This window comes from Vitis riparia, chromosome 12, assembly GCF_004353265.1.
Source record: "Vitis riparia cultivar Riparia Gloire de Montpellier isolate 1030 chromosome 12, EGFV_Vit.rip_1.0, whole genome shotgun sequence".
NCBI lineage: Eukaryota > Viridiplantae > Streptophyta > Magnoliopsida > Vitales > Vitaceae > Vitis > Vitis riparia.
Window position 1 is genome coordinate 21,342,993 of NC_048442.1, and position 60,948 is coordinate 21,403,940.

At 32.5% G+C, this 60,948-nt stretch overlaps 3 protein-coding genes across 7 annotated transcripts; all 3 read left to right on the forward strand.

The window, feature by feature from the left end:
* Window positions 1-2,292: 2,292 nt before the first annotated feature.
* On the forward strand, window positions 2,293-10,834 carry LOC117925875 (protein trichome birefringence-like 43). The gene is made up of 5 exons (XM_034844985.1): window positions 2,293-2,638; window positions 4,022-4,193; window positions 9,313-9,488; window positions 10,020-10,178; window positions 10,268-10,834. Exons 1-5 carry the CDS (start codon window positions 2,361-2,363, stop codon window positions 10,566-10,568), a joined length of 1,086 nt encoding a protein of 361 aa, XP_034700876.1. The 5' UTR covers window positions 2,293-2,360; the 3' UTR covers window positions 10,569-10,834.
* Window positions 10,835-21,763: 10,929 nt separating this feature from the next.
* Window positions 21,764-31,944, forward strand: LOC117926906 (probable LRR receptor-like serine/threonine-protein kinase At1g07650). 4 transcript variants are annotated; one of them, XM_034846218.1, is made up of 24 exons: window positions 21,764-22,003; window positions 22,113-22,287; window positions 22,946-23,017; window positions 23,203-23,271; window positions 23,466-23,537; window positions 23,766-23,837; window positions 23,942-24,013; window positions 24,215-24,286; window positions 24,372-24,443; window positions 24,540-24,611; window positions 24,711-24,782; window positions 25,270-25,341; window positions 25,422-25,487; window positions 25,753-25,818; window positions 25,904-25,942; window positions 26,101-26,156; window positions 26,940-27,325; window positions 27,416-27,611; window positions 28,452-28,598; window positions 29,254-29,372; window positions 29,867-30,077; window positions 30,175-30,415; window positions 30,946-31,096; window positions 31,303-31,944. In XM_034846218.1, the coding sequence occupies exons 1-24, from the start codon at window positions 21,916-21,918 to the stop codon at window positions 31,678-31,680; spliced, it is 3,036 nt and encodes a 1,011-aa protein (XP_034702109.1). In that variant the 5' UTR covers window positions 21,764-21,915; the 3' UTR covers window positions 31,681-31,944. The 4 variants fall into 4 exon arrangements, with proteins under 4 accessions (XP_034702109.1, XP_034702111.1, XP_034702112.1 ...); XM_034846219.1 differs by having other exon boundaries at window positions 21,929-22,003; window positions 22,083-22,287; XM_034846220.1 differs by lacking the exon at window positions 23,203-23,271.
* A 2,340-nt stretch (window positions 31,945-34,284) lies between these two features.
* Window positions 34,285-56,002, forward strand: LOC117927084 (actin-related protein 2/3 complex subunit 1A-like). Of its 2 annotated transcripts, none has more exons than XM_034846488.1 (17): window positions 34,285-34,402; window positions 34,553-34,672; window positions 34,768-34,851; window positions 34,939-35,024; window positions 36,765-36,841; window positions 37,004-37,098; window positions 38,785-38,854; window positions 43,916-43,985; window positions 47,164-47,237; window positions 47,339-47,381; window positions 51,718-51,799; window positions 51,969-52,057; window positions 52,174-52,259; window positions 54,745-54,808; window positions 55,313-55,419; window positions 55,554-55,612; window positions 55,715-56,002. In XM_034846488.1, exons 3-17 carry the CDS (start codon window positions 34,782-34,784, stop codon window positions 55,777-55,779), a joined length of 1,137 nt encoding a protein of 378 aa, XP_034702379.1. In that variant the 5' UTR covers window positions 34,285-34,402; window positions 34,553-34,672; window positions 34,768-34,781; the 3' UTR covers window positions 55,780-56,002. The 2 variants fall into 2 exon arrangements, with proteins under 2 accessions (XP_034702379.1, XP_034702380.1); XM_034846489.1 differs by having other exon boundaries at window positions 34,780-34,851.
* The last annotated feature ends 4,946 nt before the right edge of the window (window positions 56,003-60,948 follow it).

A 60,948-nucleotide genomic window follows, 5' to 3' on the forward strand; every position in this document is an offset into this window, starting at 1 on the left:
GTTTGTATTCAAAAAGGTCCTATTAAAGATAAGAAAGGCTAGATTCTAGAGATTGATAAAGCTTTATATCCACCTCATATGTGGTTAACACAATGGTTAGCTCTTACTACAAATCTCTATTAATATTTGTAGCATAGACAATGAAAGAGTCGTACAAACTTGAAACTTGAACTCCAAAATTCTTTGATTGTAATTTTGCTCATTGATTAAAATATCGGGGGAAAGTGTGTGTCGGTGCATTTTGATCAACATATTTCCATGCTACCTGAGGGAGTTGAACCCCCCAACCAAAAGGTTGGTTGAGCACCCACCTTACCATTGGATTGGGGCATTGGGGCAAGTTTGGCTTTTGTTAATTATTTTGCACCATATATATATATATATATATATATATATATACACGCAAAATATTAAAACAATACTTTAAACAACAAATTAATTATAATTATTTTATAATTAAATAATTTTTTTCATTTAATTGAGTAACAAAAAGTTTTTAATATCATTAATATATTAATTAAATATTAAAAAATTATACATTTATCATCAATTATTTTATATCATTTAATACAATAAAATTAAATATATCATAATTTTAATATTAAATATATTTTAAAATTAAACTTATTATAATCAAATATCACAATATTATTATCGAATAATATTTAATGTAAATTAATAATCAGTGTATACTTATTTATATATATATATATATATATATTCAACAAAACAATTTTAAAATATTTATTATATTTATAATTTCATTTTAAAAATTTTTATTTTAGATTTTCAAAAGTTTTGATTAATTTTAATCCAATCGATATTTTGTATCAAAATATCCGTTGAAATATCTCCGATATATCCGTAAAATCGAATTATTGATATATTCATAATTGCCAATATTTTTATCCTTGATTCTACTTAATTGTTTGTATGTTGTATTGTAACCAATATTGTTCATATGTTGAATTTAATCAACACAAGGCTTGAGTTTTGAATAATTTATCAAAATAGGCAGTTTGTATTGAATAAAAATAAGAAGTTAGGTGAGCAGAGACAGATCCATTTGTGCAGTCGGCGTGCCCTTTGGTGTTAAGAAATTGAAGTTTATTACGCATTGTAATCCAACTTAAGAGACTTTCCAAGCTGTACTTATGATAAGCACAAAGGCCCCTGCCCATTATGAAATTTGAATCTCAAACTGGTGGTTGAGGTTCCCACATGACACACCCACTCTTCTCATCCAACTCTTATCTCTTAAACGCAGCGTTTCATGGACCCACCAATAAAATACATCTGCCAGGATCAAATGCCACATCAAATGAACTTTTGACTTCTCATTTGGGTTGGGGTTGCCAAGACGCCAATACATCTCATCTTATTCCCCTAATTAAACAACCTTTCTAATTTTTATATATATATCACAAAATATTAAATTAATTCTCATATTTTTACCTTTTTTTTTCTTTTATTTATTTAAGTTGGTGAAGCTGAAATATTAAAAGAACTGCATGCATGCATAAATAGATTTAATCAATGTGTAGCAAAATTGTATTACATGGCTAAGGGCAGGATAAAAACTTCCTCATGGCCAAATATATGGGTGAAGATAATTTGATTCACCCCATCTCTTCTAATATTATTGAAATGAGAGAGAGAGAGAGAGTTTCTTACTTATTTCATATTAAATTTCATTAAATTTATTATTAATTTCAGTATAAATATATATAGAAAGAGAGAGAGAGAAGGAGAGGTAACGACGAGAAAATAGATTAGCTTAGTAGTAAAGAGTGATAGAAAGGATTAATGGTAATTTAATACAAATTTAAGTCAATTATTCAGTTACGTCTGAAACGTCAGCAAGTACTTATATCAAAATCTAAGTTTTTAATCTTTTTGCATTCCTATACAAAGTGGTAACTGATAATAAAGACAAATGAATGATCCAAAAATAAAAAATAAAATAAATCTTGTATGATTTCGATAGATTGGTCATAGGTTTCTAAAATTTGTTGTGGTGATTGGACTCAAAGATCGTGGCTCATTAGTGAAAATTATTTTATCATTCACGAAATTGAAATTTGTAAAATAAGATGTCATCATAATATATATATATTTTTTTTTGGTAGAATGAAAATAGTTTAATATTGGTATGGCGCAGCATTTGTTTAACATCCTTGTCTTGAGAGGAACTCAAGACCCACCAGCCCAATTCAGCTAGTTTTCACAAAGGGCATCCAATAGTCATCAACTCATCATGTTCCATTCCCTTTCATTTAGCCATTATATATACAACGATACTCTCCTTAATCTCTCCCTCTCATATTCTCTTATTCAAATCTCCACTTCTTTTCTCTATCATGGGTGCAAATGCCATTGGTATTGCACTACTGACGCTTCTGTGTCTGGGCCAAGCTCATGGAGATCACCACTCTCCCAATGGGGTTGGTGGGGCTATGAAGGAGAAGAAGAAGTGTGATTATTCCCAAGGGAGATGGGTTTACAGTTCTTCGTATCCTCTCTACAAATCATCAGACTGTCCCTTTCTTGAACCAGAGTTTGATTGCCAGAAGAATGGTAGGCCAGACAAACTCTATCTCAAGCTCAGATGGCAGCCCACTTCATGCAATTTACCAAGGTATGCTTCCCTCTTCTTCAATTCTGATCTTCAAAGAAAAAAGATATGCTTATTCATTCATGGAAATATTATGAGTAACCTAACTGTTTCAGAAATCTTGGACTTGTTTAGGTTTTGTCTTATGTTCTTCTTTGATAATGTGGTCCGGACCCAAGGGTCTGTTTGTTGTTCAAAAGACTGGTAATAACTCCATATATTTTAGAATTAATTTCATAATAATAATCTTTCAATGGAGAAAATTAAAACGGCAACCTTTCCTTGGCTTTGAACAATATTAATTTTGAAATTAATTTTTTTTTCATCGTAGGTTTTTTCTTGGATGAAACCGTGGGTGTTACCAATTTCTTGCAAGTTTCCTCAATATGTAGCATGTGGACTAATGGATTTTCTTATCATTTCATAGCTTAAAGAATTTAAGTGGAATCTGGTAGGTGTGAGAATCAAATAATACTTGCTTAAGATTTTAAGTTTCCACCAGGCCTAAATTATTTGTCTTGAGAAAGATTCTTATAAAATATGTACATGACTTGCCTGTTTGAAATCGACTTTTCCCATTCCAAGCCAATCAACTTGCATAATGGGATAAACTATAGTGAATGGACCACTGCCTTCCTTCCCACCCACCATCTGAGCTTATCATCTCTTCCAATAAGTAGCTTTTTATAGATATATCCTTTAATAAATATTTTTCTAATGATTGATCAGAGAAAAAGAAAAACTGTTTTAAATAAAAATAAAATATATATATATATATATATATATATATTTAAATTGTAAACCCTTAAACTATATTTAATTCCAGGAAAGTTTAAACTATATTTAATTCTTGGAAAGTTTGAAAGAAATTTTGAGGGAAATAAAATAAAGAAAAAAAATAGAAGACAAAAAAAATAAAGAAAAATAAAAAATTAATTTAAAATTAATAAATTACTTTTAGATATTATTTTATATTTTTCACTTATTTAACTCTTCTACATAAAAATTAAATAATTTAAAAATATATAATTTTTTTAATAGTTTTAATTATATTTGTTTTTCCTTTGTATTTTTTTTATAAAAATAAATAAATATAAGAAAATCATTTTTTTAATATTTATTTTCTTTTCCTAATATTTTTTGGGAATCAATTGCAAAGCCTTAATTAATTGTAGAAAGATTTTTGTAATTTTAAACTCAATAATAACTTTCTATTTTATGGAAAACTTTATGGATCTAGAATTACTTTCTAAGTGAAGTAAAAGATGGAAGAAAGAAAAATAAGATGAAACAATAGCTTAAATACATTTATTTATGAAACCCTAGAGCTTGAAGATCTTTGAAGATCAAAGTTAGACTAATAAATTGACTTTTAATAAACACAATCTTTAATTCTTTTTTATGCAGCTTCAATGGAATTGATTTTTTGAGAAGGAATAGAGGGAAGAGGATCATGTTTGTGGGGGACTCACTGAGCTTGAATCAGTGGCAGTCACTCACATGCATGCTTCACACAGCTGTGCCGAAGGCTGCCTACTCATTGAGAACGTGGCAAGGCCTCTCCACATTCAAATTCCCAGTGAGACTGTCTCTCTCATTAATTCACCATATTTTCTTAATTAATCATATTTGTGATTATGTGCCTTTAATAATTTACTTAGGGGCTCATATATTTATTTTATTGCCAACCATGTGACAAGAATTAACTATCAATGCGTGTGATGCTTGCTTTAGCTGGATGCATGTGATGGACACATGTGAAAATAAGTCAAATCTGTCTTGCAAGTCGGTGGGGAATGGTTTTTCTTCCTCTAGTTATTGGAAAATATGGAAATTTTGTTAAGTTGAGAATCTTACAACCTAGTCCTTAACTTTTTTCTTTTTTTCTTTTTTCTTTTTTGAATATAAAATTATGATCCATGTTATGACTAAGTTTGCATGCCATGTGAGAATAATTAAATTATTCAATTGGGATGTTGGTTCTTAGAGGGAAATTAAAAAATTATGTTTGAAGGTATAACCATTATAAAATGATACGTTTGGAACCAAGAGAAATTATTAATTGAATAAAATTATTTATTAGTTAATAAATAAATAATTTATTAATGTATTGATGTATGAATATTTATTAATTTAAAGAATATTATGTTTTTATTATATAATACTTGTATATGTATGGGTTAAAAATTCAAAAACAATAGACGTAATCAAAAGCTAATATATAAAAGGTTTAAGAAAATTTAATAAAAAAAGAATAGAGAAACTGGATAAGATGTGGTGTTGAAGAACATAGAGTAAAAATGTAAAGATGTTTTTTAATTTTTAGAATTTAAAGAACAGAATTGTGCAAAGAGCTCTTTGTACAAATTGCACAAGTGACATAGCATAGCTTTATTCTAACTTCCCCCACAAGTTCAAGGTCTAGGAAGAACTGAGAGTTTGGAATTAAGACTTAGGAACTGTTAAGTAGGTAGAGGCTTGGTCATAGCACCTGCTAATGGATGAGTAAAGGACACAAGTTGGACGATCAATGACCATTGAAGCACTCGATCATGCACAAAATGAAAATCAATTTCCACATGTTTGGTATGAGAATGCAAAACAAGGTTCATAGCCAAGTAGGTGGTACTTAAATTGTCTCATAATATAACCAATGTATGGAATAATAGAAACCTTGAGCTCATGAAGTAGGAATTGAATCCAAACTAATTTAGAAGTAGCATTTGTGACAACTTGGTATTCAAATTCAGTGTTGGACCAAGAGACTACCTTTTGTTTGCTAGCGGACCAAGTGATTAAGTTATTTCCAAAGAATACATAATAGCCAGTAGTATTTTTGTGATCATTGGAGCAACTAACCCAATCTACATCAAAATAAGGAAAAAAACCCAAAAAAAAAATGTTGCAAAAAGAGTAAGACCATACAGTGAAGAGCCTTTAAGATATCGAATGAATCATTTAATAGCCTGTCAATGAGTGTTAGTAGGAGCATGCATGAATTGGCATAGTTTATTGACAGCAAAGGAAATCTCAAGATGAGTAATGGTGCAATATCGCAAAGCTCTAATAATACTTCTGTACGGAGCAATGTTTGAGAGAGAAGTGTCATCTTTAATAAAGAGCACTAATGTAGCACAGGTTTTGAATCAGCTATTTGAGCTTTAGTTAACAAGTAAAAAATGTATTTATGCTAACATAGATGAATATGAGATCCAAACCTGGTTACTTCAAGCCTTAAGAAGTAACTTAAATCATCTAAATCTTTTAATGCAAAGCATGAATCCAAATGAGAAATAAGTTGTTAGATTTGAGAGGACTTATTGCAAGTAACTATGATGTCATCTACGTATACTAGAAATACAATCATGTCTTTACCATTGATGTAAACAAACATGGAAGAATCGACCTTAGATTAGTGAAAGCCCCATTGTAGTAAGGCATCACTTAGTTTATGAAACCAGGTATGAGGTGTCTACATGAGTCCATACAAACTCGTGAAGTTTGCAAACATGCTTAGGAAGTTGAGACTCACAAAACCAAGGGGTTAGGACATGTATACAACCTCATTTAGGTCACCATTCAAGAAGGTTGTTATGAACATCTAGTTGCTTTAAGACCCATCCTCTACTAAGTGCTAAGGTTAGAATAATTCCAATAGTGATAGGTTTGACAACAAGGTCGAATGTCTCGAAATAATCAAGACCATCAGTTTGATGAAAACCCTTTGCAACAAAACGAGCTTTGTACTTATCAATGAAACCATCAAGACCATACTTTAACCAATAAACCCACTTGCAACCAATAATCATATTTGCACCAAGAGGTGGGGAGACCAAAGTTCATGTATTATTCTTTAAAAGAGCATGAAACTCATAGTGCATACCATCTTGCCACTAAGAAATATTGGTAGCTTCCTTATAAGAAAATGGTGTAGTATTGGTAGAAGAATGAGCCAAAAATAGCTTGGGTTTAGAATGACCAGTTTTGAAACATGTAAGCATAGGGTGATAATTACTAGGAGAGGATTGTAATGGAGTTATAATAGTTGGTAACTCAGAAGGGTTATCAATGGAAGAAGGGATTGTTGAAACAATTGGAGTGTTTGGAGATAAATGAGGTGCAACGGACATACCATAAGAAGAAATTAAGATCAGATGGAAATATTAAGGTTAGGGTTAAGTGTAAACGAGTGAATTGTGAATGAGATAATGATGACAATGATGATAAGGTAAAAAGAAAATCAAATTCATTGAATGTGACATGTCGAGAGATGTATATCCGACCAATGTTGAGATCAAGACTAATAAAATCTTTGTATGTAGAACTTAAGTTGAGAAAATAACAATGATGAGAACACATCTGTAGTTTATGAGAGTTGAAAGGTCTAATAAAAGGAAAGCAAGAGGAACCAAAGACACAAATAGTGGAGTAATTTGGTAATCAATGATATAAACATTCAAAAGGAGATTTTTGAGCTAAAAGAGATGTGGGAAAATGATTGATGAGATACACAACAAATTGAAAGGCATAAGGCTAGTATTTGAGAGGTATAAAAGCATGAGCAAGAAGGTTTAGGTCAACCTCAACTGCATATTTGTTTTTACGTTCAACCCTTCCATTTTGTTTAAGGGTTGAAACACAAGAGAGACGATGAAGAATATCAAATTGAGACAAAAGAGTAGAGAGAATATGATATTCCCTTCCCCAATCAGATTAAAAAGTGGGGATTTTAATGCTAAACTAAGTTTCAACCATTATTTTGAACTGAATGAAGCATTTGGTAGTCTCATCTTTGGAATTTAAAATATATATCCAATAAAAGCGAGTGCAATCATCCATGAAAAGTAGAAAATATTTAACTATATTAATCGAATTAATTGGTAAAGGTCCCCAAAGATTCAAGTGCACTAATTCAAATGGTTTTTTTGCATGAGAAGTAGATTAAACAAAAAGAAGTTTATGGCTCTTAGGAAATTGACATGAGACACAAAAATTACAAGAGCATATTGTAGGTAAAGAACAAAGCACTAAGTGCTTTATTTATAATAGGCAAAGCAGGGTGACCTAACCTATTGTGCCATAGTAGTGCATTATTAGTGGGAAGAAAAGTTATATTAGAAGAAAAACAAGATACCTTAGAGTTGGTAGTATTGCTCTAAAGACTCTTTTGTGGAAACTTGTAAAGATCACGATCAATTGGTTCTTGGAAAAGAACCTTCTTTGACAACAGGCCTTTCACCACAAAAAAAAATGATGGATGAAACTCAAGTAAAGCATTATTATCAGCACAAATTTTTTAACACTAATTGAATTGGTGGAAATCAAGGGAACATGAAGAACATTGCTAAGGTGAAAATAACAAGAATTAGATTATAAAGAAGTGGAACCAATATTAGAATGGGAAGTTCTTTACCATTTCCAACTACAACCTTGTGTAGACCCACAAATGGATTAGAGTTCTATAGATTCATAGCTTTAGAGGTTAGATGATGTGTAGCTCCAGAATCCATGTACCACATAACATCACTAAGTATAGACGGAGTTGTGAAGTTAGTGAAGTAGTAGGATTGGACTCAATAGCTTGGTAATTGTGATCAAATTGATGATAACAATTCAGTGCAATATGACCAAATTTGCCACATACCTAACACTGTGGCTTGTTCATATAATTACCACCAAAATTTTGAAAATATGGCCTTGACATTCCTCTGCCACCAGAATGTCCTATTTGATAGCAGAAATTTTGATTAGGGCCTTTGCCACCATGACCCATCTAAAATTACCAAAGTTGTTTATCAAACCTTGATTTGTGCATGGTGGGCAACTGAAATTGCCATGAGGGTTGTTTTGATATTACTTTTGATTTTTTTTGGCTAAAATTGTTTTGGACATTTGTCATATTTTCCTAAATTAAAAAGATCTCCTCTGTTGAAGTTTGCTGCTCTAAACAACTTTCATGGGCCAATAAGAGACTATTGATATCATCAAGATTAAGTGCATCTGTGCCAAAGGTGATAAAGACAACAAATGAATTGTATTCATGTCCCTAACCTCCAAGAATATACATAATCTAATTTTGTTCAGTAACAAATTCTCCAATTGCAAAGAGATTATTAGCGATTTTCTTGATTTTGAGCAGATATTCAGACATTAATTGTCCACATTTCTTTGCAATTTGAAATTGTAATCTTAGTTGCATAATCCTAGCCTTTGATGCAACTAAGAATTAAAAACTATTTTATTTTATAGATTAGTTATTAAAAATTAAATTTATTATACTTTATTATATAATAAAAAATTTATATTTCATAATCTTAAAATATGGGCATAAGCCCTAAGGAAATAAGAGTTTGTTTGATAGTGATCGTATGAAGCGTTTTAATCCTTCTAACACTTGAAAGATAAAAAATTTTAAGTGTTAAAATTATTATAAACGTTTCATATAATCACTATCAAACGCACTTTAATTGTCATATACGACTAATTAACCTATGAAATCCATAATACGAAACCCTAAAATTCTTCTCCCTCCATGTGCAACTTTCTATTGGAAAATTTCTTATCTATTTCAAATTGATTTTTTAATATCAAAATATGCGTGTAATTCCTGTCAATTATTTGCATCAAACTTGATTAATTTCCATAACTTCAATTCTGACCACTAGTGTGTTCTCACTTTCTATCCCATATATTTGCAGGCATACAATGTTTCGCTAATGCTGTGGCGTGATGCACTTCTGGTGGATCTAGTAAAAAAGAATGGCACACGAGTTCTAAAACTCGACTCTATCAACAGCGTAAAACCATGGAAAGGGATGGACATTCTGATATTCAACTCATGGCATTGGTGGCTTCACAGCGGAAGACAACAACCGTGAGATATCTCTTCACTTACTTTAAATTGTAAAATTTGATAAAGAAGTAAAAAAATAGAAATAGTTAGTATTATTGTGCTATTTAATTATTCATTTATTTTCTATAAATATATTTTAAAGCATCGGTTTTCTTTTAAATCTCTGTTTGGAAGGTGTTTCAAAAACAGTTATGAAAAATAGTTTTTAAAAATTATTATATGATGTTTCATAAAATAAAAAAATGTTTTATGTTTTCTAATTATCAAACATATTTTCTATTTTTTTATTTTAAAAAACATAAAACTATTTTTAAAAATAGTCATCAAACAAGACCTATAGATTCTAAAATGTGATTAAGTCAAATTAGAAAATATAGATCTATAATTGAAAGTTGGGTCCAAAACACTCTTAGAAGTTGCTTTCCCTCTTTAACATTTAGCAAGCTTTCTCAAGCAGGGTTTTACTATCTTTAGCATGACTTATGCTGTTTAATACAACCGGGCATTACTACCTTCAAGACAATTTACAAATATCTTTATTTTGTTCTGCAGATGGGATGTTATTCAATACAGGAGAAATACATACAAAGACATGAATCGCTTGATTGCTTATAAGCTAGCAATGACAACATGGGGTAGATGGATAGACTCCAATATAGATTCTTCCAAAACCCAGGTTTTCTTCCAAGGCATTTCCCCAGATCACAGTAGGTAAGTTTGGTTTACATACTAAGATGTACATATATCAAAATGAAACCCCATATGAACAATCATTAATTCTTCTACATAAGTTGAATCAGTGGAAGTGATTGGAATGAGCCAAAGGCGACCTGCAGAGGACAAACAAGAGCAGTGCAAGGCACAAAGTACCCAGGAGGATCAAATCCAGCACAAGTTGTTGTAGAGCAAGTTCTGTCCCAAATGTCGAAACCAGTTTATTTGCTGGACGTGACAAGTCTTTCACAGCTAAGAAAAGATGGGCATCCTTCAATCTACGGGTATGGAGGCAAGCGTGGGAATGACTGCAGCCATTGGTGTCTTCCTGGAGTTCCTGATACTTGGAATCAACTCCTATATGCATCCCTCATCCACAAAATTTGATGTGTTAGTTGAGGAATAGAGTTGGATGAGTATCCTTTTAGGTGGCTTGTTGAGGGTGTTTTATAATGTGCCACCGAGGTTATAATGAAACAATACTAATAGAGATAAAGTATATAGGATTTTATACCTTTGGTAGCCTCGTATATATATAGATACCTATATACATAATCTTAAGGCCAAGTCAAGGCCAATAAACAATGTCTTCTGCAGAATCATGTGGGATAAGCAATCAAATAGGTTTTGTGATCAAGAGAATTATTCTTCAATTTCTCTTGTTTAAGGTTGGACTAGTGAAAATCCATCTTCTAAAAGGAGAATATTTTGTTTTTAATTAACCCTTTGATTAAAAAAATAATAATTACTCAGGAACATGTTCATCCTTAATTCAATTAATTAGTGGCTTAAAACCCATAAATATGAAAAATAGTACTAAATTAGTCATATTAGAAGTCACACTCCTTTCTTGATACTTGAAACCAATATACACCAACTCTTTTTCCAATAAAGATAAGACTAGATAAAACCAAGATTGGCTTGAAAATAAGCTATATTTGTGAGTTCGTGTCTTGATGTATGGAAGGAACCACCTAAAGGGGGTTGAATAGATAGTCAAAACTTTTATTCCCAATTTTAATTGTTGTTCAGATTTATGATAAGTAGATTTAAATAATGAATATCAAGAAAACAATTGCAAACAAAAACACTGGGTATAACATGGAAAAACCACATATAAAGTTTCATAGAAACTCTGTGGTTGTAAAAAACTACAGGCAAATGACTATTAATAAATCCACTAAATATGAAAGAAATTGTAAACATATTTACCTAATCCAAATGACATATATGTATGAATGTATGTATTAATCAACATTTACACAATTTTTCACGTTCTTGATGCAGCATTTCGTACTCCTTAGAAGATACCTCATCACCATACACTAAGGCTTGCACCCTTCCATCCTCCTTTTTACCAAAACCCCCTCTTGAAAGCTCTCAAAGATAGAGGACTAGGGCAAATAGAATGACTTTATGATTCACATTCTATTTTCAACTTCGAAAAGTCTTCTATTTATATCAAAACCTTAAGAGATCATTTTAGAGACCTTTTTAATAAAATTTTACCAAAATATTTTTAAAAACTCAAATGGTTGAAAAATATGAAGGAAAATGATCAAGCATTCGAACGTCTTGAGATGAACTTTTGAATGCTAGAGGAGCATTTGAATGTCCCTCAGGGGAATTTGAACATTCCTTATGTGAGATTTGAATGTTTGGATCCCATTTCATGCACTCAAATTTGTTTTTCAATATTTTCCCCAAAATTTCCCTTGTATATATGTGTTAGTTGTTCATTATACTCTATCCAATGTATATATTGTGGACCTACATTTTTCACGTACGTCCTCACTCAATAGAGAGACTCACTTTTTAGTTAAAAACTTATTTTTGTAAAAGTTGAAATCGTCACTTATTTTTATTTATTTTTAAAGGAAAAATAAAATAAGAAATAAAACATTAAGAGTAACTCTCTATTTGGAAATGCATATCTTTGAAAACATGAGTCTAAGTTTGGAGTCAGGTTACCTATTGAGAAGGTACCATAAAGTAACATCCATCTAAGTCCAACTAAAGGTTTCTATTAATTAAATTTAGGTAACTATGACAATTGTTTTATAAACGAGTAAATATCAAAAAGCAAGAAATACATAATAAGTTAAAGCATTATTAAAAATTATTCAAACAATACATGCATACTTAGAAAATCAAACAACAAAAAGAGAAAATGAGCATACCTTGATAATGAGCAAAGTGTTTTCATAAAATGATAAATATTAGCTTAATACTTAACAATGATGAATATAAACAATCATGATACATCATACATAGCATGAATCAACCCAAATCACAAATCAAAGATCAAGAATGAAGTCAATGTATAGGCAAAAATAGATACATCATAAATGCATATGCAAAAAATATGCCCAAATAAAATATTTAAAGTGATATAATGAAATAAAAAGATACATACCTGAAATGTGCAACATGCCCTCAACATAAACCAAGATTAAAAGGACTCACAATTGTACATAAAAAGGTGAATTATCAAGAATGGGCAAAACCATTAGGGCAAAAATGAAGTGTTCAAAACATAAATTACAATAAAATATTTAGACATAGTATTTTATCAAAATAAAAATTTGTCAACATTTCCAAACTGTCTAAAACGCAACCTAAGTTGTCAAAATAAATTAATCAATCCTCAATTAATCCAAATTAAATCAAATTTATCAACACTCTACGGAACATTTAACATTGGTCAGAACAAGGACACTTACAAAATAAATCCTTAAAAAAAATCTAGAGATGAAATTTTATCATGAAAAAAATTGGACAACATTTTTCTTATGTCTAGATTACCATACAAAAATCCAAATTATTTAATCACATGTATATCAATACCGGATTTCATTACATTAGGGATACTATGCAGAACCATCAACATACAATCATAACAGAGGTGCTTGCAAAACAAATCTTAAAAAAAAAAAAAAAAAAAAAAAAGAACTTAGAAGTGAAATTTTATCAGGAAAAAAATTAGACAACATCTTTAATATGTCTAAATTATAACTCAACAATCCAAATTATTAAATTGTATCTCACTCCATATTAGATTTCATCACAAGCACATTGGTTAGAAAATATTATTCCTCCTATAAAACCACCTATTTTATTATTCTCTAAGTATTAGTTTCATTTTAATGTAAATACTTTGAATTACCCTTAATAATATATAATAAAAATTAAAAAAAAAACATTCAAATACATTTATTTAGTATATAACTTGATATTGCATATATCTAGAAAAGTTGAATTTGGAATTAAGATTACATTGATTATACAAAAATCTGGAAATTTAATGACCGTGTGAGAACCTAATACTAATAGTTTTTCCCATGTGGTTCAAACATAAAAATCAATCCATCAATTTTATCATAAGAAAACTTTATTAAATTTTATCATCATTAATATTATCCAATAATTTTTTAGTCATTCAATTCAAATTTATTTCTCTATATTTAATTACTTCTCTTTTTAGTAAACTTAAAATCAATAAACATGTAACAAAAATAATGTTTTAGTTAACTATTAAAATTTTAAAATAACATTTTAAAAATAACAATTTTAAAATATAAAACTCGATAAATTTTTAATATGAAATTTTAAAATTTTGAACTTGATAATTTTAAAACTTGATAATCTCAACAACACTTTATAAGTTTCCTAATTTTAAAAATCAGAATTTAAAAAAAAAAAAAAAAAGGAAAAACATACAAGGTGCTTGAGTGTTTTCCATGCAAGCATTCGAATGCCTTAGAATGCTTAAGTGAATAGTTGGACGGTCGAGCTCTAATTCCAGGTTTTTTTTTTTTCCACTTTTGCTTAATTAATATTAGCAAAATACAAAAAAATAATAATAATAAACTAGTAAGGGAAAAATAAAACAAAGATCAACCCTAACAAAACATGAGTTTCATTCTTATTATTTTTCACCTTTTGAAATTGTTTCCTTTTTGGCTCTGACGACTAAGTGGTGGTCAATTGCAGACAAAAGATGCCAGCTAGCAAAATAAATGCCGATGGTGGGGACAACCAAAGAGTCAATTCAAAATTTCAAATATATGCAGCTGAAACCGCGTTATATTTTCTCTGGTCAAATACAAATATCCAAGTGTGTGGGCGTGAGTGGCCATGACTTTGCTTTATCACATTTCCCTGTCATCTCACTGTCTTAATAATCATTTTCAATATGTTCCAAAACTTCCTGCTGACCCAATAAAAGACTCCCCCAAAATTTCCCATTTCTAATACCGTGTTTATTTTTTTGGTTGTTTATTAAAATTAATTCATTTTTAAAATTTAGATGATATATTTTTCTATTTTTTCATGATTTATTGTAAATTTTTTTAAAAAAAATCAAAATATTTAATTTTTTTATAAAAAAATAATATATTAATTTTTCTTTACCTTTTAATACTTAATATAAATAAAATACTATAAAAACAAACAACATAATATTTAATACTATTAAGCATTAAGATTTTATTTAAAATTAAGTAAAAAAACAAGTATCACCTAAGTCTATTTATTAATTGAGAAACCTTTCTAAAGGTTAAAAGTTTAAATTATTTTAAATACTATTTTATTTCTATTTTTATTTTTATTTCTGCTTTATTTTTAAGTCCAAGAAACACTACCATGTAACAAAAATTTAAAGCTTTTTTTTAAGGAATGTGTAAAATAGATGGAACTTTTAAAATACATTTATTTATTTAAAAAATAAAAATAAAAATAAAAAATATTATTTTTTATCAATTTGCCTTGGAATCCATTTTTAAAAAAAACAAGTTCACTTTTTATACAATAGTATTCGAGTTTTTTTTTTTTTTTTACATTAAACTCGTCTTTCCAAATATAAAAATTTATTTTTTATATGAAAAGTTTTTATGCTAAAATATCTTTTTAAAAAATGAATTCACTGAGAAATCTCATAATTTTTAAATCATTTTTGATAGAATAATTTTTAATTTTTTTATAAAAAAAAAATATTGTGGAAGATGAGTAAGGGTTCATTTAGTAATTCAACAAAGTCAACACTACTCCAATAATCAAGAGCTATATATATAAAGAAAATTAAATTCGTCCAATATGATGACTATCAATGTCTACATTGGTGTGTCTCACTCTCATTTAGGCCTTGGATTTGCTAATGATATTCCCACCATTGAAGAAGCATATCAGAATTTAGAAGATTTTGAAGGAATAGTACTGCATGTGAGTATAAATGTGTAAGCCACGCAATGAAGTTCAAGACTAATTCTCAAGTGGGAAAAATGTGAGGCATCAATGGATGACCCACATCGGCCAGCTGTGAGAGTCGACAAGACAGAAGTCTATCATCATATGCGTTTCTCTGAGAATAGCCTTTCTTGATGAGAAAGAGCGAAAAGGTGAGAGGAAGAGTCCCCCACGCCCATAAAGCATTCATGTGAAAGTATTTCAGAAGCACTTTTATATGTTCTATGTGAACGAGGGTGATGAATTGAAGCATAGAAGAAAAAGTTTGAATTTTATTCTTCTTAGTTCATGATAGCTAAAGACTAGATGCAGTGATGATACATGCATGTAACATTCATTTAAATACAAGCATAATGTGAACCAGATGAGAGGGTTGTGATATTTGCTTACAAAATTGGAAATTAAGAGGAAAAAAATAAATAAAAATAAAGGGTTTTCTTTAGCGGTCGAATTTATAATTTTTACGTAAAATAAAAAATAGTTAGATTTATTGGAAGATGTGAGGAAAAGAAAATATAGAAGAAAAGAAAATTAAAATAGATAAATTATTTTTATGAGTTATTTTAAAATTATTTTATTTATTTTTATTCTTTTATGCAAAGATTAAAATTTGAAAATGCATAAATTTCTCTAATCATTTTAATTATATTTTATTTTCTTTTATATTTTTTCATAATGAAAAAAATTATGAGAAAATAATTTTCTTTAAAAAAATCTTTTTTTAATACTCTCATAAAACCAAATATAGCAACAACAAAATTATAAAAAGGTAAATTAAAAATAAATAAATATATTGAAAATTAATAAGTTATTTTAACACACATTTTAAAATTTATTTCAATTATTTTTCCTCTTGTAAAGATTAAATAATTTGAAAACATGTGAGTTTTTAATTGATTTTATTTATATTTTATTTTATTTATCATTTTTATGGGAAGCTAAGTATGATAAAATCATTTTCTTTAATATTTTTTTTCCTTTCCTAGTATTTTTCTATAAATCAAGTATTAAAACTTTCAAATTTTCTTTATAGATATTTATTAAAGTTAATGCCACATCAATAAGAAAAATTAATGTCTTCTATGTCATAAATGTCATTTTATAATCAATTAGATGTACAAGATACCAATTTGATTAAATGAATTTAACCATAGATTTCATATACTTTAATTTATTTAAACATATATATATAAGTGTTTACAATATCTCACATCGGATAAGAGAGAAAGTTCATGGTATTATAATGTAAAAACTCTTGTTAACCGTATAGACGCGTTTTAAAGCTGTAAGAGCCCTTTTGGGTCTAGAGCGGACAATATCTATATGGTTAGAAGAGGGTCGTTACAAATGGTATTAGAAACGATCCTTAAACCCAATGTGGAGGTTTGTCTGGCCACGTAATCCCATGGGACATAATAAGAATGTTGTATTTGCATAGAAGAGTGTTTGTAATGTCTCACATCGGATAGGGAAGAAAGTTTATGACTGTATAGGCTTCTCTTAACCCTATAAACGTATTTTAAAGCCGTAAAGGCTCCTTTAAACCCAGAGTGAATAATATCTACACGATTGGGAGCAAGTTGTTATATATATATATATATATATATATATATATATATATTTTCTAGTAGAGTGTTTCTTTGAAAAATAAGCTCTTTAATTAAATTTATTAGAAATAATTGAATTCTTAAACCTTTTAAAGGCTACAGAGAGTGTTTGATAAACTTAATACCTATTCAAATTTATTATAAATCATCAAATTAACACATTTATTCTCACTAATTTTAATTAATAATTATCATCATTGATTTTGTTAATTTTAAGCAATACACTATATATAGAACATTCATATTTAAAGTATTTTTAGATATGTATATATAAAACGAGTTATGAATGTGAAATTATAATTCTTGAATGTATTCTCACTAAAATGGGTAAATGTGACAACGAGGATTTGAGATTTTAAATAAGTTAATTATTTTGATTTAAAACTTAAAGTTATTTTTTACTTTAAATTGTAATATGAAATTATTTTATCAAACATGCCTAATTTATTTAATGAATTAAATTAAGTTATTAAGTCAAATTAAGTCATTAAATTAATTTACCAAGCATCCTTTTAGCTATCGATAAACCCAACAAAAAGTTTAGCAAAGAAAAAAAAATAGATATACATTAAAAATATATTAGAAAAATATAAGGAATGGAGGAGAATAACAAGCCTTTTCCCATCCCATGCCTAATTTCCATCCCTAATTAGAAGTAAAATTTTAATTAGTAATGCAAAGCATGGTTAAAATAAAACCACAAAACAAAGAGGGTCATTTTATCATACATTGGAAGTCCCTACTTCTAATTTTTTAATCATTACATTTTAAAAACAATCATAATAATTGAAAATTAATAATTTAAATTAATTCTCAATCATGCATGATTTGTGATTTAAGAAAGGCATCATCCAAAACTTTCAGAAAACAAAATGATGGGAAACTTGATAGAAATGGACATGAAGATAGGATGGTCCTACATCTAGTCGTACTAGTTGACTCGTTAATACTAAGTTTGAATTTTATTATTCAAGGGTATAACTAATTTTAAATAGAAATTAAAACTAAATAGTACTTATTAGTATTAAATATTAGATCATTTATTTTTATAATATTTTATTTTTATTAAGTATTAAAAAAATTGATATATTATTTTTTATTTTAGGAAAATTCAAATATTTTAGTTTTTCTATTCAACAAAAAAAAATAGAATAAGTCATAAAAAATAAAAATAAAAATAAATAATTTAAAATTTAAAAGCAAATTTATTTTCAATAAAAAAATTTTAAAACAAACATTTTTCAAGGTTTTGGTTGAATAGAAAGAACTAAAATATTTTACTTTTTCTGAAGGAAAAAAAGTAACATATTATTTTTTTTTTAATTTGTATATTTAATAAAAATAAAAATGATAAAAAATGACAACCTACTACTTAACACTATCAAGTACCACTTAGTTTTAAGTTCTATTTAAAACTAAGTAAAATAAACAAACATCAACTAAATTTTATTTTATTATTTTATAACTCAATCTCATTTTTTTATATCTTGGTTTTATTTATTCATATCCAACCACATTTATTTATATTTAAATTTTATTTAATTATAAAATTATTTAACAATCCAGATTTTACCATATACTTTCAATGAGTTAGATTGTATTTTCATTAAATATCTAGTTATAACCTTACAATTTCATATAAAATAGTGAAAGGTAGCTAAGAAGAAATCTAATTAAAAATTTAAAAAGATCCGGATAAAAATATGAGATAATTGTCAAAGTAAAAAGCAAATAACTTCAATATATTTTTAAGTAAAATTTAATGTTTAATCCTTAATTATTTAAGTTAAATTATTTTTAAATTATTAACTTAAAATTGAATACTTAATTTTCAATTTAAGTATTAAGATAGTTTATTATAAAAATAATTTAAAATTTATTTTAAATTATCAAATTAACAAATTTACCCTTATTACTTTTAACTAATATTTATATTTTCACATATCTTACATAATAAATTTATTTGTTAAACATTTACATTTAAAGTACTATAAATGCATCATATAACTATAAAAATATTTTCTACAATAATGTGATGTGAATGTAAAATCATAATTATAAAATATACTTTCCTTAAATATAAGCAAATGAGGTAAAAAAAAAAAAAACTAAGATTAAGAATACTGATTTAATAATTTAAAATGACTTAATAATTTAATTTAATTCATTAATTAAATTAAATATATTTTGTAAAACAATACAATTTAAAGTAAAACATAATTTTAAGTAATAAATAATAATAATTAACTTGTTCTTAAATCCATATTTTTATTTGACATTTTTACTTTCATTTGTCCTAATTACCTTTATGATCTTTTTTGTTATTCCACGACTTTTATTGTCCTAATTATAATTTGTAAAGATAAATATATTAATTTGATTATTTAAAATAAATTTTAAGTTAATTTTATCAAACAACCTTAATATTTAAAATAAGAATTAAATAATAAATTTTAAGTTAATAACTTAAATATAATTTAACTTAATAATTAAAATTATTTTTTACTTGAAGTTATGATATTATGTCATTTGATCGAATATATATAATCACTTAACGACTTAATTAAGTTATTAAATAATATTAAATATTTAAATTGATTTAACTACCAACTCCAAAGATACTGATTCTAGAAGTGGATGTCGATGATTGAAACTAAGTAATAAAATCAAAATACAAAACAAGACAAAAAAATAAATGGAATGGAAAAAATATATGCTTGACATGGTCCCAATGTCCCATTTCTTTTTGTAGGTGTCAATTGGGTAATGTGGGCCATGTGGGCCCTCTTTAATGTCATGGAAAAAGCTAAAAATAAATTTGTATGATGAATGATGAATGTGGGGCGAGCTAGTAGTCCTTTATTCTTGAGGAGATGTGGACAAACGCAAGTTTAGAACTTTGTTTTAAAGCCTCTCGCCTCTCACCATCCAAGTAGCCACTAGTGTAAAACGCGTGGAAATTCTAATAATGGTACGGTTGGGTTTCTCTTATTTACTTCCTTTAGCCCCGGTGGGCCATCTCTTTGGCACTTATTTGCTATTGCCACTACTTAAAAGATTACTGATAACATATAGTAATGGTTTTCAGCTGTATGGATTTTGACTGCACACAAGTCAACATCTTTGAGCTGATAATTCAAAATTGGAGATTGTAGTATGAAATCAATAAATTCTATAATGAGTTTTTTGGATCAACTTCGACCAGTTCATTAGTTTATGGTTATATTTTTGTTAAGGAGATATGATATGCATTTCGAACCTAAATCTTACCGATTTAAACTTTTAGAAAAATTGATAATTCAATATGATATCTGAAGTTGGTTTTGCGAGAAGTTGTGAATTCGATTCATCTATTCACAATTTACTTATTGCACATTGAGAAATATGGTATGTATATTGAGTCCAAATTCTCCAAACTTAATAAAGTTTTTCATTTGGTTAAAAAGCTGGATTTCAATTTTGTAAGTGATTCAAGCCATTATAAACATCAGGAATCTAATCATCATAAAAAATTATAAATTATAAAAGTATTAATATTAAACAACCACATGTTCAACTTTATAAATAGCGGGAGTCAAAAGTTTAAAAACCTAAAAAAATAAAAAAAATTACGCAAAATCAATCATATATAATATAAAATTGATTTGAATTAAAAATTAAATAAAATAATAGTTTCAGTGTTCAAATTTGATAAAGTGTTGTAATTATGACTATTTGTTATAAAATTAGTTATATCGATCTATGTCCACAACTTTAAAACACGTCTACAAAGTTAAGAGAAGTTCATACTTATATAATACAAAAAAATTTATCTCTTATCCAATGTAGAGCATTACAAACACTCCACATGAAGAAACAACATCATTATTGTCTTTATTATGTTTCACATGATTACAGAATTATTGGGTTAAATAAACAAACATCCTTCACGGTGTCAAACAAACTTCTATACTAATTTCATTTGTAATAATTTGTTCTCAATCGTATAGATGTTGTCTATTTTGTTTTTAAATGAGTTTTCATGATTTTAAAAGGAATTTCATATTTATATAATATCAGAAACTTTCTCTCATACCCGACATAGATATCACATTGCCTTTCAAGCCTTGGATCCTTCAAATTTCACTTACACTAACTTTGATTCCATTGTCACAAACTTGGGCGAGTCTACAACTTCACTATCCAAGATTTTCCCATGAACAAATATTGGCTATGTTTCAACATCATGATCATTATTTATTTAATAAAGAAAGGCCAAATCCTCAATTTCTCAATCATTCCACTACTTGATTACCATCCATATTTCTCACGCCTTCACAAAATAATAAAATCATTCCATCATTATTCTAGAATCGTGGAAGATCACCCACTTTCTAATTTTCTAAATAATATTAAATTATAGAGCATCTCATGATTCAAGCTTGTATCTGGTCTGAAAACATACATGGGATTTTCCCACTATGGATGTAGGCAATAAAAAGGGTCCTCTGCCCTTGTTATTAATTTGCTATGTGAAAATGGAGTCAATACACTGAGTCACTGACATGTAGATTTAAGAAAGAGAAAATTTGTAAATACTTAAATTTAAATAATTTTTAATTGAATTCTTATATAAAAATATTTTTAAAATTATGATTAAATGTGTCGTACATGCAGTAAAGCTAAAAGCAGTGTGTGACTAAATTCTATAATAAATCTCATGCAGCTCGCACTCTCATCCTTGTCCAATCCCCATGGTCCCATCTCCATTTGTCTCTCTCTCTCTCTCTCTCCACCCTTCCAAAAACTCAGAAAACAGCTTCAAGCTAAGTTGATCTCTTCACCAAATTACTTATATAAAAAAAGGCAGCGGCAGGCAGCAGAATCCACACTAGATCTTCCAAATGGGAGCTGAACCCATCATTGTCTTTTCAGTTCTCTTTATCTTCTTCACCGTCCCTGGATTCTCAGCCAAGCTCCCAGCAGATGAATGTAAGAGATACGGAGATACCCCTTTTTTTCTGCTCTGGTTTGTGGGTTTTGGTGGTGGTAACTGGTAACTTCTAACTAGAAATGAATTGGTTTTTTTCTTTGGATGCAGTGAAGGCGCTGAAGGTGATTGGGACGAGATTGGGGAAGAGGGATTGGGATTTTGGGAAGGACCCATGTAGTGGAGAAGGGAACTGGAGTTCTGTGAATGAGAAAAAGGGGGTTGAGAGCTCTGTAACTTGTGACTGCACTTTCCACCACAATGCCTCCTGCCATGTAGTAACCATGTACTCGTCTTCTTCCTCTTTTTCTCTGCTGTTCTTCACTAATTCCACATCATGAATCGGTCTGAATTTTTCCCTTTTAGAAAAAGACAGTCTGATTATTTCTTCTATTTATTTCTGCAATTAATTTGTCTATTTTAGTGAGATCGGCTAGTTTTGAGAAAATTAATGTTTTTATGGTTGGAAAAATTAATTCATTTTCATAAACATGAAGTCATCAGAAACAAAATCTTATTTTTTTTTTATTAATTAGTTGTTATTAATTTATCTTCAACTTTAAAAAAAAATTAATAGTTTTTTTAAAAAAAAATAAAATATGTGTGAAAAAAAAACCTGCCATTGGCTGGAAAGTATTAGCTGATGTAGTACAAGTAGCGGTGATCAGAGCTCCACCTGGACTACTTTCCCTTTCTTTTTTGTTCCATTTCTAAAGTCAACTAAGCTTCACCATGATCTTGATTTCATAGACCTAAGTGCCATTGATTTGAAAATATATTTTGAATTGTCATATTTTAAAAAATATTTTTTAAAATTACCATTTTCTTTTTCAAAATCTAGTTCTTATTCTCCACTTCAAGAAAAGAAAGAAAAAAACAAGCCCTCAATTCTCTATGTTGTTATTTGTTATGGTGAATTCTAACAGGGTATATGTTAATTGCAGAGCTTTAAAAGCACAAAATTTATCAGGAAGCCTACCACCAGAACTCTCCAAACTTTATCACCTCAAACATCTGTAAGCAGTTCTGTACTCTTTGTGCTACTTTTTCACTCCATTTTGCTCTTTTACTAAATGTAGATGAGACCATACATTCTACATACAAATATGTAGAATGAACTATAAAAATAATTGAGTGAAAATACATATACATACATGTATACAATTCAATTTTAGTATGCTAAATTCAGATATTAATTCAGGGACTTGTCTCGCAACTTATTTAGCGGTTCGATACCTTCCCAATGGGCTACCATGCGTTTGGTCGAACTGTAAGCATTGTCATCATCCCCACCATCAATGCTGATTATGTTTTATTTTTATGTTACATTAATTTCTGTAATGGGCTTGGCATGTAACATAATTTATTCTGTAAAATGAGGATTAAAAAAAATTTATGGTCATTATTTGTTAATTATCGGTTGGGAAACCAAAACTTGTATTGATATGTTTACTGAACATGCAGCTCCTTGATGGGGAACAGGCTATCTGGTCCATTCCCAAAAGTCCTCACCAACATCACCACCCTCAGGAACCTGTATGTTCTAAACTTTTTCCTTTGGTTTTTCATTATTGATTATGTATTTAAGTAATGTTAGGGGTGGTAATGGATTGAAATCGAGTTTTGAATAAGTTTTAGTGAATGCTGTTTGAAGGGTTGTGGGTGTATGCCAGGGATTATACTTACCTCTTAAATAAATGGGATATTGCAAATTCATTTTAGATTAGTTTGATTTAAGTGAGCATTTATTTGTACAAATCACAGGAGCATAGAAGGGAACCTGTTTTCAGGACCTATTCCTCCAGAGATTGGAAAGTTGATCAGAATAGAAAAAATGTAATTCTTTTCTCCTTTTTCATGCATATGTTAATTTCTTGAGATTGTCTCTTAACTATTCAACTTTTACTATGATTAATATTGTTACTACTGTCTATTTTCAGGGTTCTATCGTCAAATGCCTTCACAGGAGAACTGCCAGTGGCACTTGCCAAGTTGACTAACTTGACTGATATGTAAGCAAACTTATTCTTCCTTATTAATTTCGTGGTTCTACTGACCAAAAGATCAGTGAGAAAAAATTAGTGACAAGTTTTGTTAATTTCAATTAGCATTTTGGTTTTCCTATTGGAATGAAGTATAGCATGGCCAGGCTCTAGACCTAAGGATTTTGTTTGAAATGCCTGTTAAGTGTTTGTTTGTTTGACTCATTTTAGGAGGATAAATGACAATCATTTCTCTGGAAGGATACCTGAGTTCATCGGCAATTGGACACATGTTCAAAAACTGTATGCTTCTGCACTATAGTTTTTTTAAGTACGTGTTGAACCTCTACGGTTATTGAATTGTAGCATTATCTGCTTTATGTTGCAGGCACATTCAGGGTAGCTCTCTCGAGGGGCCTATTCCTTCAAGCATTTCTGCTCTGACAAGCTTAAGTGATCTGTATGCCAATTGTAATAATTTGTTTTTTTGTAATTTCTTTCATATATAAGATGAGTTAATTGAACAATTGCTCTTACGTTTATATGGTTTTTTTAGGAGGATTAGTGACTTAAAAGGTAGAGGGTCTACTTTTCCACCATTGAGTACCATTGAATCCCTGAAGACATTGTGAGTTGAATTTGTTGGATGTTATGCTGTTTTCAGTTGTTAGGCTTAATATTGTGCATTTGTTTAAATTAGGTATTTAACTTCAATTGTGAAATGCAGGGTGCTGAGAAAATGCTTAATACATGGAGAAATTCCAGAATATATAGGGGATATGAAGAAACTGAAGCACTTGTAAGTAGTTTATTTAAGTCCTTAAAAATCCATGGGCTCTATTTCAGAACCATTTTTTCACATTTATTTCTATTTCACAAGATAGAATAGAAGTTAAGGTTTTGGTTTGTGTTTGGGAACAAGTAGATCCTAGGAATTATATTGGGAAATCCCAATAATGTTTGTCCATAAAAGACAAGTTATTGTTGCCACGTTAGAATGGAAATATTAATAACATGATATACAGCCTGATCTAAGAGCATGAAAATTTCATTCCATTTTCATTTTCATTCATCCAGACTATGATCATTATCTGAATCACTATGATTATTGTAGTTTTTACACTCCACGTTCCATCCTGCCATGCATGCTTCTTTAGGAAGTTAATATTTGATATGGAGAAGAAATATTTGTGCTTCTTTATTTTCTTAATGTTTTAGTTCAATTATCTGAATCAGTTTTGACTTCACAACTGATAACTCATTCACACATTCCTTTATCGATGTAGAGATCTTAGTTTCAATGAGTTGGCTGGTGAAATTCCTACATCATTTCAGGAACTAGCTAAAACCGATTTCATGTAAGTGAATATCTTAAATAATGCATCCTTCTTTTCCATTTGCTCATTAAAATAATGAAAATGGTCCTTTTCTTTTCCAGGTATTTGACAGGGAATATGCTCACTGGACATATACCTGACTGGATCCTAGGAACAAACAAGAATTTGTATGTGTGCTTCTGTGAAATTTACTTGTAAAACTTCAATTTCCACTTCCATCACCAGAAACAGTTTTCATAACATGTCAGCTTTATGATACTGTTTACTTCTGGTCTGGCCAACATCTTTTAAAGCAAATCTTTCCATCCATGAATGATATAATATTTCATCCATTCCCATCCTTGAATACTCTCTGATATTTTGTTTTACTGCCTCTCTGTAGGTTTTGGTATATGATTATTATTGATGTTATCTCTTGATTTTGGTTTACAGTGATCTTTCTTATAACAATTTCACTTGGGATAGTTCAAGTCCGGTTGAATGTCCTCGAGGGAGCGTGTAAGTGATTTTAGATTATGTTTCCTCTTGTCTTTCAATCCTATGGCATTATATAAACTCATAAGTTATTTTACTCCTTTTCCAGAAACCTAGTGGAGAGCTACTCATCATCATCAGTTAGACGGTAAGACCTGTGTGCCTGAATTGTGAATTTCATACTGAGATGTTACTCCCTTGAAATTTGTGAATAATAGATACCATCTCTTGATGTGTATAAACATACACATAGAATTGTAGGCTATTGATAATGCTTGTCTGTTTTCCTTTTCTTCTGTATTGCAGAAGTATTCATTCATGCCTAAAACAAAACTTTCCATGTCCCGCTTCGAGTAATCAATGTGAGTAAATCCCTTTTGGCTTAAATTTCATTCTATGGAGCAGTAGTTTGAGATAACAATATATTTATCAATTTGCAACTCAGCATTATGAATAACCAATAAACAATGAACAAATAAGCAACAGGCCTTGACTTCCCTGACAGCACACTTACCTAGATTGTAGATCTGCTAACTTTGTGACTGTAAAGAGGAAATTAATTTAAAAAGTACATTTCCAACAATGGCATCTAAACTTACAACAATAGACACTATAGACTCACAATGGGCAAAAACAAGATGCTATTGTAGAACCACTAATGTGTTTCCCAGTTTGCTTTCTTTCTGTATGCCTATAAGATATTTCAGAGATTTTTTTTTCCTTTAAAAAAAAAAAGGAAAAATTGGTAGTGAAAAGAGCCATGCATAGTGGTTTCAGGAATTATTCTTAATAATTACTATAACCATGAAAATTTTGGGAATATAAAATTGTGAAGGATGGTTTGAGGTATCATTCTCTTGATAAAGTGGGAAAAAGATATGGACCCTGGTTAATCCTTTTATCGATCTTTCGAAGAAAAATATAGAAATGATTGTGAGAGGCAGTTCCATTCAGATTATATAATTTAGAGAAACATCATTATTGATGGAAAGACATAGAAGTTAATGCACAACAGATATGAGAACTGTTGCAAACCTATTTCTTTGTTGAATCAATTAGGATAGCCATTCTTCTTCCCATCTTTTGGCAAAGATTTCGAATTTTTTATTCCTAAATCCTGTTTTGAATTTTCAATATTTTAACAGATCATTATTCCTTGCGCATTAATTGTGGTGGAAAAGAAACAAGTATCAATGGTAGCACCACGTATGAAGCTGACTTAGAACCAACCGGTGCTTCAATGTTTTACTTGGGTCAGCACTGGGCATTCAGCAGCACTGGAAACTTCATGGACAATGATGTTGATGGGGATGCCTATATTGAAGCCAATACTTCTTCCCTTTCCAATGTCTCTGTGCTTGACGTCGAGCTTTACAAAAAAGCGCGTGTTTCTCCCCTCTCCCTGACTTATTATGGACTATGTCTTGGAAATGGGAATTACACTGTTAAACTTCACTTTGCAGAGATTATTTTCATAAATGACAAGTCCTTTAACAGCCTTGGGGAGCGTATATTTGATGTGTACATCCAGGTAACTAGACTATACAGAATGGGAAAAAATTGGCTGTACTGAAATTTCATAGTGATTACCACTTTATCTTCTATATTTGTTTGAATGTAGGGAAAGTTGGTCCTGAAAGATTTTAACATTGAAAAGGAGGCTGGTGGGACTGGCAAGCCCATTATAAAGAACTTCACTGTAGAAGTAACAAGTCACACTTTAAAGGTCCAGTTTTACTGGGCTGGACGAGGGACAACCGGAATCCCCCTGAGAGGATTTTATGGGCCTCTCATATCTGCAATATCAGTGGATCCCAGTAAGTTATTCTAACTTCGATGAATTGCATCTTTTTCTTGCATTACCTCTCGGTTAAATTGTGTGGACTTTAAAAATAGAGGAGCTTGTTAAGGGAAAGACAATGTATAATTATGATTTGCTTAATAGTTTATATCTAGACTGAGTCCTATTTAAAACATTGGTTCTAGACATTATCAGGATTGAGTTCTGGCTTAGGCAAATGATCATGGAGCCAGATTGGTCTTGCTGAAATCGGGTACCCACATCTCATAATTCAAACTGAGGAATAACAAAAAACCATTTTTTGTCTTAAGAAAATGAAAGAGAATGAACTGAACCCCCACAAATCATTCAGTATCTCATAACGGTTTCTAATTAGGCCTGATTTGTCAGGCATCCAAATGAGGAACCTCACACTCTTTATGTATGGGTTGCCTATTGAAAACTGAAGTAGACTGTCCCACATTGTATTTCACTTCTCTTATTACTTGTAAACACTTCTTAGACATGCTGACTTGAGACTAGTAAAAACAAATCTATCAGTGAGAATTATTGGCAAAACATAAATGTTGCAAAGCTCGGTTTAGAAGCTCCAATCCATTACTAAGGAAAGGTAAGAATTGTCCTTATTGGGCCAGACAGGGAGTTTTTTGGGTTGGATTCTTACAAGTTGGCTTCAGTTAAGAACTTCAAATCATTTTTGTAGTATTTAATGAGTTTAACTTCGTAAGAAAAAAATATAATTTAATGCTGAAGTTTTTGATGTTTCTGAAAGTTAAAGGCTTTTCTCTTATTTATTTATTTAAAAATCAACTGTTGTTACAATTGTTTGATAGCTATATTGCCTCATTTTGCACAGATTTTGAACCTCCTTCCCCTCCTGGAAAAAATTGGGACATTAAAATAGTGGTTGGGGCTGCAGCTGTTGCAGTAGTTCTTGTTCTTCTGACACTGGGTATTTTACGGAGGAAAGGCTGGCTTGGAGGCAAAACATCTGAAGATAAAGGTAGAAACATTTGATCACACATTGTAATCAAATTTTCTCATTACTGTGACTCCTAATATACTGCTATCTCTGCTATTACATATGTTGTGATTATTCAACAACATCATAGATGAGGATGGTGGTGTACATATAATGCATGCTAGAAGGTTGTGCAATTATATGGTGCATCATAGTACAGAATATTATAAATTATAACAGCACCAACTTATTCAACAATTGCTACTACAGCTAGTGAGGAATTAATCTATGTTACTGAAGTCAAATAGGAAAACCATGTTCAAGTTTTTAAACTTTGATTAGTCCCGAGTTTAGCTGCTCAGTAAAGTCAATAAGTTATAAGGACTAACTTTTCTAACAAAAAAACTTTTCATTTTTGTTCACTTTTTTTAATTATTATTTTTAGAAATCAGAAATGGCTTTTCTGTAGTCATAGTTAAGTAAATATATTATACATTGGAGCATAGGTCCATAAGGAATTTGAAACTCAATAGAATTTTTTCATCAATATGCTATTCTTTTATGAAATTAGAGTGACTTGTTGAAGACAATTTTTGTTAAGTCCAAGTTTTCAAGAAAGAAACATGGCAGCATGAGTTAAGTCTAAACATGCCTGTAGTTACAAATGCATCTCTGACAAATACTTCACCTTGAACAGAGCTTAGAGGTCTAGACCTGCAAACAGGATTATTTACATTAAGACAAATCAAAGCTGCAACCAAGAACTTTGATGCAGAAAACAAGCTGGGAGAAGGTGGTTTTGGTGCAGTTTTCAAGGTAATATTTATTTTCCGCTATTTAATGCCTGCTCTAAATGCTCTTAATGTTTAGTTGGGATGATTGGAAAACAACTCACTACTATAGGAATGCTGATGAAATGAGTCATGAGTCATACTTGTTAGAACCTGTTAGGTGGTAGTCCTACACTAAGTTTAGGAAAAATGACCATAAGCACTTGTCATATTGATAAATTATGGCCATGGAAATTCAAATAGATTTCAGAGCCTCCTTCTTTCATGTGTTTTTTCCAGAAACTCCAGCAAAATCTAAGGAAAAGATTTGATGGCTTGGTCATAAAAATGAAAACCTCTGAAAAGCTTAATAAGATTGGTCTTGGGAGGTGGGGCTTTGAGGTCTGTTTCATGAGTGGCCAAATCAACAATTTTTACCGGTCAATAGGCAACTGGTGTGTAATTATGAGAACAGAATGATAGTAATCTTCCTTTATTAGCATTAAATCTAAGGTTGGGAATCCTCTTTATTGAATGTAGGGTACATTATCAGATGGAACAGTTATTGCAGTGAAGCAGCTTTCCTCAAAATCTAAGCAAGGAAACCGTGAATTTGTGAATGAAGTAGGGATGATATCTGCACTGCAACACCCAAATCTTGTTAAGCTGTATGGATGTTGTATTGAAGGCAATCAGTTATCGCTGGTATATGAATACATGGAGAACAATTGTCTGTCCCGTGCTCTTTTTGGTGAGCTTAGTGTTTTCTTTATATACTGATGGAGTCGATCAACAGCCTAGACAGTAAATAGAAAATCAATTGGACCTTTTTTTCTGATTATCTGCAGGGCGTGATGCAACATACAAACTGAAATTAAACTGGTCCACCAGACAGAATATATGTGTTGGTATAGCTAGAGGTTTAGCATATCTCCATGAAGAGTCAACATTGAAGATTGTGCATAGAGACATTAAAACTAGTAATGTTTTGCTTGATAAGGACATGAATGCCAAAATATCTGATTTTGGATTAGCAAAGCTAGATGAAGATGATAACACCCACATCAGTACTCGGATAGCTGGAACCATGTGAGTTGTTCTCTAAGAACTTTGTCTACCCATGTTTTCTTTATTACAAATGGAAAATCTAGAATTACACACACACCTACTAGTATTTAAGCAAGTAGTTAGAGCTTGAATGATGAGCTGTTTGGCTATTCTTGTAGTTTGTAGCTATCCAGATTAGTGTTACAAGTATTTTTTTGAAGCTGAAATCCCAGTTCAGAGATGAGGGTGTATTTTCCAATATCCCAATAATATTTCCATTCATGTATCATATTTTACATGAATAGAAATTGCATGAGTGACACTATTTTCCCTTTTCGTAACATTTTGGTTGATGATCCTGAGTTTCTGTTTTTTTTTTCCCTTTAGTGTGTTCTCTTTTTGTTTCTGATAATCCCATTCTACAGTGTGTATTTTTTTTTCCATATCTTTCCATTTTCCAATTCAATGGGGGGTAAGCTATGGAGAAGAGAATAGCAGCATGCATGTCACTTTTTAACTGGTGCAGTACATATGCTTACATTCTAATGTTTTTATGGCTACTAATCTTGCAGAGGTTATATGGCTCCTGAATATGCAATGCGCGGTTACTTAACTGACAAAGCAGACGTTTACAGCTTTGGAGTTGTGGCACTGGAAATTGTCAGTGGAAAGAGCAACACAAATTATAGACCAAAGGAGGAATTTGTTTATCTTCTTGACTGGGTAACTGAATCTTCCCCTAATCATATGAAACTCTTTCATCACATGTTCTACCTGATCTTATCATGTACAAATAGTAGTAACGCAAGCTGCTTATTGACCACTACTCCATTGTGCCATTTTCCACACTACATCAAATAATTTCTAAATCCTGAAGTCGTCTCTGTGTTGTTAACTTAGTTCTTCTGTTGTTTGGCGGGCTATTTCAGGCCTATGTTCTACAGGAGAGAGGAGGCCTATTGGAGTTGGTTGATCCAGACTTAGGTTCCGAATATTCATCCGAACAGGCAATGGTGATGCTGAATGTCGCTCTCCTCTGCACCAATGCATCCCCCACTCTTAGGCCTACAATGTCTCAAGTGGTAAGCATGCTTGAAGGCCGAACTGCAGTTCAGGACCTTCTTTCAGATCCAGGGTTCTCAACCATTAATTCAAAGTATAAGGCCATCAGAAATTTCTGGCAGAACCCAAGTGAAACTCAAAGCATGTCTGTCTATGGCACCTATACTGATTCCTCCGAGACAGTCACAGAAAAAGAAGAGAACAACCAGCTTTTAAGAGTCAGTTTCCATACCTGTCCTGAGTAAATGATGTATCAAATATCATGTACAGTGGCAAGGGAAAAGTCCCTTTGTATATGTCCTTGATATATCTTAGCTATTCCATAGTTTTTATACTACAGCAGTGTCCATGTAAATTTTCAGTTCAGACCTAGTTGAAATGCCTGTGAGAATGGCAGCAAGATGATCATTCTCAAGGTTTGTATTGTATGAAAAAATCTCAGTTGAAAAATCTTTATCCAAAAGCTAGCAAATATTTGGACTGATATTGGTCCTTTCACATCCTGAAAAGGTCCCTGAGGCTAGAATTCAAATTAAAGAAGAATGAAAAACAAGTCACAACAGTTTGGATAGGAAATCCAGAGTTGAAGATTGGATCAAATGCAAATCCATGTAAAAGCTCAAAAGCTCAAAAGCTCAATTATCCCTTTCTTGCCTTGTACTACTGCTCTTTGCTTTTTCTTGCAACATGCTTAGTTTTTAATTCTTGAAGTAATGAGTGATATTTAATAGTAATTTGAATACTCTAACTATCATACATTTATTTCCTTTTCCCTTTTGATATTCCTACCCACCCCTTTCTTTCCTTTTTTTTTTTTCAAATTTGAAAGTAGACTCTCATCTTCCTCATTCCGACTCTCCCAGAGAAAAAATACAAGAAAAAGAAAATAAAAGAGCAGTAGAAAAAAAGAAAAAAAAATTATTTTTATCTATTATTTTTAATTCATTTTACTTGCTTTAAAAATTTTATATAAATATTAATTAATTTAAAAAGATATAAAATTTTAATTACTTTAGTTGTTTCTTATTTTCTATCCCATTTCCTATATGAAACTAAATGTAAGAAAATAATTTTTTCTAATAATTTTTTTTTAGGCAAACATGGTCTTACCATCACCCTTCCTTCCATTTCTTTTCTTTCTTTTATTTTTTTTCACTTTTTCTTCTTCATTAAACTTTTTTGAGAAAAAAAAAATAAAACAATTGAAAAGAAGAAGAAGATAAAAGAGAAGGAGAAGAAAGACCAAAATGAAATACAAAAACAAAGGGAAGGGAAAAGAAGGGACACAAAGGGACTGAGTTAAAAGATAAAAGAGTTTGAATGTGTTTCATAGTTATTTTAGGAAGTGTTTATACCATTTTTAATATTTGAAAATTTTTAAATTTAAAGTATTAGAAATATTAGAAACATTTCTTAGAATTACTATCAAACGCCCTTTTTGTATGAGCGTGAATGTGAGGGTATTTTTATATTCATGTTTGAACTTTTAAAAAATAATAAAATAAGTAGTTGAGGAAATTAATTTGGTGAACTAAATTTATTTATTTATTCATTTATTTTGAATGAGTTTCATTCTTTCTTGTGGTAGCATGAGGAAGGATTCAAAACACTTGGCTATAAGACATTTAGGAATTTTTGTTCTAAATTATCATGCTCTTTACTTAGAGCTCATTTGATAATAATTTTAGGAAGCGTTTTTTACTTTTCTAGCATTATAAAATTTTTATCTTTCAAATATTAAAAAGGTTAAAAACGTTTCGTAAAATTACTACCAAACACACTATTAATCAATTTTATGTTGATTTCTAAATCTACGTATGAATAATGAAAATGCTAAATATACCATCCAATCCCATAAATTTTAGAGGTCTCCTTGATCAAATTGGTGTAATTTTTTTTATATAAATTAATAAAGTTAAAAGAACAAAAAATTAAACTCAATAAGAAAATATTAATAAGATTTTCTAGCATTTTTTCAACATATCTGAGGAAAAAAAAGAGAGAGTAAATAAGTTATGATTATTTCATTTTAAAAAATAGGTTTAGTTTTGTGATTAAAATGCCATCTTTAATTTTTAAGGATTGAAAAACTGCCATGAATGCTTATTTAAATGTCTAATAATAGAAAATAAGACGTTTTCATATGATAATTTTTAATTATTTTTCAAGAGTTATTTTAAAAAAAAAATACAAATATATAAAATGATTAAAAATAAAATACTTGATATCAAAATTATTTTTAATACGTATTTAAAAATATGAAAAACATGTTAAAAATATTTTAGATTTTTAAATAGACTATTATTTTACAAAAATTAGAGATTTGTTTTAAAAAACTGTTCTTAAAAATTATTTCTTAGAATTATGATTGAAAAATGACAATTGAAATTTAACTTAATATTTAGAGATTTTCAAATATTGTCATAAAATCTATCTCTAAGATTTTTTTTTTTAATATATATATACAAATTTTCTAAAAGCATTGTAAAAATATGATTAGAAGATTTTGGAGGCAGAAAATTTCCTTAACAAGGTTTAAGGGTTTTCAAGATTCATTTGTGTGAATTAATTTATAATAATTTCATTTAAAATTATCTTTGAAAAAAAAATAATATTGGGTTTAAATTATATTTTAAAAGAATAAATTTAAATCAAATATGGAAATAATTGTTCTAAAATTCCATTCCAAGATGGATTTCATTTTATGGAAGTACAAAATTGTATATATTTTCCAATATGTATGTTTTGCAAATTTTTTTTTTCTTAAAGATAATAATAAAATAATTAAAATTCTATTTTAAAGCCCTAGTAAGAATAAATAATCCTATGTGAGCTCCGATATTATGACACTCCATAGCTAATTTGCCAATTTCCATTTCCTTCCCCTCTTGACTGAGCTGCGTCGTTCTCTACAGTTTCTTCTCTCTACCTTTGGCTGTGTTGGGATCATCGTCTTCATTTCAACAGGTCAGATCTCTTCAATCCAAAAATTTCCGATTTGTGCACTAAATTTCTTCGACTTTCTCGCATAATTTTCCGAGAAACCATGGTTTCTGGTGATTTTTTTTTGCGGAAATGTAGTTTTGGACAAGATTTATTGACATTTTCGGATTTTAGGTTAAATTTCGGATTGGCACCATCGGAGAGGCGTAAAAAATCACCTCACTCGGTGTTGTTCACCTTGTCGGTCAACACCAGTGTTTTTCACCTGCCTGGCTGATTTCGATTTCGTCTCAGGTTCATTTCTTCTGTAGCATTTAGATTTAGATCCAGTGTTGGTACGTTATTTATCTTCTCTGTGAAATTCACATTGAAAATGTGATGAATTTTAGCCTCCGCGACAGCAATGGCCGCGATCTCTGTTCACCAGTTCGCTAAGTGCATCACTTGCCACGCCTGGAGCCCTGACCATTCCAGTACTATTTTCTAACCTTTTTTTTTTTTTTCCTCTTTTTTTTATGTACATTTATTGAATATTTACATTTTTTTTTTTGCTTTTGTAGTGGTTGCACTTTGTCCGAATAGTGATGAAGTTCACATCTATAGAAAGTCACAGGACAAGTGGGAGAGGGTACATGTTCTTCAAAAGGTACTATGATTTTGAACTCAGGGAGGATTTTTATTGAATTGATAATGATCCTCAATTATGTGATCACCAATTGCAAATATTTGGAATATGTTTGATTTAGGCATCAGTGGGCTTTTTCTGGCACACGGTAGTGGCACAGTATTTTTTACAATTATGTGTTTGTTTGTTTATGTTATTATATTCATAGAATTATTCTTGTGGGTGCAGAATTTGAATGCATTGCTTTGTCTTAGATGAAAAATAGGGAAAAAAAATTGTAATTTTATGAAGGAAGATGTCTGGACTTCACTCTTTTAATTTATAAAAAGAGATTATGATTGTAAAGGAAATAAAATAATAAATATTTTATCATGTGAGAGGAGATCTAGTCAAGTCATAGCATTAGTAGTCACATGCAATATAATTATATGTATTACATTGGTTAGGCTTCATGTTTCATTTTGTGCTAATTTTTTCTTCAAGAAAAGTTAGATAAGTAATGAAAAAACTACATTTGTTATTTGAATGATCATATGTAGAAATATTTACATGTTCCAATGTCCTTGTCATATCTACATCCTACTTTTTAAGATCATTTATCATTTATCATTTGTCTATTATTATTATTAGTATTATTATCATTATCAATGTTTTAAAAGACTAATGGTGGTTTTGAGGCATTTTGCCTAGATGCGATGAGGTGTAAGCCTCAAGGCAGAATGAGGTGTAAGCCTCAACTTAAACAAATAAATAATAAAAATTATCAAAAATTAAAAAAAATAATCATAAAATCACACTAGAATTGAAAAATAAAAAAGACATAAACTTCATAATAATAAAATTAATTATTTTTCGCTGTTAATAGTTCTAATTTAGTTTTTTTTTTTCCTCTCATAAAATTTATCTCTTTCTTATGGTTTATTTTTTATTTTCATTATTAATAGTTCTAATTTAGTTCCTTTTTCTCTTATAAAATTTAGCTATCTCTTACGGTTTCAAGACATAATTTTCAATATTACTGGTACTATAATTGGGAATTCTCCAAGGAGTATAATCATATCCAATGGTTATATTATCCTCCTTATTGGGGTTAATGTCCACCCATCCCTCTTCTTTTTCATTCACCAATTGTATTGGTATCTTTTTTTTTTTTTTTTTTTTCAATAATTAGATTATATATGAGATCAACCATTAGCATAGTCAATAATTCCCTTATTCTTTTCAATCTTTCTTTTTTCCTTCTATTTTAAAAGTTAATTGAAAGTTAAGTAAGTCCTAATTTTGTACAAGGTTTAACCAAGTAGGGACCCAATACAAATTCATTAAATCATTATCAAAAGTCCATAAAAGCATAGATGATATAACCCATTAAAACTCAATGAATATTGAGACTTAAGCCTCTTCTGAAATATATACCATAAGCCCAAAAAGGTCGAAAACCCTTTGGATATTTGAGGCTTAGGCCTCATTAGCCTTGAAGCTTAGGCTTCATTAGTCTTGAGGCTATAGCCTCAAAGCTATAAGCCTCGGCATGGTGAGGCTTAAGCCGCAATTACCTTAACTGGGGTTACAGTCTCAGGGCTAATTTGTAGAGCATCGCCTTGAGGCATAAGCCTCAATAGCCTTTTAAGACATGGATTATTATTATTCATTGTTGTACTGATCTCTTGTTGTGTTTGGTACATAGATCAGTTTATATTTAATGTTAGATGAAATTCTGTGAACAATTTCTAAAACTTCTTGCATTTCCCCTCTGTTCAGCATGATCAAATTGTTTCTGGGATAGACTGGAGCGCAAGGTCAAACAGAATTGTCACTGTATCTCATGACCGGAATTCGTGAGTGTTGATTTGGTTTGAAATACTGTAAAGTGGTTTCTTTTTTGTAGAGACATTTCCTTCTCACCCTCTCTCTCTCTCTCTCTCTCTCATGCACATGCACTTGTCTACAGGTATTATTATTTTGATTATTTATTTTTGAATTCCTGGTTTTCCTTCTAGATATGTTTGGAACCAAGAAGCAGCAGAATGGGTACCTACTCTTGTCATCCTTAGGCTAAACCGTGCTGCACTTTGTGTTCAGTGGAGTCCAAGAGGTACAGAAGAAGAATGGTTTGTTGAGTTATGGTTTTTCTTTCTCATCTTACCTGAATGGTGAACCATTTAACTGAAGGTTATTGTTTTGTATTAGAAGTGCTACCAGCTTTCTTTTATGATCACATCCCCTTCTTGCAAACCATTGTATGTCCCATTGTCCCCTCTGATGATCTGAAGTGGACATAATTCTATAGATTGAATTTATGATTTGAATGGTTTTCGTCAGTTAACTGATATATTCTCAGTAGTGATTTCACTTCTGGGAAACTGGCTGTGAGGTATTGATTCCTCACTGAAACATTCTAGTTAATTTATATTTTTGTTCAATTCATGTGCTTGAGTTGAAATAGAAATGACTATATTTTAAACTCTTAAGGATTTTGTAAAGAAATTGAGTATTTAAACATGAAAAGTTTTTTTTTTTTTTGATAGGTAAATAAGAATTGTGTTAAAAGAAAGAAAGTGTACACGTTGTATAAGAAGAAAAAAGGACAAAAAGGCATGAAGACACAAAAAACCCACTATCGCACCCTATTGTGAGCCTACCTAATCCACAAAGTCTAACAGTGATAAAGATCCGCCCTCAATGTACAATTTAACCCAATCCCAAAATAGATACAAAAAAGAATTTTAAATTGTTTGATCTGTGCTTTCAAAGTTGTCAAAAACCCTCCTATTTCTCTCTTGCCATAAAGCCTAAAATATACACAATGGAGTAGCTTTCCAAGCCATCTTCCCCTTTTTACCCACAAAGGACCCGTGCCAACTCAAAAGGACCTCTCTAATTAAACAACTCAACACCCATTGAATGCCAAAAAGTGTAAAGATCAATTGCCACAACAAACGAGCTTTCGAACAATGGATGAGAATATGATCACTAGTTTCTTCTTCTTCCTTACACAAGTAACATATATTAGGAATCCTTCAACCCCTCTTTTTGAGTTGAACCAAAGTCAAAATCTTGGCCCAAGTTGCTTCTCAAGCAAAGAAGCTAATTCTCGGGGGCACCTAAGAATTCCAAACAATACCATGGGGGAACAATTCCACTCTCCTATTGGCCAAGGAGGAGTAGAAGGACTTAACAGAGAAAGCACCATCTTTCGTAGGCAACCATACCATGGCATCATCGGTCTCCACAAACAAGGGGTGTGCTGACAATCTCTCCAAAAAGGCTTGCACCTCCTCTAGCTCCCAATCATGTAGTTGCCTTGTAAACCTAGAACTCCAACCACCATCCTCCCAAAGGTCACTCACCCAAGCACCTTTAGAGGAGGCTATGGAATAAAGCTCAGGAAAGGACTCCCTCAAGGATGAGTCCCCACACCACTTGCCCTTCCAAAACTTCACCCTGTTTCCAAACCCAACTGTAAACCCAGTTCTTGTTTTGAACATCTCCCGTCTGCCTTTGATAGCCTTCCACACCCCCACACCATGTCCTTCCCTAATAGTTTTAGAACACCAATCCCCGTCAACTTGCCCATACTTGCCCAAAATCACCCGATATATTATGGAAAATTTCATATCAACACATGGTATTCATGTTAAGGGTTTGCACTTGATTCCACATCTGCTAGTTTTTTTATAATTTATTTTTTATAATTTTTATTTTGAGTTCTATTCAGAGAATGCTATTGTAGATATGGGATATGTTTTTGATTTTTTGATGTTATAACTTTTTTCCCTAGAAAACAAGTTCGCTGTTGGAAGTGGGGCTAAGACAGTTTGTATATGCTATTACGAGCAAGAGAATAACTGGTATTATTCTGTTTCTTTATGGCTTTCTCTTTACATTTTGTTCTTATCCTTGCATTTGGTTAAATTAACTCTTGATATATTCTTGAATATTCTTGTACATGGAGAATTAGTCTACCTTGTCAGCTTCTGAAATCCTTTCTCATTTTTGTTATGCTGGCGGTTGCATCTTGGGTGGGTTGAATCCAATCCTTCTCAATTCTGACTTGACTGGTGGGCCACTTGACTTGAAGTTTTCAGATCTAAAGATGGGATTAGGTTGAAAAACTAACTATAGGTTGGGTTGAGTTGTCATTCCCCTAGATAGATTAGCTTGGAGCTCAAGGGTATGGTGGTCATTTCACATACCTTGAAATGCAAAGCTCGCTTTGAGCCTAGAGACAAGGTCTAACCCAAGGTGCATGCTTAAGTGAAATGAGGTGCAACTTGAGTTGGGGGCTATTAGAGGGTTGTGGAGTGACCCTTGGTGCGTGACAGGCGATTTCAACATGATCACATTCCCCTCGAAGTATAGTAGAGGAGGTAGATTGTCTTTAGCCATGAGAAGATTTTCAAAGGTAATTGAGGACTTAGAGTTAAGGGACTTGCCCTTTTAGGGAGGTATTTCACTTGGATTGGTGGTTTAAATAATTGTTACAAATTACAAATTGATCGTTTCCTTATTTATGAAGATTGAGAACTTCATTTTTTAGGTGGTGTTCAGTCTGTTCTCGCTAGGTTGATATCGGACCACTTCTCGATTCTTCTTGAGGGGGGAGGTTTGAGGAGAGGTCCTACACCTTTCAGGTTTGAAAATATGTGGCGAAAGGAGGAGGGCTTTAAGGCTTATCAAAAAAAAAAAAAAAAACAAAACGGAGGAGGGCTATAAGACAATCTTGAGATTGTGGTGGGAGGGGCTTAACTTTAGTGGGTCATCTATTTTCATTCTTTTTGAGAAGTTGAAAGCTTTGAAGCTTGTTTTGAGATGTTGGAACAAGGAAGTTTTTGGTAAGGTTGAAGTTTCAAAAGGAGCTAGTTTTGAACTTGGTGGATTTTTGGGATAAGGAGGAGTTTTCTCGTCCTTTGTCTTTGGAAGAGGAGGAGTTTAGGAAAGTTGCTAGAGAATTATAAAAAAGGGGTCTTTTTTAAAGAAATGTCTTGGAGGCAAAAATCGAGAGAAATTTGGTTGAAAGAGGGGGATAGGAACGCAAGTTTCTTTCATAGAATGACCAATCCTCATAGGAGGAGAAACTAGATGGACAAAATCAAAATTAATGGGTCATGGATCATAGAGGACAGTGAAATTAAAGACGAAGTTTGTAGAGCCTTTCAGGTCTTGCTTTCTACCTCAGGTGACTGACGACCTAGTATTAGTGGACTGTCTTTTGAGAGATTGGATGATATAGAGGTGGCAGGGCTAAAGAAGCCTTTTTTGGAGGAAGAGGTGTTTGGGGCTTTTCAGGTTTAAGTGGGGATAAGGCTCCAAGCCTGGACAAGTTCTCCATGGCCTTTTGACAGTTTTCATGGGAGTTTGTGAAGAGTGAGGTGATGAATTTGTTCAGGGAATTTCACGAATTGGGTTGTTTTGTGCGGAGTTTGAACGCTACTTTCCTAGTTTTGATCCCAAAAATAGTGTGGGTAGAGGACTTGAGGGATTTCAAACCAATAAGCTTGGTAGGGGGGTTGTACAAGTGGTTGGCTAAGGTGCTGGCCAATAAGCTGAAGGGGGTGTTTGCTATGGTGATCTCCAAGGCCTAAAACGCTTTTGTGGAGGGTAGGTAAATATTGGATGCAGTGCTCATTGCGAATGAAGTAATAAACTCGATCTTGAAAAGCAATGGAGGGGCAATTCTTTGTAAGCTGGACATTGAGAAAGCCTATGATCATGTGGAGTGGTTTTTTTGCTTACGGTTATAGAGAAAATGGGGTTTGGGGAGAAGTGGTTAAAGTGGATCAAGTGGTGTTTATCCACAACTAGTTTTTCCCTTTTGGTCAATGGAAAACCTTCGGGTTTTTTTTCAAAGCTCTAGGGGTCTAAGGCAGGGAGACCCGTTCTTGCCTTACCTTTTTGTGATAGCAATGGAGGTCCTCAACTGTCTCTTGAAGAGAGCAGCCTGTGATGGTTTTTTATCGACTTATCAAGTGCGGGGGAGAGGTAGAAAAGGGGTTGAGGTCTCTCACTTGCTGTTTGCTGATGACACTCTGATTTTTTGTGAGGTGCGGGAGGAGCAAATGACTTTTTTTGTGTTGATTGTTGATGTGGTTTGAGGCAATCTCTGGTTTGAAGGTTAATTTGGATAAAAGTGAGTTGATCCTGATGGGAAGGGTGGAGAAGGTGGATGATTTGGCTTGTGAGCTGGGCTGCAAGGTGGGTACTTTGCCGTTTACTTACTTGGGGATGCCATTGGGGGCTTCTTTTAACTCCGTGGCAGCTTGGGATGGTATTGAGGAAAGGTTCCGCAAAAGGTTGGCTATGTGGAAGCGACAATATATCTCTAAGGGTGGGAGAATTACATTGATTCATAGTTCTTTGTCCAACCTGTCTATTTATTTTATGTCCATCTTCCATCTACCAAGAGTGGTTAGAATGAGATTGGGGAAGATTTAGAGGGACTTTTTGTGGGGAGGTGGGGTTCTTGAGCAAAAACCTCATTTAGTGAGGAGGTCGACAGTTTGTTTAGATAAAAGTAAATGGGGGTTGGGGGTTAAGAGCCTTGCTATGCTCAACAAGGCTCTCCTTGGAAAACGGAAGTGACGTTTTGCAAATGAAAGAAAGGCCTTTTGGAACCAGGTTATAAGGGGGAAATATGGGGAGAATCGAGGTGGGTGGTGCTCCTATGAGGTTAGAAAGGGGCATGAAGTAGGGTTGTGCAAAGCAATTAGGAAACTTGATCACCTTGTTAGCTCTAGAATATCTTTTGTGGTAGGTAATGGCTAAAGGGTGAGATTTTGGAAGGATAAGCAGTGTGGAACCTCACCGTTGTTTGATTCTTTCCCCTCCTTATTTGTGTTAGCTGCAGCCAAAGAGGTTTGGGTGAGTGATTTATCGACTGTTTCAGCAAGTAGGGAAAGGTGGGGGGGGGGGGGGGGGGGGGGAGTTGAAACCCTCGTTTCAGTAGGCGTTTCAATGATTGGGAGTTGGATGAGGTGGAGAACCTGCTAGGGCGATTGTGTGGGGAAAGAGTGTTGTTAGATGAGGAGGATAGGGTGAGGTGGTTAGTGTCCAAAGATGGCAACTTTTCTGTAAAGTCCCTTTACGAAGTCTTAAAGCTGGATTCATTAGTGTGCTTTCCAATGAAGATAATCTGGAACTCTTAGGTGCAGCCAAAAATTAGTTTCTTTGCCTGGGTAGCTTCATGGGGAAAAGTTATAACTTTAGACCAATTTCAGAAGAAGGGATGAGCTTTAGCAAATAGATGCTTTTTGTTCCAAGTTTATGAGAAGTCTATTGACTGTCTTCTCCTTCATTGTGAAAAGACGAGGGAGGTGTGGAAACTGTTTTTTACCCTATTCGGTTTGTGTTGGGTGTTCCCTTCCTCGGTAAGGGAGACCCTTTTAGGCTGGGATGGAGCTTGGGTGTACAAAAAGTACATAACAGTGTGGAAAGTGGGCCCTCTGTGCTTGTTTTGGTCAGTTTGGAAGGTTAGAAACAGAATTGTCTTTGAAGATGGGGTGCTGTCCTTGTAAAGGCTGCAAGCTTCTTTTGTTTTTTCACTTCAGTTGGAGACCAAACTATCTAAAAAAGCTAGTCCTTTGACGTTAATAGATTTCATTGATTGGGTGGGTTCCCATTGAGGTGGGGAGGGGAGAGGCTTTTTTTTGTACATCTTGTTTGGACAGTTTTCTCTATGGTTAAGGGGGTGAGTTTCTTGTTCTTGTACATCTTGGGCCACTATTTTACCGCCTCTTATTACCTTTGCTTACTTATAGAAGAAAAAGTCATATGTAAAATTTTATAAAATTTTGTAAATTTGGACATGCAAACATTTGTTATATGTGCATATACAATTAAACCTTGATAAATTAATAGCCTTGGACCAAGGAAAATCTATTAATCGATAAATTAATACTTTATTAATTATCAAGGTATTTCTTATTAGTTAAAACTCTTGAATAATTCTACCATGGAACTTGTCTCATGTAAAGAAGCTCTCAAAGCGATAATGACATTGAATAATTTCTTGTTGCAATATGAAAACGTCACACCAAAACTTCTTTCTGCATTATGAAAAGTTGAAGATGAGATCCAAGTTGATATCAATTTTAAGAAGAAATGGTCACATATTTATGAAGCCCTCTTAGATAGACCATATGGATTTAATTGCACATTGGGAAATTATTAATTTATGTAGTAAGTGGGTCGTATATGATACTATACAATTTTTTTTATAATGTATTATCTTATAGATTTATCGAATTATTGATTTAGCACATTGGCCCGAAGTTGGGACTGACAAAAAACACTATTTAATCAAGGTTCTCAATTTATCAAGCATTAATTTATTTTAGGTTCTACGTCAGTAAATATCATCCTTGATACCAATTGAAGTAACAAAGAAATCTAGATTTCAAATGTTTAAAAGAAGCATCCGACAAAAAATATTGCAATTATATGAAATTTTAATAAACCATTAGGAATTTTAAGAATAAAAGTGTAAAAAAAATGATTTTATATTTTACTGTGCTGAGAAACTTAGAAACAAGAGGAAATGACATGGTTTTGCCTTTCCATGTTCAGTTTTAAAACAATGGCTAAATTGAAGTTTTGCTTTGAGCTTATAAAAGAAAAAAAGAAAAAAGAAAAAAGAATGGGGTGTGCCTCATCAACCAGTTGTATGCCTTGACAAGTGCAGCGTTACAGATGGGGTGCTGCTGCAACTTGGGCCTTTGATTCACTTTTAACAACTATGCTTTCTTGTATAGATAGATGCATCTGCCTACCAAAATATTGCACCTATAGTTATTGGTGATCATAGTTCCCCTGCATACCATTTTGGCTAAACATGTCTAAGTGATTAAATTATGTGAGTATTTTCTTTAACTTGAGGGTTGATATTGATCTTTTCATGGTATGCATTTCTGCAGGTGGGTCAGTAAACTTATCAGAAAAAGACATAATTCTTCTGTGACGGGTGTTGCTTGGCATCCTAATAACGTGCGTATTTTCCATTTATCTTAATTGCAATTATTTATTTATTTTTATGTATATTTTTAAGAGTAGTTGCACAATCATGTATGTATTCATTTACCATTTAAAAGCTACTATCAAGATATTGTCAAACCTTCTACTTGGGATGTCTACATGCGTCCATTGTTCCCACTCAAATTTGGATTTGTCTTCCAAATGGGGATTCATGCAAAGTTGGAAAGTTCTCAATTTCTTTAAGGCACAAGCTTTGTTTTCTCCCTATGACCTGTTAGATTCAGCTAGTAATGTAATCATATTTACATAAATTTTTTTATAGAATAAATTGAGAGCCTAACTTTCTATCTTATGATCATAATCTCAACTTGTAGACCCTTTTTTTTTTTTTTTGATAATCTCAACTTGTAGATCCTATTGCGCATTATTCTCTTTTTTGTGCCTTGTATTGTATTGTATTATGTATAATAAATTTCGTTTTGCTTATTGGAAAATAGTTGCTAGGAAAAAGGTGTGTATGCATATATGAAGCACATGTACATTGGAAGAATTAAATATATAACCAATTTCATGAAAGATGGTAAAAGCTGAAAAGATGCAACATTTGCATTCTTGTGTACTTGGGTTGGACCCTTTTTTTTGTTATAGCCATGTTAATATATGATTTTTGCCTGAGAAAAAAGGTTCATCATTCCCTCCTCTTCCCTTTCCGCCCTTAAATGGTAAAAAAAAAAAAAAACTAACATATTAAGTAAGTGCTTCATTCTTCATTGTCCTCAAGGGAAACTATTGTCTTTTTTTTTTTTCTGTTGTATCTGGATAAGTAACTATACTTGTAGTAACTAAAAGAATAATATGCATGATGGATGAGAGGTCCTTCCAAAAACATAAATCTGAGAGGACATAAAAAATTGAAGGAATAGAGATCCCCATAAACCCTTTTCTGGTTTCCCAACTCAATGCAAAGCTGAATGATTGGTCCACCAAACTCAAGGGAGCTTAAGATCCCCCATAATTTAATATATGATATGGCTGCTCTCTTGCCCAGCCTATGGATGGCATGGTTTGCCACTCTAAGCCCCTAGCTGGTTGCCTGACTCAATGCCAAGGTGAAGGATTCTTCTACCAAACTCAAGGGGGCTATAAGATCCCCAACATGGTATATGATATGACTCCTATGACCAGCCTATGGGCCTTTTGTTTTGCCACTCTAGACTTCCAAGGAAACAATCAGCCTAAAAGTTTTAGAGAAGTTCACCATCCTCCACTCCTATAGTCACATCTATATGATCCTCTCGATCTATGGGTCACCCAAGAAGACTTGTTGGCTAATCCTCTCTATCATAAGATTATATACTTGCTCACTTTTGAGGCCTTTGAGTAGGGGCACAATCTCTATGTGAATGATCATTGATCAATATGAAACTAGCTGTCTCCGAGAAGGCACTAATTGTCCCTCCTCATGATCCAATAAGAGGTCATCCATCTCCATATTACACGAACTCGAGCAACTTTTATAACATGTGTTTCACTTGTATGCTAATCCCATTTGGTATTATTTTCCCCTTTTCTTTCGTCTTCCTTACCTTTTTTTTATTTTTCTTTTTAAACGAAAAAAATGAACAAAGAGGAAGCATGATCAGGGGCAGATTAAGTAAGGGCCCCTGGGGTAGCTATCTCCATTTGGAATTGTTCTCTCTTTTTCTTTACTTTTTCTCACCCAATTTTTTGTGTATTTATTTTTAAAAGGAACAAATAGGAAGTATGGATTAAGGCCCTAGGGTGGGTGCAACTGCCCTTCCCCCCTCCCTCTTTTACACGAATTGGTTCATGGGAATTGCTGTTGGATGATATGCTTATTTTTTGGTTATTTTAAATTTCATGATTTCTTGACTTTTTCTTTATTTGTTAGTATGCATTGATTTTATTTATATACATATTTTCAAAATTCCACTTATTACCTATAAATGCCTTTTAAATTTTTTATATATTTGTTTTTAAACTTTCTTATTGAAATTTTTTAGTAAAACTTTCTTACTGAAAACTTATTTAAACACCTTTTAATGATTATTTTTTTTTACTGATTTTACAACTTTTTTGATTTTTTTGAAACTTTTCTGAAAAATTTTCCTGATTGATTTTTTAAGTTTCTGAAACTTATATTTATAACCTTAGTAACAATTTTCCTGTTAAAATTAATTTTCATTTAAATAAAAAATGATTCCTATTAAACCTTTTGGGTATTGTAGTTGTTCTTTAATTTTTCATATGATCATTGACTCTATACTTTAATAAGTTTGATTTTTGTTTTAATTTTTTGCTATAATAATTTATTGAAATTATTTAATTTAATTTACTATGTGTTCGTGCTTATGATTTAGTTTGTTATAAATGTATTGAGTAAAAGTACTATCAATCAATGTCCAATATTTACATATGATCATTAACTCAATAAATTGTTATCATAGGTTCCCCAACCCACCCACCAACACCCCCCCCCCCCCTGAGCACAATTCTAGCTCTGCCACTGATAATGATCATACAAAAACCACATTGGATTTGAAACACCATGAAAAGAAGATTTTTCTTTTCCTATGGAGACAAAAGAAAGGAAAAAGGAAAGTCTGAAAGCATTTAAACATAGTATCAGCCCTTTTTCTTTTCTCTTTTTTTTTTTTTTCCTTTTTTTTCTTTTTTTCTTTTCCTTTCTTTTAAGGAAATCATCCAAATATGTGTTTTCATGAAAGCTACTTAAATAGTTGTGTGTCTTACAAATATCAGGTCTAACTCATTGTCAAAGTGTACTTTACATGTATTGTAAGATCTAAATATTTTTTACATATCGATGATTTATATTGTTTTGCATGAAGACTGTATCATATTATGTACCTTAAATTTTTAACAACTATACTTCGAAATTGCAATGTAGCAAATGCAATTAGTTGCTTTCTTTGGTACAAAATCAATCGACAATGGGAAAACTTGTTTCTCCTAGATGAGAAATGACTGAAGAAGAAAGGTACAAAGAGGACATGAATCCTTACAACAGGGAACAAGAAATTTCACTTGCACATATAACTGTTCAAATTGTATAACTTTTGTTACTAGCTGAACAATCACTATGTCATTATCTGCATGGAAGCATCCATTTCTGGTGTCTAAATGTTTGTTCCTTAAATATTGACCATAGATTCTCCTTGCAACAACATCAACTGATGGAAAATGTCGAGTATTCTCTACCTTCATTAAAGGTGTTGATACAAGGTATGTTTTGATAAAATTTTGGAGCATTGTCACTTTATACATTTTTTTTTCCATGACATATCCTCTTTACTATCAACTGTTGCGATTTGGAAATGACCCAGGGATTCAAGAACAGGCTCTTCTTCAGATGCAAAATTTGGAGAGGTTCAATATTTCTTTCTTTTCTCTTGTAGGAATAAGATTTTGTTGTGCATTTCATTACATTGGGGGAAATAACTTTGTGCAAGTTTGTACTGTTGAATAAATGTTTGTTTCTTATAATGGTTCTTGTTGATGGACACTTTTTGTAGAAATGCAATAATATACCCAATCTGAAAACAAGAAACAGGTGGAAGATCTCAATTTTACTGCTTTTGTTGTCAACAATGTGTAAAAACTTCTGCATATAATTTACTGGGGAAAGGTCTGTTCCTTTTTTATACTACAAATTCTGGTGTTTCTTGGTGGCTGTTGGAGAAGCTCACTCATATATGGTAGCACAAGCTTAGTTTCAGAATCTAAGGAAAGAAAAGGTCTCAATTTGTACTTATTCTGATGTTGGCAACATATTCAGGTTGCATATGCTCAGAACATGATTTAATTCATTCAGGATATGCTGGGGTTTGAGCCATTGTTTTTCTTCTTCGGGAAAAGGGGAGATTGTTATATAAGACCCTAGAACTGTGGACCATGAGAAACATGTAATTGAAGGTTTTAATTACTTGAAGTCCCTCATTCTTAGTTTTGATGGACACACTCTTAGATCTCTTGGTGACTTTTAGTCTTTACTATTCCCATGCGCCACCCCCCCTCTCTACTCTCTCTCTCTCTCTCTCTCTCTCTCTCTCTCTGTGGTGAGATGTCAAACTTACAATGGAAGGGTAAACAATGCCTAAATCTCTTAACGTTCTTTCCATATTCTTGTGAACCATTGAGCCCTAACTTTACTGTAGTATGACTCATTATGGTTTTGATGTTTATCCTAGGTTACAAATATGGAGTTTCTAATCAGTTGATAATTGTTGTGTCTCTTGTATCTAATCCTATTTCTGTGTGTGCATGTGTGTTTCTGTGTGCGTGTTTGTATTTGTTTGTACAATATGGTGTGATTGTCATGTTTGTGTCCTATTTTCTATGATTTTCCACATAAGCATGTTTTGTACTTGTTTAATAATTTATGATACAGCCTATGTATCCCCTTTATGTATTGCATCATGATATATCTTAGGATTAGGATTAGTGCTCTAATTGCATTTCTTTTCCCTTTACATGAGTATAAGGTGAGTTTGGAAAGCGAGGGAGTAGGCTACGAGCCTTTGCAGATGCTTTCCCATGGGGATTTTATAGTGGATGTTCCAAAACTTCCTTCAAAGATGACATGTGTGCGGTATATGATTTGTGCAGTAAGAAGAGGGCTCCAGGAAAGGACAACCCTAGTAAGGACATGCTGGGAGTCTTTATTCTTTCACAAATTTTGTCTCCTTCAGTAAGTATTTAGGATTGGATGGTTTTGAGTAGGAAGTTGTCTCCCTTTTAAAGGGTTTAGGGGGGGGTGGATCGAGTATTAAGAAGAGACCTTTGTTTACGTCTTGTTTTGATAGGGAGCTTCAAAAGTTGGAGAGCTTGATTAATTACTATCAATCAAGTAGAAAAGAGAGAAGGAACTGGAGAAGTGGGTGGAAAGTGGTTTTTGAGGGTTCAAGCTAGAGTTGGGAAGAATGGCTTGAAGGTTGGGTTAGGGCTAGGCTCTGTTTAGTCAGGTGTTAGCAGTTTTGATTAGGTTGCATGTTGGTCGCATGAGTGCCTTTTGTTTTTCTTGAACTTTAGGGTGTGGTTTTTGTATTGGGCAGTGTTTGTTTCTTTCTCCCTTTTGCTTTCAGCGCGTTTTGCATACTCCATGTGTACTTGATGCACCTTTTCCAAGCTTTTTTTTTTTTTTTTTTTAATATATTTTGTTTTTTACCTAAAAAAATAAAAATAACAAGGGGTCTCGAATTTGAGTCTCCTAATGTTTGTTCCCTCGTCTATTTATCTTTAACTTGTAAGTGTTAATTTGTCTTTATACGTGTGAAGTGTGGAGCTTTGGCTAAGGCTATTTAGACAAACCAGGTTGGATTGGGTTCCACTAAGGAGCATATGCAATATGAGGAACATTTTATATAAGGATTTGAGAAGATCCATTAGAGGCAAGACCCTTTGGCATATTGCTTTTCTCACTTTGTTTCGGATCGTGTGGAAAGTGGTTGTTAGAAATGTTGTGGGATTTATTCACTTTTATCATCTTTTTAGGCCTCTTGCACTGATGCTTTTAAAAGGCATTCCTCTCAATGTTATTCAACTCAATCGGCATTCGACGTGTGGATAAAAAGGGACAGGGTAACATTAGTAGAAGCTTAGTTAAGGTTTAAGGAAACGACATCCATGTATATTCTTATGTGGATTTAACCTTTTTGTATGGGCATCTTTTTATAGTGGAGGGTTTTAATCATTTTTTGATTGGGTTTTTATTATTGTGGGGAGGACATCTCATCCTTCTCATGTTCTTTTTACCTATAATTAATACATCATTTGTTTCTAATAATAATAGTAATTAAAAAAAAAGTTGGTGGCTCAACAGAGGTATTAGATTTTTTTTTTTTAAAATAAAAAATCTAAAGTAACACTTATTTATTAATTTACAAAATCATTTATTTCATTATTTCCCGAAAGAAGGCATTCTATTGGAGGAGGAAAGGGAGGAAAGCAAATTTTGTAGAATGATATATGTTAAGAAATTAAAAAAATTGTTGCAGGTGCCAAAGTCCAACTTGCTTGGGGAAAAGAATTGTTTTCCTATAGGTCTAGGGAATCCCATTATAGTGTATTATCTCAGGGTTAGGGGTTGTGATGGTGCACCATGTGGCCCCCTTGGTCCCTATGTGCATCTGTCCTTATCACACCTTTATAATTTTGTACTTCTAATGCCCATTTGATTTAGGTTACCTAAGGAATAATCATAAAGTACAGCTTGGTGAAGAACCAACTTTGATTTGATAACCTTCCCCTTTTTATGGGGAAAACTGCTCCCAATCTTCAAGATAGAATTGCAGGGCATCCCTATTAACTTCTTAATTGACATCTGAAGAGTTGTGAGATAATAGATACTCCCTACAAGATCTTCCATTCTCAATGATTCTACCATTTCTCTTAAACAAGATTACACATGAAGTGGCTAGGATTGCTCACCTCCTTCACAAAGCTTTCCATCCTGGGTTTCTCTACAACCATCTCCTAATACATTATTGATACTTGATTTCAACTAAGACATGGACCTCTAAATATATGTAGTGTGCCTTGCATGACATGTAGGATGTACCCTAGAGACCACATTAATGACCTTACTCCATGCAAAGTTATCGATAGAGCACCATGTGGCATTCTACCTTCAAATGGCCTGTAAACATGATTTATTGGCCTCATTCTCATGCTTGGACAGAATGCCAATTTATCTTAGGTGGATGCTCGAGCTCCTTGGGTGCCTACAAGGTGTGGATGCCTGCATGGTGCATGTGGTAACGGTGGAGAGTTCTCTTACCCATCTTAGGATGGGGACATTGAACACATAAGATGAAGGAAGGTTATTTCTGTGTTCACTTGTTGGCTCATTTTCTCGTTCTCACTTAGAGGATATTTCCCACAATTTTCTTGAAGATGTCTTATATCACAAGATCCATTTGCTTTGAAGCTTACCTGAGTCAGGAGGTTCAAGGGTGTTGGTTTAGTGATTAGATTTGAAGGCCCGTCAAGGTTGGAAAAGTCTAGACATTGGCAAGCTTGTTTCGGCCGATTTTAGAGGGAGCAGGGAGGATCTTGTTGGACATGTGCTCTTGTGATCTTATTTTTAGCCAAAAGGACCAGCTAGCAGCCCAAATACTGTTATAATAAGGCTCCCAAACTTCTTAGTTCCCAGCTCACATCTAGAAAACCTCTATAAAATGGCCTAAGAGGTTACCAAAAAAGGGATTGAATTTTTACTTCTGATCAGGAAGAAAAAAGGATTGAATTTTTTTGTTTTTGAATTCATTGAAAATTCTCCAATTCAGGAGCGCTCACTCTATGGATTCTTCACACCCTTCAAGGGGCCACTTCCATATTTACCTTCTCCCTATTACCTCTTAGTTTATTGCCTTTGCCTCCTGAACTCAGACACCTCACTGTTCAAGGGGCTACCACCTTTAAGAAAGAACCTTGTGCTGCACAAATTAACTTATTTTAAGCCACTGGCCAGCTCTACTTTTCTTTCCCTTCATTTGTTGAACACATTATCTTTTAGTATATTGTTTCCTAGTAGGTCATTTGGAGGGATGAAATCATTATAGCATTCTTACATCTTAAGTCATATGTTTGTCTTGTTGAATGACAGGGGTCCTATTTATTGCATGCAGTTTACCTTCCAATGTTGTTAATTTTGTATTTCTATTGAAGCAGCATGAGCTTATGTATTTTCTTTTCTGTTGAGCAGCAAATTGTTCAGCTTGATCTCTCATTTTCGTGGGCATTTGGTGTGAAGTGGTCTCCAAGTGGCAATACCTTAGCTTATGTAGGTCAGAAACTTCATTCCTCTGCACCCAATTTTCAAAATTCTCCTCCTTTTTTTTTTTTTTCCTTTTTCTTTAATTTTTTGGCAGTTAGTGTTTGAAGGAATTCATATCCATCATTAAAAACTTTCTGAAATTTTCTATTTATGAATCTTCCTTGTGTATTATTGTTCAGGTCATAATTCTATGATTTACTTCGTTGATGATGTTGGTCCTTCTCCTTTAGCTCAAAATGTTGCATTTCGCGATTTGCCTCTCCGTGATGTGGGTCAGCATCCTCTCTTATTAACTGCATAGTTTGAAATCTAGTTCTTTGCTTCACTTATTATCCACTATCTTGATCTTTGAAAAATTGTGTTCTTGACACTTTTCTTTTTCAGGTCTTATTTGTTTCTGAGAGAATGGTTATAGGTGTGGGATTTGACTGCAGCCCAATGGTTTTTGCAGCAGATGGAAGTGGAATATGGTATGCCCAGTGAACTATGAGTATTGCTTTTTTCTCTTTTAGTGATTCCTTTCTTAAATTTGCATGCTGTTTGCCTGTAATTCTTTTCCTGTATATCCTGGGACCTCTGAACTTTGGCTCTTATTTTTTACTACTTTTCTTGCATAATTTTAGGGTCTTATAGTCCTCTAGTGGCCTGAATTAATGGAATTTTGAAGATGTACTTTTATTGCTACTGCTATCACGCTGTTGTTGTTGGCTCTATTATAATGCACCCTATTACTGACAGATGTTCAATGCAAAGACAACATTAGTTGATAATACTCCAACCTCCCCTCATTAGTTGGTTGGTAACCATGCCACTACCCACACTAAATAACTGACCGTTGATGGAATATTGGGATTCCAGATCAGGTTAGTAGCAAAAATGTAAGGGGGTCACAGTACCATGGACTTGTAGTAGGATCTGATTGTGAAAGAGTGCTTGTTAGCAATCCTCCATGCTAATTTGTCCTCCAGACAACTACAGGTATATGCTAGTGCCTTCTTTCACTTTCCATATTTACTATTGTGGTTGATATTGTAAACAGAATGATTTTTAGGACTATAAATTGATTTGCTAGGGGTTCTAGGTTGTGGGGTATAAGGTCAGAGTTTCCCTTTGAATTTGCAGATGGCACCATATCCCTTTCTAGAGTTAATGAAGAGTGTGTCAATAAATCTTGAACCAATTTTTGGACTTTTTGGGTTTGTGTTCAGCCTTAAGATCAACATGGACAAGAGCACATTAGTTGATGTCAATATTAATCTTGATCACCTTGGGAGATTCTTTTATGGGATACTGATGGAGTAGTTTGCATCTTTCGTGTTCATGCTTTTTGCTAGGAGCTAATAATGGAGTTCCTCTGGATCAGATTGTGAAGAAATTTTCTAACTACTGGAAGGTTGAATGAAGTTTAACTTGTCCTCAAGGGATATGGATTAGAAACTTTCTGAAAATAATACCCCCTTTTTGGGTTTCTTCTTCTTTTCCCCCCTTCAGAAAAATAATACCCTAGTATTTTTTGCCCTCCTCCCAAGATTGTTTATCTTCACTTTCTTAGTGGCCAATAATAATTTTCTTTAGCTTAGGAGGCCTTAGAATCCATCAACCTTTGTGTAGTATGATTGGAGAATTTGGGATCTGCTAATCATCTTTTCCTCTATTTTCCCTTTGCAGTAATTGTCATTTGTTACATGCCCTGCCCTCAAAGACAACATAGTTGTGTAAGTTATATCTTTTTAAGGTTTTTGGAAAAGCAATAAAGGAAGTTTTGTTGAATGGGGGCTCTTTCTAGCTACTTTTTGAGTCATCTAGCTTGATATGAATGCCAGAATTTATAAGGATTGAAAGGGGTCTGTTGATGAGTCATGGAAGAGGATCCACTATTACATATCTTTTGGGATGAGTGTCATTGTGTTCCCATTTGCACTATCTTGTTGGATTTGGAGATTGATGTGCCTTCCTCAAAGGAGGGTATGCCTGTCACCTAATTGGTCTTCTCTACTTGTTAGAAGCTTTAAGCTCAACTATGATGGATCCTCCTTAGTAACTCAAATCAGATGGTTATTAGTGGCTTTTCAAGGACAATAGGAGTTGGATTTATCAGCGGGTTGGCCTTTGAGGTGGATATTCTAGCTTTGTTGGAAGTCTGAAAGTGAAGATGATGTTCTTGAACCTTTCTGTGGGGGGGATTTAGTGATTGTTGTTTCTTGGATGTCACAGACTTGGAGAGGGATGTGGTGATATGAGCATTGGTTGCATCAGAAGTGAATCTCTCTGGAGATGTGAGTCACTCATTGCTCTTTCACTTGGAAGCATCAGGCAATCAAACAGGAAGCTGATATGCTAGGCAAGAGAGGAGCTTACTCCTCTCTTCCATTTGTCTGGGACTCTTTCCACTCTTTCATTTGACTGTTTCCTCGCTTTAGATTCTTCATCTTTGCTTTGGGTTATATTGTTTTTCTAGGATGACAATTTGCCTGTCGGGAGCTGGAGCTGTTTGTTAGTTCTTGCATTCTCTTTCTTGTTGCACTTCCATTTCTGCTATCACTTTTCTATTCACATGTATACTAATATTGTTCTTGTTTATCATGAAGAGAAGGAAAGGAAATGTTCAGTTACAACTTACAAGAGAGATTATTTAGTTTCCATGTGTGTATATATATAGGTTTGTAATTTACTTAAACCTTATTTAGGTTGGACCAAATAATATTCATCTTTTCTATTTTCTAACAGCTATAGTAGTAACATGGTCGGCTAATGGCACAGATTCTTTCTTTTAACGTGAAATTGAACTAGCTTCTGGTATTGTATAGCATTTGTAGTTGCTTCAACTGTCTTTGCTGATTGTATTCTCATGTTAAGAGGAGAAGTGCACTTTCTGAGAAGAAAATTTCAAAAATGATGTCTTTCTTATTTTTCAAGGAAAATAGTAAAGTTATTCCTGTTTGTTTTGTTTCCTAGGAGCTTTATCAGATTTCTTGGTGAAAGGAAGGCCTCATCTTCAAGTGCAAGATATGGTTCACAGGTATCTGCATAGTAAACACCATGTCTTTTCTTCCCCCCCACTTCTTTTGTTTTTTGGTTGCTGTGGATACAGAAAATTTAGTCTAGTAGGTAAAAGACCGGTTTCTATCTCAAGTTTTCAGCATACTGAAGTAGTGAAAATTCATAGCTTGCATCTGTTTGAATATTTGCTACTATTATTTGTATGGGGCTCACAGTTTACTTAGCTGAACTGTAGATAGACTTCAATCGGGAGTCAGGGTTAGAATTTACTGTGGTTGATGGAGGGGCATAACCACTTAAAAAAAGCACAAAAGCTAGGAAGTTTCACTTCTTTTTTCTATATGTGGTTCCCTACTAAGTTTGTCAATGCAGTAAATGTTTTTCTGTATAGTAAATATTGAAATCGATCTGTTTAATATTATCCAAGAAGGTTGTCGTTAACAAAAATGTATTTTTATGAACAAGTATATTGTGTTCATGTGCCTATTAATAGACCTTCCCTACTTTTTCTGTTGCTTACCAGTTTTCTGAAGCATTTGGAAAATTATATGGTCAATCAAAACAAGGAGTGGGCAATGATGCAATTGAACCTTCGAGAACCCGGGGAGGCATTCATGAGAACTGCATAAAGTATCCATCTGCCCTCTAAGTCATATTGCTATTTCTGTTATCGTTCTTCACTTCTTTCTATCACATGTTCTTCCTATTTTGCACATATTATTCAAAAAGTTTTTTTTTCCCTTTGGTTTTTTGGGGAATTTTAGTGCTATTGCGCCACTTACGGAGGATGGGGATTCCAAGGTGACGCGCTTCAGCACTTCAGGTTAGTAAAAAAGAAAAATATTTCATTCTATTTAGGTACAAAACCCATTGTCATCTTTGTAAGAGGTCTCCAGTTACCGATTCTTGCATCATAACATTGCAGGATTGGACGGGAAAATTGTTATATGGGATTTGAAGAACCAAGAAGACCTATCTGTATATTTATAGATAGACAGTGCCATCAGTGGTGAATGTATTGCCCAAGTTTTAGTTACTTTTGAACCCATAGATGTCTTTGTAATTATTTTGTCTTTTGAGCCACTTCTGACATTTTCTACATTTGTAAACCCACTGAAGCTCAATTTCTAGCCCTGCCTATCCAATTCTATTACTTCACCCGTTGTATTTTGCTATACTAGCTGTTAAAAAATATTTTTGTTTTGATTTTGTACCCTGTCCTGGACATCTTTATTTTGTAATAGGGTTCAAAGTATCGGTCGAGTCCGGTACGACTTGGTCGAGTCGTATCCACCTCGACACTTACCACGACGAGTCCGATACCAGGTACGATACTATGCACAAACTCAGCACTAAATCGGTAGGACTCAGTTGGTTCGGCTTAAATTCTGAGTTAACTCGGTTGAATTGGTTAAATTACAAAAGTTTTTCTAATTCAAATTAGTGATTTTTCCCCCTTTCAAATCAGAACATAAAGATCATAAAATTTTCAAAAAAAAAAAAATCGGAGGAAGAAGAAATATTGAAGTTTAATGGAGCCATGGCTTCTTTTGAAGTCTAGACGAGGAGAGATTAGATGGGTGAGGGCTAACTTACCTCACCACAATCGACGGAGCATGGAAGTTTTGGCGTTGATGGATGGTGTCTCAGTGTCAATTTCAGTGGATTAAGCATCAAATACCTTCTTCGGTGATGACGACAATTCGGGGAGAGCTTCTATAGTGGGTTTGCAAACTTGTAGTCAGGTGGTTGTCGGGACAGTGAAAACAATATTTGGGAAAGAGAATAACTTGGATGACATTTGAATATTTTTAATTTATTATATAATCTAATTTTTTTGTCTTATAACATTTCAAATTAAAGTAGAAAATCAATAAATATTTAAAATAAATATTTTTAAAAGAATCATAATTATAAAAACAACGTTTTAATAATAGGTTTATATTAGAAAATCAATAATTATCTTTGTATGTTAAGATTACATTTATACTTGATTTTTTTTTTTAAATTTATTATATCATATAAATTTTTTATCTTATAATATTGTAAATTTTAATTATATTAGGAAATCAATGAATGCTTTTATAACTATTTAAACAATGTTAATTGTGAGATAATTTTATTTTATTAATTTTTTGACCTTATTTAATTGCACCTATTTTCTAGTAATTTACATAACATTTTTATAATTTTTTTAACTTTTTAATTATCATGTTTGTGTATGGTACCAAGTCGATACATCAAGATCAATGTGTTTCAAGATCATCCGAGTCAATGATTGATACCGCAACTTTGAACCATGTTTTGTAGTTAGGTATTGGTTTTTTACTTTCATTTACATACCCCGTTTGAAGCTGTCTGTCCTTGTAGAGAGAGTCACACTCCAATCAATCTTGGACGTCTATTGGCCATTTAGTTAAAAGCTTCTTGGAGACGAGTGTTAGCACCCTAACTAATGTAGAAGGCACGACATGGGCATGTGTGGCTGGTGCCTTGTGCCCACATAATCCTGGCGGTATGCGGCTGGTGATGTGCATTGATGGGAACTTAGCTCAGTCAGCCTTGATGGATCAAAGCGGGTTAAGTGGCACGAGTTGTAGCAAGGGTGTGCATGGTGGGCAGTGGACGGTGCTGCAAGTGCACACAATATTATCAAAATTGCATGACCTGTGGGCATGGCATGTGGCAATGGTATCGACACACCATTTGGGCTTGATATGCCAAGTGTTGATTGTTGGTGCTTAAACACCCAACAAATTGAGAATTGTTTAGAACATTCTTTAAAAAGGGGGTTGGAGGTTGTTCACTTGGGGGTAACCAAAGGGTATAGGCTAAAGCATGGTGTGGGCACATTCAAGGCACACCTAGACTCTCCACGAACAAGTACAAGGCAATGTTAGGGCTTGTACTCGCCCAAGCCCATAATGGCTTGGGCAAGGCATGGAAGAGTGGACGCAGAGCCATGAGCGGAACATGACATCTAACGGATGTGGGTTGCGTGGTTGAGACAAAGCAGGATGTTGGTAACTTAGTGCCTGGGTTGCATGTGGGCAATGCTATATGTGTAAACCTTGGACAAGGTCATGATACCTTACAACATATGATAGAAGGTTCTCATAAGCAAGTGTTGGCTTGGCAAGGCATACAAGTGCAAGTGATGTGTGCAATCAAGACATGTGAGGTTGGTTAGCTAAGGCATGTAGACCTAAGGTTGGTTGGTTGAGACATAAAGCTCCGGCCCATGGTTGACATGTGAATGTAGTTATTAACAAGGAGGAAAATGTCGCGATATTTCAGCAATATATCGCCGAAATATCGTGTATCGACACGACATTTTATGGAGAAATAGTGGTCCGGCGATTTGGGGTTCACTCCATTTACCATTTGGGCAAGCTTACCCTTGTTATATATTGTGCACTAAATTTATATATACTTAAACTCATTATATAAAGAAAATATTAAAAGAATATTTTAAAGAGCAAATTAATTATAATTATTTTATAATTAAATGAAAAATTTTCTTTTAATTGATTACCATATAAAAATTATATAATTTTCTTCATAATGTTTTTAATATCATTAATAATTAATTAAATATTAAAAAATTATATATATATATATATATATATATATATATATATATATATATATATCATATTTTATTTTATATTGCTTAATACAATTGAATTAAATGGATCATAATTTTAATATTAATATATATTTTAAAATTAGACATATTATAATCAAATATCATAATATTAGATGTAATTTAATAATGAATGTACACTTATAAAATTCATATTTGTATCGATGCATATGATATTATTATCAAATATGATAAATCATGTTATACATATATCAAATTTTTCAATAAAATAATTTAAAAATGTCTATTATACTTCTAATTATATTATTATGGGGTTTTCCTTACATTTTCATGAGTTTTTAACAATTTTAAGCCTATCGATATTTTTTTTCCAAAATATCCATCGATATATCTCCGTTATATCCGATATATCTCCGATATATCCGTGATTATTGATATTTTCATCCTTGGTTATTAAGACGTCTGGGGCTATTTTTCAAACAGACATGAGTGCAACTAATGCATGTCGATATAACTTCCTATTCATCTATAGTCATGGGGTTGTGTTGCAAAAATGCATGGATCATTTGACAACATTTGAGGAAAGATAAAAGTGTGTGAGACACGTAGCACTTGAGGAGAAGTTGTAAGCATGAAGGAACTACTATAATAAGTAGTAGAACATGAGTTAATTATAGTGTAAAAAAGTTAGAAATATTTAAATTGAAAACTTTAACTAGAGTTATGTTATTTGTCAATGAAATTTAAAACTAGCCAAGTTCATGTGATTTTCTTTTATAAAGAATTTAATTTGAGTTGAGTTCTTTGTTAATAAAATTTAACCATAGTGCAGGCTAAGTGAACATTTTGATTAAAATATAAAAAATTTAACTCGTTCATTATTTATAGCAAATTCAACTTATTTGGGGTCTTGATTTTAGCATATGACAAAGTAATCGGTGTCTATTTTTCTATTCAGAGCATAATCTACATACAATAATCATTAATATCCTAGTTAGTATAAAAAATACAAACTTTCTAGATTCTTCAATATTTGTCATTAAAGATGAATTTTTTACTTTTGGGATGATCATGTTTGAAGTTATTTTAGATTAAAAATTCTAACTCTCTATCTCATTGTCCTAAAAATAAAGGGAGAATTGCCGGATAGGGTGAACTAAATTTGATAATTACTGAGAAGGGTGGTCTCTTTTGATAACTCTTAAGGAGGATAATAATAGGCTTAAATTCCAAAATGCCCTTCAACTAAAAGCTTTTAAAATTCAAAGCATTTAAAACACTGAACTTTTTTCTATATTTTTTTTCCTTTGCATAGTTGTGGACCCCGCATTTTGGCTCATGTGTTTCCTACTCGAAGGCGAGCTCGATTTATATTTGAAAAATGATTTTATTTATAAAATCAAAAATGACTTGGAGTCGCCACTTATTTTTGTTTTATTTTTAAAAGGGTAAACAAAATAAGAAAGAAAACCCTAAGTGTGACTCCTTATTTTGGAAAAGGTGGTCTGCAAAAAACCGGATCAGGTTCGGGGGTCAGGTCACTTATCAGGAAGGTACGGTAAAGACTGTAACACCCCTTTAAGTCCCTAAAGTCGGGTCTCTACTAATAAAATGAAGCTGACGTGGCAATTGACGAGTAAATCAATGAATACCCAGAACTATCATGCACATATGAAAATCAAAACATGCATATAGAAATACTAGAATGGGAATAGATACGTACCTGGGTGACGAGCCACAATGCGCTATCAAAAAGTGGGGTTAGTGCACAATTAAAGAATAATTTCGAGCATGTCATAGGGCGAAATAGAAACAATCATGCATGACAACTAAATCAATCAATCAATTTTAAAGTCACATATGTCAGGCTCCCACCAAAACCCATTTATTTTGCATGAATTAATATCATAGATTCCATTATTCCAGAATTATGAAAAAACATTCATGCCTATTAAAATCAAGAGGAGCGGAAGATTGCGGGGGAAAATGGATCCGACGAATCACGAGTGTCTAACGAGCCAAGCTGTCCGGGGAATCTGAATTGTTGGTTGGATGCTCCCCGAGTAAGCGCTATCAAAGGATCCGGACATGTTTGTCCGGGGAAGTTGAATCACTCTTCTCTCCCATCCGGCGTCAAGCGTCGGATGTGAGATATCCAGAGAAGGAGGAACGCCGGCCGAACATAATTTCGGATGTGAGACATCCGGAGAAGGTGGGATGTCGGCGGGCAGAATTCTGGATGTGAGACATCTGGAGAAGGTGGGATGTCGACGGACAAAATTCCGAATGTGAGACATCCGGAGAAGGTGGGATGTAGGCCGGATAGAATTCTTCCCCGGGTGGAATGAGCTATGTCGCGCGTCGCAGGGGGGACCGTCTGCGTGTGCAAGGGAGAGAGAGCCACATGACATTTTTTTTTAGGGAGGATCTCGCAGGTAGGTGAAGGTTTAGAGAGAGAAACGGGTTTGGTGGTATGGTAGAACATGGTTATGGGTATGAGTGGTATGGATATGGAATCTTGGGTGAGTGGTTTTAATGGGTATGTGAAGGAG

Coding starts and splice junctions, on each gene's coding strand:
- LOC117925875 (XM_034844985.1), top strand. CDS start 2,361: ATGGGTGCAAATGCCATTGGTATTGCACTACTGACGCTTCTGTGTCTG. Junction 4,194..9,312: donor TCTCCACATTCAAATTCCCA/GTGAGACTGTCT, acceptor ATATATTTGCAG/GCATACAATGTTTCGCTAAT. Junction 9,489..10,019: donor CACAGCGGAAGACAACAACC/GTGAGATATCTC, acceptor TTTGTTCTGCAG/ATGGGATGTTATTCAATACA.
- LOC117926906 (XM_034846218.1), top strand. CDS start 21,916: ATGGGAGCTGAACCCATCATTGTCTTTTCAGTTCTCTTTATCTTCTTC. Junction 23,838..23,941: donor TTGATCAGAATAGAAAAAAT/GTAATTCTTTTC, acceptor GTCTATTTTCAG/GGTTCTATCGTCAAATGCCT. Junction 26,157..26,939: donor TCCCGCTTCGAGTAATCAAT/GTGAGTAAATCC, acceptor ATATTTTAACAG/ATCATTATTCCTTGCGCATT.
- LOC117927084 (XM_034846488.1), top strand. CDS start 34,782: ATGGCCGCGATCTCTGTTCACCAGTTCGCTAAGTGCATCACTTGCCAC. Junction 47,382..51,717: donor CAGATGCAAAATTTGGAGAG/GTTCAATATTTC, acceptor TCTGTTGAGCAG/CAAATTGTTCAGCTTGATCT. Junction 55,613..55,714: donor GACGCGCTTCAGCACTTCAG/GTTAGTAAAAAA, acceptor ATAACATTGCAG/GATTGGACGGGAAAATTGTT.